This window comes from Hoplias malabaricus, chromosome 4, assembly GCF_029633855.1.
Source record: "Hoplias malabaricus isolate fHopMal1 chromosome 4, fHopMal1.hap1, whole genome shotgun sequence".
In the NCBI taxonomy this organism is placed as follows: domain Eukaryota; kingdom Metazoa; phylum Chordata; class Actinopteri; order Characiformes; family Erythrinidae; genus Hoplias; species Hoplias malabaricus.
This window is the reverse complement of record NC_089803.1, coordinates 5,187,924-5,260,012: the sequence shown is the minus strand read 5'-3', so window position 1 is coordinate 5,260,012 and position 72,089 is coordinate 5,187,924. Positions and strand designations below refer to the sequence as shown.

The following is a 72,089-nucleotide window of genomic DNA, read 5'->3' as shown; positions in this document are numbered from 1 at the left end:
GATGATGGCGCTGCTCTGGGAGGTGTTGAAGATGTCAGTGATGATATGTTAGCTGGTCTGCACATCCTCTGAACACTCAGCCATGAATGTAGTCTGCTCAGCAGCTTTTCCTGGGTTCATTTTACATAGAGTTTTCCTCACATTAACTCTTCATTGGGAGGAGGGGTGGTCTTCCTCAGCATTGTGTCGTTCTGCACCTCAAACATGCGTAGAATTTGTTCAGCGCATTGGGAAGGGAAGACTCAATGTCCAGATGGAGACAGAACTGCTCTAAGAATCTGTAGCTTCTACAGTGTGGGAGTGTTTTCCATTATTAACAGCTGCAGAATCCATTAATATTGTGTTATAGTTCAGAAATAGTTTGTGTAAAGAGTGAAGTGAGCTGTGTTTAGAGCAGGCTTTTGTATTAAATGTAAAGCTGGATTGTAGAGTCAGTGTTGGGTGATTAGACATGCATTATAGTTTAACTCATAACAGCCCAGACCCAGTTCACCATAAAGTCAAATTGTGAGAAATATAAAACAGGCCAAAGAAACAACATAGAACATTTTTTTTAACATTCTTTCTGTAATTGTAATTAATTTTGGGTTGGAATCGCAACATAACAAACATCACAGCAACCATTTTCTAAACTTGTATTTTCACATTTTGTCCTGAAAAGTGATCCGAGCGGGTCGTACAGTATGTAACACAGGACAGGTGACTAAAGCAGTTCAAATGTTAAAAGGTTTGGAACACACCTTTTATAAACACAGGTATGTTTTAAAATAAGCATTTCTATGTATTCACCAGTCACACCGTCATTCTATAAATGAGGTCAAACCAAAACAAATTCACACACTGTCACATGACTGCATTCAGGATGCTCAGTAAATGTCACTTAGGGACGTCATGATTTAAAGTGAAGGATAAAGCTGTGTAGGGAATTTTCCAGACCTCATTAAGTGTTTGTGACACATTTGTCACCATGGGTTCTTACGGGCTACAAGATTTGGTAACACTATTTCTAAGGTTCGCTTCTTAACAGTTAATTAACATTTAACAAGCAGGTAACTCACTAATGACAAAGAAATAACCAAAACCAAGAGTAACACATCTGTTGTAAGCACTTACACATTTGTAAAATGCTATGTGTTTATTTAATGTATTTTAAGATTGCTTAAATAGGTTATTAACTGTTTATATATTATATTATTATTATAATGTCCTAAACATTTATGCTGTAATTCAGTTCAAAGCAGACCTCAACTGTCTGGATATGACATGCTGATCCTACAATATAAACAGGTTAAAATATTTAAATCCAGACTGGTCTAATGCGGTAGTCATTGCTGGTAAATGAACTCATCTGCCGTACTTGTACATGGTAGGATTAGTGTATATTCAGGCGTCCTGTTGATCAGAAGTCACTATAAACCAGTAATACATTTACAAAGAGCAGGTCAGGATGGAACTTCATCACTGCATTTTTGTTATGAATTCTAGCATTAATAAGCACTTCCTAAGGGTACGTCTGTAGTTATAAAGGGTGAATTAGTAACACTGTAGATATGGTCCTGCAGGTTCCTTAATAAATACTTTATTAATATATGCTACTCATTATGAACTACTTCCACAACATTAAATACTTGTAATAGAGAATGTGTACATTCTACTTTAGTTTTACAATTGCTAAATAAAGACTTTCAGTCCAATATCCAGTGAAATGTTACACCATGAAGGTAAAAGAAACTGTAAACACACAGTGCTCCTTGATATCTACAATAATAGTGAACATTCCTTGCTGCTTAAAAACTATAACTGTAATAAAGTGATTACTCTGAATGTCTGTTAAATTAAAAGTATTCAACACATTGTATAAATACCTTTATAATGTTTGTAAATTATCTCTCATATAATATGCTAATTGTGACTATTAACTGCTTATTAATCATTAATAAACTGCTTGCTAATAGACTGTTAAGAAGCAGACCTTAAAACAAGTTTTACCAAATGTTCTTATTGTTATCATAGTTTCCTTCATCAAAATAAATATGATGATCTTTCCTCAGTGTTGTTAGAAAGATGATTTCCATAGAGAGGGTCCACTTTGCATCATGAACCCATGCTTCAGTGCTCTGCTAGTGTTTATAGTCCTGTGAGTTTAACACTTCATGACTGAGAGCTGCTGCCCCACAAACTTCACCCACAGCAACCATGACTTTGGTCTCCATCTTCATCTGGACACTGGCGCTCTGGACGAGAGGTAACATAACTGATTTTCTTTATGGATATTTGTTTCTGATATAAAACACGTAATTGTATTTAAATCTTATGATTTGCAGTTACAGTGAACACATGTACATATAAAGTTAAATAAATACAAGCAAAATAAATAGTAATAATAATAACAATCATATAAATCATTAATTAATTAAAACACCTGAGCACATTTTGAATAATTTGACAAGTATATTTTAACATTTAAAAAAACATTTTATTTACAGTTTTCTAAGTGTATTTATTCATATTAACTCATTTATACTATTTATATTTACGCTTTCCTTTAGGATCCAGTGGTCAGGTGACTGTGACTCAGACTCCTTCAGTTAAAACTGTTTCTACAGGACAATCAGTCACCATCAACTGTAGAACCAGCCCTGCCGTGCATCGCTGGAGTAATGGAAAAGAAGGATTACATTGGTATCAGCAGAAACCTGGGGAAGCTCCTAAACTCCTGATCTACAGGGCTAACACTAGACCGTCAGGTATTTCAGATCGTTTCAGTGGCAGTGGATCTGGATCTGACTTCACTCTGACCATCAGTAACGTCCAGACTGAAGATGCAGGAGATTATTACTGTCAGAGTTACCATTACATCAGTAGCACAGATGTGTTCACACAGTGAAATAGAGTCGTACAAAAACCTCCCTCAGTCAGAGACTGCACTGCTGCAGCTGCACCCTACTGCAGGTGCTGAGGGGGAGGATGATACACACAATAACACACTCTGTGGAGGAGAGACACACACCTCACTAACACACACCTCCACACACAATAACACACTCTGTGGAGGAGAGACACACACCTCACTAACACACACCTCCACACACAATAACACACTCTGTGGAGGAGAGACACACACCTCACTAACACACACCTCCACACACAATAACACACTCTGTGGAGGAGAGACACACACCTCACTAACACACACCTTCACACACAATAACACACTCTGTGGAGGAGAGACACACACCTCACTAACACACACCTCCACACACAATAACACACTCTGTGGAGGAGAGACACACACCTCACTAACACACACCTCCACACACAATAACACACTCTGTGGAGGAGAGACACACACCTCACTAACACACACCTCCACACACACAATAACACACACTGTGGAGGAGAGACACACACCTCCACACACACAATAACACACTCTGTGGAGGAGAGACACACACCTCCACACACAATAACACACTCTGTGGAGGAGACACACACCTCACTAACACACACCTCCACACACAATAACACACTCTGTGGAGGACAGACACACACCTCAGTAACACACACCTCCACACACACACAATAACACACTCTGTGGAGAGACACACACCACAGTAACACACACCTCCACACACAATAACACACTCTGTGGAGGAGAGACACACACCTCACTAACACACACCTCCACACACAATAACACACTCTGTGGAGGAGAGACACACACCTCACTAACACACACCTCCACACACAATAACACACTCTGTGGAGGAGAGACACACACCTCACTAACACACACCTCCACACACAATAACACACTCTGTGGAGGAGAGACACACACCTCACTAACACACACCTCCACACACAATAACACACTCTGTGGAGGAGAGACACACACCTCACTAACACACACCTCCACACACAATAACACACTCTGTGGAGGAGAGACACACACCTCACTAACACACGCCTCCACACACAATAACACACTCTGTGGAGGAGAGACACACACCTCACTAACACACACCTCCACACACAATAACACACTCTGTGGAGGAGAGAAACACACCTCACTAACACACACCTCCACACACAATAACACACTCTGTGGAGGAGAGACACACACCTCACTAACACACACCTCCACACACAATAACACACTCTGTGGAGGAGAGACACACACCTCACTAACACACACCTCCACACACAATAACACACTCTGTGGAGGAGAGAAACACACCTCACTAACACACACCTCCACACACAATAACACACCCTGTGGAGGAGAGACACACACACCTCACTAACACACACCTCCACACACAATAACACACTCTGTGGAGGAGATACACACCTCACTAACACACACCTCCACACACAATAACACACTCTTTAGAGGAGAGAAACACACCTCACTAACACACACCTCCACACACAATAACACACTCTGTGGAGGAGAGACACACACACCTCACTAACACACACATTGTACACACTGTGTGTGTGTGTGTGTGTGTGTGTTTGTGTGTGCGTGAGTGGGGCTGTGTGCCCATCTCCCAGGATTATTTCTAATTTCTGAAGGTCTGTCTGTATAGTGTTCTCTTGTTATTCTGAATGTCTGACCCTGAAGGAGGAAGTGCATCTGTGTCTCCACCTCTACACTCTCACGGTGACCACACACTCTCTCCTATCTTGTCCAGGTACTTGGTCAGGATCCATTTCTGCTGTGGGTCTCTGACACTCTCTCTTTCTCTCACTCTCTACACTGAGTGATAAAAAGGACCACAACATAACATTATATCATTATGAAGACCTCCTTGTTTAATCATTCACCGTTCATTAACTCAGCTCCACTGACCACAGGAGCAGTTTGTAGTTCTATTGTTATACACTGGAGTCCACCTCTTGATCTACATACTTTGATTGCTCTCTTTCACCCCAATGATCAATGGTCAGTACCCACACAGGGCATGTATGATTTGGGTGGTGGAGGTTTTAAATGCTGCAGTGTCAGTGCTGGAATAAGAATAGTCCACCAACCAAGAACATCCAGCCAGCAGCATCTTGTGTCCACTGATGAAGGACTAGAGCATGACCAACACACACTGTGCAGCAGCAGATGAGCTACTGTCTCTGACTTTACAACGCCAATGTGGACCAACAAGGTGTGTGTTTAACAAAGCGGACAGTGAGTGGACACCGTGATTTAAAACTCCAGCATCACTGCTTTGTATGATCCACTCGTTTCACATTCATGATTTACACTCACAATAACCTCCAATTTATTCTGCTCCACTCTCTGCTTCTCAGCAAATGCTGAAGGAGGGACCCACATAGAGATCACACTCAGAAATGCTGCATATAAGAAAATACCCAATAACATTGCAAAGGTGAATGAGGCCTTGTACTTGCATATGTAAGCACAATTTACACACAGACTGTGAGGAGCCCGTAAATCACAGCTTGTGGCTACATTATGATGTGTTTCTCTGAGACTGAAATACATCAGTGCAAACTAATACATTCATCATGGACCTTACACATGATCTGTTCCTATAAACTTCTCAACTCCTAACAGCAGCAGTACCATGTTCTAAAATTAAAAACCATGTCTGTTATCTCTAAACTAAACTCTGACACAGCAACAGGACACTTCATCTGTGTTTGGTTATTTCTACCCACTCTGAGCCAGTCTTGGACAGACATTTGATCTGACCCCATCTCTCAGATTATTCTCTAAGATTCACTCAGAGCTGTTTTAAGCTTTATCTTGGATACTGAAGGCTTTTCATATTCTGTAACATTGCTGTAACACAGTGGTGTCACCCACGAAAGACTTGATCACCACCTGCTGAACAATGAATTAACAAATGAAACACTAGGACTATGACACTGTGACAGTTCTCATCAGCACTAAGGAACTGAAACAAGCTCCAAACAACTGAACTCTACACAGCATTTTACACACACCAGTAAGAGAGAGAGAGAGAGAGAGAGAGAGAGAGAGAGAGAGAGAGAGAGAGAGAAAGAGAGAGAGAGAGAGAGAGAGAGAAAGAGAGAGAGAGAGAGAGAGAGAGAGAGAGAGAGAGAGAAAGAGAGAGCAGTGAGGTGAAACTCAGATTTACATGAACAGTCATGAGTCGTCCTCTTTCTCCCAGAATAGAGCAGCACCTTCACCAGATGTTCAGCTTCATTTAGTCAACTTGTCCGACTTGAGGGTTCTCAGACTTATGTAACAGTAAAACCATGAGCCATATGAGTCAACTCAGGTCAAATGTATTTTAATATCAGTCCAATGACACAGTTTACAGTACACAGTGAAACAACACAACTTTCCTCCAGGACCGACAAACACAGAACATCTCACACAGGGCTAAAGTGCACGAGGGCAACATGTGCAACAATGCTAGATGCTAGAGGATTGCCTCATGACAATCATCTGGAACACTTCATGATGATGGGAGTGAGTGCATTGGGACAGTATTCACTGAGGCAGGACACAGGAGACATCTTTGACACGAGGATGATGGTGGTTGGTTTGAAGCACATTGGGATGATGGCGCTGCTCTGGGAGGTGTTGAAGATGTCAGTGATGATATGTTAGCTGGTCTGCACATCCTCTGAACACTCAGCCATGAATGTAGTCTGCTCCAGCAGCTTTTCCTGGGTTCATTTTACATAGAGTTTTCCTCACATTAACTCTTCATTGGGAGGAGGGGTGGTCTTCCTCAGCATTGTGTCGTTCTGCACCTCAAACCATGCGTAGAATTTGTTCAGCGCATTGGGAAGGGAAGACTCAATGTCCAGATGGAGACAGAACTGCTCTAAGAATCTGTAGCTTCTACAGTGTGGGAGTGTTTTCCATTATTAACAGCTGCAGAATCCATTAATATTGTGTTATAGTTCAGAAATAGTTTGTGTAAAGAGTGAAGTGAGCTGTGTTTAGAGCAGGCTTTTGTATTAAATGTAAAGCTGGATTGTAGAGTCAGTGTTGGGTGATTAGACATGCATTATAGTTTAACTCATAACAGCCCAGACCCAGTTCACCATAAAGTCAAATTGTGAGAAATATAAAACAGGCCAAAGAAACAACATAGAACATTTTTTTAACATTTCTTTCTGTAATTTGTAATTAATTTTGGGTTGGAATCGCAACATAACAAACATCACAGCAACCATTTTCTAAACTTGTATTTTCACATTTTGTCCCTGAAAAGTGATCCGAGCGGGTCGTACAGTATGTAACACAGGACAGGTGACTAAAGCAGTTCAAATGTTAAAAGGTTTGGAACACACCTTTTATAAACACAGGTATGTTTTTAAAATAAGCATTTCTATGTATTCACCAGTCACACCGTCATTCTATAAATGAGGTCAAACAAACACAAATTCACACACTGTCACATGACTGCATTCAGGATGCTCAGTAAATGTCACTTAGGGACGTCATGATTTAAAGTGAAGGATAAAGCTGTGTAGGGAATTTTCCAGACCTCATTAAGTGTTTGTGACACATTTGTCACCATGGGTTCTTACGGGCTACAAGATTTGGTAACACTATTTCTAAGGTTCGCTTCTTAACAGTTAATTAACATTTAACAAGCAGGTAACTCACTAATGACAAAGAAATAACCAAAACCAAGAGTAACACATCTGTTGTAAGCACTTACACATTTGTAAAATGCTATGTGTTTATTTAATGTATTTTAAGATTGCTTAAATAGGTTATTAACTGTTTATATATTATATTATTATTATAATGTCCTAAACATTTATGCTGTAATTCAGTTCAAAGCAGACCTCAACTGTCTGGATATGAAATGCTGATCCTACAATATAAACAGGTTAAAATATTTAAATCCAGACTGGTCTAATGCGGTAGTCATTGCTGGTAAATGAACTCATCTGCCGTACTTGTACATGGTAGGATTAGTGTATATTCAGGCGTCCTGTTGATCAGAAGTCACTATAAACCAGTAATACATTTACAAAGAGCAGGTCAGGATGGAACTTCATCACTGCATTTTTGTTATGAATTCTAGCATTAATAAGCACTTCCTAAGGGTACGTCTGTAGTTATAAAGGGTGAATTAGTAACACTGTAGATATGGTCCTGCAGGTTCCTTAATAAATACTTTATTAATATATGCTACTCATTATGAACTACTTCCACAACATTAAATACTTGTAATAGAGAATGTGTACATTCTACTTTAGTTTTACAATTGCTAAATAAAGACTTTCAGTCCAATATCCAGTGAAATGTTACACCATGAAGGTAAAAGAAACTGTAAACACACAGTGCTCCTTGATATCTACAATAATAGTGAACATTCCTTGCTGCTTAAAAACTATAACTGTAATAAAGTGATTACTCTGAATGTCTGTTAAATTAAAAGTATTCAACACATTGTATAAATACCTTTATAATGTTTGTAAATTATCTCTCATATAATATGCTAATTGTGACTATTAACTGCTTATTAATCATTAATAAACTGCTTGCTAATAGACTGTTAAGAAGCAGACCTTAAAACAAGTTTTACCAAATATTCTTATTGTTATCATAGTTTCCTTCACCAAAATAAATATGATGATCTTTCCTCAGTGTTGTTAGAAAGATGATTTCCATAGAGAGGGTCCACTTTGCATCATGAGCCCATGCTTCAGTGCTCTGCTAGTGTTTATAGTCCTGTGAGTTTAACACTTCATGACTGAGAGCTGCTGCCCCACAAACTTCACCCACAGCAACCATGACTTTGGTCTCCATCTTCATCTGGACACTGGCGCTCTGGACGAGAGGTAACATAACTGATTTTCTTTATGGATATTTGTTTCTGATATAAAACACGTAATTGTATTTAAATCTTATGATTTGCAGTTACAGTGAACACATGTACATATAAAGTTAAATAAATACAAGCAAAATAAATAGTAATAATAATAACAATCATATAAATCATTAATTAATTAAAACACCTGAGCACATTTTGAATAATTTGACAAGTATATTTTAACATTTAAAAAAACATTTTATTTACAGTTTTCTAAGTGTATTTATTCATATTAACTCATTTATACTATTTATATTTACGCTTTCCTTTAGGATCCAGTGGTCAGGTGACTGTGACTCAGACTCCTTCAGTTAAAACTGTTTCTACAGGACAATCAGTCACCATCAACTGTAGAACCAGCCCTGCCGTGCATCGCTGGAGTAATGGAAAAGAAGGATTACATTGGTATCAGCAGAAACCTGGGGAAGCTCCTAAACTCCTGATCTACAGGGCTAACACTAGACCGTCAGGTATTTCAGATCGTTTCAGTGGCAGTGGATCTGGATCTGACTTCACTCTGACCATCAGTAACGTCCAGACTGAAGATGCAGGAGATTATTACTGTCAGAGTTACCATTACATCAGTAGCACAGATGTGTTCACACAGTGAAATAGAGTCGTACAAAAACCTCCCTCAGTCAGAGACTGCACTGCTGCAGCTGCACCCTACTGCAGGTGCTGAGGGGGAGGATGATACACACAATAACACACTCTGTGGAGGAGAGACACACACCTCACTAACACACACCTCCACACACAATAACACACTCTGTGGAGGAGAGACACACACCTCACTAACACACACCTCCACACACAATAACACACTCTGTGGAGGAGAGACACACACCTCACTAACACACACCTCCACACACAATAACACACTCTGTGGAGGAGAGACACACACCTCACTAACACACACCTTCACACACAATAACACACTCTGTGGAGGAGAGACACACACCTCACTAACACACACCTCCACACACAATAACACACTCTGTGGAGGAGAGACACACACCTCACTAACACACACCTCCACACACAATAACACACTCTGTGGAGGAGAGACACACACCTCACTAACACACACCTCCACACACACAATAACACACACTGTGGAGGAGAGACACACACCTCCACACACACAATAACACACTCTGTGGAGGAGAGACACACACCTCCACACACAATAACACACTCTGTGGAGGAGACACACACCTCACTAACACACACCTCCACACACAATAACACACTCTGTGGAGGACAGACACACACCTCAGTAACACACACCTCCACACACACACAATAACACACTCTGTGGAGAGACACACACCACAGTAACACACACCTCCACACACAATAACACACTCTGTGGAGGAGAGACACACACCTCACTAACACACACCTCCACACACAATAACACACTCTGTGGAGGAGAGACACACACCTCACTAACACACACCTCCACACACAATAACACACTCTGTGGAGGAGAGACACACACCTCACTAACACACACCTCAACACACAATAACACACTCTGTGGAGGAGAGAAACTCACCTCACTAACACACACCTCCACACACAATAACACACTCTGTGGAGGAGAGACACACACCTCACTAACACACACCTCCACACACAATAACACACTCTGTGGAGGAGAGACACACACCTCACTAACACACGCCTCCACACACAATAACACACTCTGTGGAGGAGAGACACACACCTCACTAACACACACCTCCACACACAATAACACACTCTGTGGAGGAGAGAAACACACCTCACTAACACACACCTCCACACACAATAACACACTCTGTGGAGGAGAGACACACACCTCACTAACACACACCTCCACACACAATAACACACTCTGTGGAGGAGAGACACACACCTCACTAACACACACCTCTACACACAATAACACACTCTGTGGAGGAGAGAAACACACCTCACTAACACACACCTCCACACACAATAACACACCCTGTGGAGGAGAGACACACACCTCACTAACACACACCTCCACACACACAATAACACACACTGTGGAGGAGAGACACACACCTCCACACACACAATAACACACTCTGTGGAGGAGAGACACACACCTCACTAACACACACCTCCACACACAATAACACAATCTGTGGAGGAGAGACACACACCTCACTAACACACACCTCCACACACAATAACACACTCTGTGGAGGAGACACACACCTCACTAACACACACCTCCACACACAATAACACAATCTGTGGAGGACAGACACACACCTCAGTAACACACACCTCCACACACACACAATAACACACTCTGTGGAGAGACACACACCACAGTAACACACACCTCCACACACACACAATAACACACTCTGTGGAGAGACACACACCACAGTAACACACACCTTCACACACAATAACACACTCTGTGGAGGAGAGACACACACCTCACTAACACACACCTCCACACACAATAACACACTCTGTGCAGGAGTGACACAGACCTCACTAACACACACCTCAACACACAATAACACACTCTGTGGAGGAGAGACACACACCTCACTAACACACGCCTCCACACACAATAACACACTCTGTGCAGGAGTGACACAGACCTCACTAACACACACCTCAACACACAATAACACACTCTGTGGAGGAGAGACACACACCTCACTAACACACACCTCCACACACAATAACACACTCTGTGGAGGAGAGACACACACCTCACTAACACACATCTCCACACACAATAACACACTCTGTGGAGGAGAGACACACACCTCACTAACACACACCTCCACACACAATAACACACTCTGTGGAGGAGAGACACACACCTCACTAACACACACCTCCACACACAATAACACACTCTGTGGAGGAGAGAGACACACCTCACTAACACACGCCTCCACACACAATAACACACTCTGTGGAGGAGAGACACACACCTCACTAACACACATCTCCACACACAATAACACACTCTGTGGAGGAGAGACACACACCTCACTAACACACATCTCCACACACAATAACACACTCTGTGGAGGAGAGACACAGACCTCACTAAAACACACCTCAACACACAATAACACACTCTGTGGAGGAGAGACACACACCTCACTAACACACACCTCCACACACAATAACACACTCTGTGGAGGAGAGACACACACCTCACTAACACACATCTCCACACACAATAACACACTCTGTGGAGGAGAGACACACACCTCACTAACACACACCTCCACACACACAATAACACACACTGTGGAGGAGAGACACACACCTCCACACACACAATAACACACTCTGTGGAGGAGACACACACCTCACTAACACACACCTCCACACACAATAACACACTCTGTGGAGAGACACACACCACAGTAACACACACCTCCACACACAATAACACACTCTGTGGAGGAGAGACACACACCTCACTAACACACACCTCCACACACAATAACACACTCTGTGGAGGAGAGACACACACCTCACTAACACACACCTCCACACACAATAACACACTCTGTGGAGGAGAGACACACACCTCACTAACACACACCTCCAAACACAATAACACACTCTGTGGAGGACAGACACACACCTCAGTAACACACACCTCCACACACACACAATAACACACTCTGTGGAGAGACACACACCACAGTAACACACACCTCCACACACAATAACACACTCTGTGGAGGAGAGACACACACCTCACTAACACACACCTCCACACACAATAACACACTCTGTGGAGGAGAGACACACACCTCACTAACACACACCTCCACACACAATAACACACTCTGTGGAGGAGAGACACACACCTCACTAACACACACCTCCACACACAATAACACACTCTGTGGAGGAGAGACACACACCTCACTAACACACACCTCCACACACAATAACACACTCTGTGGAGGAGAGACACACACCTCACTAACACACACCTCCACACACAATAACACACTCTGTGGAGGACAGACACACACCTCACTAACACACACCTCCACACACAGTAACACACTCTGTGGAGGAGACACACACCTCACTAACACACACCTCCACACACAATAACACACTCTGTGGAGGACAGACACACACCTCAGTAACACACACCTCAACACACAATAACACACTCTGTGGAGGAGAGACACACACCTCACTAACACACACCTCCACACACAGTAACACACTCTGTGGAGGAGACACACACCTCACTAACACACACCTCCACACACAATAACACACTCTGTGGAGGACAGACACACACCTCACTAACACACACCTCCACACACAGTAACACACTCTGTGGAGGACAGACACACACCTCACTAACACACACCTCCACACACAGTAACACACTCTGTGGAGGAGACACACACCTCACTAACACACACCTCCACACACAATAACACACTCTGTGGAGGACAGACACACACCTCAGTAACACACACCTCAACACACAATAACACACTCTGTGGAGGAGAGACACACACCTCACTAACACACACCTCCACACACAATAACACACTCTGTGGAGGAGAGACACACACCTCACTAACACACACCTCCACACACAGTAACACACTCTGTGGAGGAGAGACACACACCTCACTAACACACACCTCCACACACAATAACACACTCTGTGCAGGAGTGACACAGACCTCACTAACACACACCTCAACACACAATAACACACTCTGTGGAGGAGAGACACACACCTCACTAACACACGCCTCCACACACAATAACACACTCTGTGCAGGAGTGACACAGACCTCACTAACACACACCTCAACACACAATAACACACTCTGTGGAGGAGAGACACACACCTCACTAACACACACCTCCACACACAATAACACACTCTGTGGAGGAGAGACACACACCTCACTAACACACATCTCCACACACAATAACACACTCTGTGGAGGAGAGACACACACCTCACTAACACACACCTCCACACACAATAACACACTCTGTGGAGGAGAGACATACACCTCACTAACACACACCTCCACACACAATAACACACTCTGTGGAGGAGAGAGACACACCTCACTAACACACGCCTCCACACACAATAACACACTCTGTGGAGGAGAGACACACACCTCACTAACACACATCTCCACACACAATAACACACTCTGTGGAGGAGAGACACACACCTCACTAACACACATCTCCACACACAATAACACACTCTGTGGAGGAGAGACACAGACCTCACTAAAACACACCTCAACACACAATAACACACTCTGTGGAGGAGAGACACACACCTCACTAACACACACCTCCACACACAATAACACACTCTGTGGAGGAGAGACACACACCTCACTAACACACATCTCCACACACAATAACACACTCTGTGGAGGAGAGACACACACCTCACTAACACACACCTCCACACACACAATAACACACACTGTGGAGGAGAGACACACACCTCCACACACACAATAACACACTCTGTGGAGGAGACACACACCTCACTAACACACACCTCCACACACAATAACACACTCTGTGGAGAGACACACACCACAGTAACACACACCTCCACACACAATAACACACTCTGTGGAGGAGAGACACACACCTCACTAACACACACCTCCACACACAATAACACACTCTGTGGAGGAGAGACACACACCTCACTAACACACACCTCCACACACAATAACACACTCTGTGGAGGAGAGACACACACCTCACTAACACACACCTCCAAACACAATAACACACTCTGTGGAGGACAGACACACACCTCAGTAACACACACCTCCACACACACACAATAACACACTCTGTGGAGAGACACACACCACAGTAACACACACCTCCACACACAATAACACACTCTGTGGAGGAGAGACACACACCTCACTAACACACACCTCCACACACAATAACACACTCTGTGGAGGAGAGACACACACCTCACTAACACACACCTCCACACACAATAACACACTCTGTGGAGGAGAGACACACACCTCACTAACACACACCTCCACACACAATAACACACTCTGTGGAGGAGAGACACACACCTCACTAACACACACCTCCACACACAATAACACACTCTGTGGAGGAGAGACACACACCTCACTAACACACACCTCCACACACAATAACACACTCTGTGGAGGACAGACACACACCTCACTAACACACACCTCCACACACAGTAACACACTCTGTGGAGGAGACACACACCTCACTAACACACACCTCCACACACAATAACACACTCTGTGGAGGACAGACACACACCTCAGTAACACACACCTCAACACACAATAACACACTCTGTGGAGGAGAGACACACACCTCACTAACACACACCTCCACACACAGTAACACACTCTGTGGAGGAGACACACACCTCACTAACACACACCTCCACACACAATAACACACTCTGTGGAGGACAGACACACACCTCAGTAACACACACCTCAACACACAATAACACACTCTGTGGAGGAGAGACACACACCTCACTAACACACACCTCCACACACAATAACACACTCTGTGGAGGAGAGACACACACCTCACTAACACACACCTCCACACACAGTAACACACTCTGTGGAGGAGACACACACCTCACTAACACACACCTCCACACACAATAACACACTCTGTGGAGGACAGACACACACCTCAGTAACACACACCTCAACACACAATAACACACTCTGTGGAGGAGAGACACACACCTCACTAACACACACCTCCACACACAGTAACACACTCTGTGGAGGAGACACACACCTCACTAACACACACCTCCACACACAATAACACACTCTGTGGAGGAGAGACACACACCTCACTAAAACACACCTCCACACACAATAACACACTCTGTGGAGGAGAGACACACACCTCACTAACACACACCTCAACACACAATAACACACTCTGTGGAGGAGAGAAACTCACCTCACTAACACACACCTCCACACACAATAACACACTCTGTGGAGGAGAGACACACACCTCACTAACACACACCTCCACACACAATAACACACTCTGTGGAGGAGAGACACACACCTCACTAACACACGCCTCCACACACAATAACACGCTCTGTGGAGGAGAGACACACACCTCACTAACACACACCTCCACACACAATAACACACTCTGTGGAGGAGAGAAACACACCTCACTAACACACACCTCCACACACAATAACACACTCTGTGGAGGAGAGACACACACCTCACTAACACACACCTCCACACACAATAACACACTCTGTGGAGGAGAGACACACACCTCACTAACACACACCTCCACACACAATAACACACTCTGTGGAGGAGAGAATCACACCTCACTAACACACACCTCCACACACAATAACACACCCTGTGGAGGAGAGACACACACCTCACTAACACACACCTCCACACACACAATAACACACACTGTGGAGGAGAGACACACACCTCCACACACACAATAACACACTCTGTGGAGGAGAGACACACACCTCACTAACACACACCTCCACACACAATAATACACTCTGTGGAGGAGACACACACCTCACTAACACACACCTCCACACACAATAACACAATCTGTGGAGGACAGACACACACCTCAGTAACACACACCTCCACACACACACAATAACACACTCTGTGGAGAGACACACACCACAGTAACACACACCTCCACACACACACAATAACACACTCTGTGGAGAGACACACACCACAGTAACACACACCTTCACACACAATAACACACTCTGTGGAGGAGAGACACACACCTCACTAACACACACCTCCACACACAATAACACACTCTGTGCAGGAGTGACACAGACCTCACTAACACACACCTCAACACACAATAACACACTCTGTGGAGGAGAGACACACACCTCACTAACACACGCCTCCACACACAATAACACACTCTGTGCAGGAGTGACACAGACCTCACTAACACACACCTCAACACACAATAACACACTCTGTGGAGGAGAGACACACACCTCACTAACACACACCTCCACACACAATAACACACTCTGTGGAGGAGAGACACACACCTCACTAACGCACATCTCCACACACAATAACACACTCTGTGGAGGAGAGACACACACCTCACTAACACACACCTCCACACACAATAACACACTCTGTGGAGGAGAGACATACACCTCACTAACACACACCTCCACACACAATAACACACTCTGTGGAGGAGAGAGACACACCTCACTAACACACGCCTCCACACACAATAACACACTCTGTGGAGGAGAGAAACACACCTCACTAACACACACCTCCACACACAATAACACACTCTGTGCAGGAGTGACACAGACCTCACTAACACACACCTCAACACACAATAACACACTCTGTGGAGGAGAGACACACACCTCACTAACACACACCTCCACACACAATAACACACTCTGTGGAGGAGAGACACACACCTCACTAACACACATCTCCACACACAATAACACACTCTGTGGAGGAGAGACACACACCTCACTAACACACACCTCCACACACACAATAACACACACTGTGGAGGAGAGACACACACCTCCACACACACAATAACACACTCTGTGGAGGAGACACACACCTCACTAACACACACCTCCACACACAATAACACACTCTGTGGAGAGACACACACCACAGTAACACACACCTCCACACACAATAACACACTCTGTGGAGGAGAGACACACACCTCACTAACACACACCTCCACACACAATAACACACTCTGTGGAGGAGAGACACACACCTCACTAACACACACCTCCACACACAATAACACACTCTGTGGAGGAGAGACACACACCTCACTAACACACACCTCCAAACACAATAACACACTCTGTGGAGGACAGACACACACCTCAGTAACACACACCTCCACACACACACAATAACACACTCTGTGGAGAGACACACACCAGAGTAACACACACCTCCACACACAGTAACACACTCTGTGGAGGAGAGACACACACCTCACTAACACACACCTCCACACACAATAACACACTCTGTGGAGGAGAGACACACACCTCACTAACACACACCTCCACACACATTAACACACTCTGTGGAGGAGAGACACACACCTCACTAACACACACCTCCACACACAATAACACACTCTGTGGAGGAGAGACACACACCTCACTAACACACACCTCCACACACAATAACACACTCTGTGGAGGAGAGACACACACCTCACTAACACACACCTCCACACACAGTAACACACTCTGTGGAGGAGACACACACCTCACTAACACACACCTCCACACACAATAACACACTCTGTGGAGGACAGACACACACCTCAGTAACACACACCTCCACACACAATAACACACTCTGTGGAGGACAGACACACACCTCAGTAACACACACCTCCACACACACACAATAACACACTCTGTGGAGAGACACACACCACAGTAATACACACCTTCACACACAATAGCACACTCTGTGGAGGAGAGACACACACCTCACTAACACACACCTCCACACACAATAACACACTCTGTGGAGGAGAGACACACACCTCACTAACACACACCTCCACACACAATAACACACTCTGTGCAGGAGTGACACAGACCTCACTAACACACACCTCAACACACAATAACACACTCTGTGGAGGAGAGACACACACCTCACTAACACACACCTCCACACACAATAACACACTCTGTGGAGGAGAGACACACACCTCACTAACACACACCTCCACACACAATAACACACTCTGTGGAGGAGAGACACACACCTCACTAACACACACCTCCACACACAATAACACACTCTGTGGAGGAGAGACACACACCTCACTAACACACACCTCCACACACAATAACACACTCTGTGGAGGAGAGACACACACCTCACTAACACACACCTCCACACACAATAACACACACTGTGGAGGAGAGACACACACCTCCACACACACAATAACACACTCTGTGGAGGAGAGACACACACCTCCACACACAATAACACACTCTGTGGAGGAGACACACACCTCACTAACACACACCTCCACACACAATAACACACTCTGTGGAGGACAGACACACACCTCAGTAACACACACCTCCACACACACACAATAACACACTCTGTGGAGAGACACACACCACAGTAACACACACCTCCACACACAATAACACACTCTGTGGAGGAGAGACACACACCTCACTAACACACACCTCCACATACAATAACACACTCTGTGGAGGAGAGACACACACCTCCACACACACAATAACACACTCTGTGGAGGAGAGACACACACCTCCACACACAATAACACACTCTGTGGAGGAGACACACACCTCACTAACACACACCTCCACACACAATAACACACTCTGTGGAGGACAGACACACACCTCAGTAACACACACCTCCACACACACACAATAACACACTCTGTGGAGAGACACACACCACAGTAACACACACCTCCACACACAATAACACACTCTGTGGAGGAGAGACACACACCTCACTAACACACACCTCCACATACAATAACACACTCTGTGGAGGAGAGACACACACCTCACTAACACACACCTCCACACACAGTAACACACTCTGTGGAGGAGACACACACCTCACTAACACACACCTCCACACACAATAACACACTCTGTGGAGGAGAGACACACACCTCACTAACACACACCTCCACACACAATAACACACTCTGTGGAGGAGAGACACACACCTCACTAACACACACCTCAACACACAATAACACACTCTGTGGAGGAGAGAAACTCACCTCACTAACACACACCTCCACACACAATAACACACTCTGTGGAGGAGAGACACACACCTCACTAACACACACCTCCACACACAATAACACACTCTGTGGAGGAGAGACACACACCTCACTAACACACGCCTCCACACACAATAACACACTCTGTGGAGGAGAGACACACACCTCACTAACACACACCTCCACACACAATAACACACTCTGTGGAGGAGAGAAACACACCTCACTAACACACACCTCCACACACAATAACACACTCTGTGGAGGAGAGACACACACCTCACTAACACACACCTCCACACACAATAACACACTCTGTGGAGGAGAGAATCACACCTCACTAACACACACCTCCACACACAATAACACACCCTGTGGAGGAGAGACACACACCTCACTAACACACACCTCCACACACACAATAACACACACTGTGGAGGAGAGACACACACCTCCACACACACAATAACACACTCTGTGGAGGAGAGACACACACCTCACTAACACACACCTCCACACACAATAATACACTCTGTGGAGGAGACACACACCTCACTAACACACACCTCCACACACAATAACACAATCTGTGGAGGACAGACACACACCTCAGTAACACACACCTCCACACACACACAATAACACACTCTGTGGAGAGACACACACCACAGTAACACACACCTCCACACACACACAATAACACACTCTGTGGAGAGACACACACCACAGTAACACACACCTTCACACACAATAACACACTCTGTGGAGGAGAGACACACACCTCACTAACACACACCTCCACACACAATAACACACTCTGTGCAGGAGTGACACAGACCTCACTAACACACACCTCAACACACAATAACACACTCTGTGGAGGAGAGACACACACCTCACTAACACACGCCTCCACACACAATAACACACTCTGTGCAGGAGTGACACAGACCTCACTAACACACACCTCCACACACAATAACACACTCTGTGGAGGAGAGACACACACCTCACTAACGCACATCTCCACACACAATAACACACTCTGTGGAGGAGAGACACACACCTCACTAACACACACCTCCACACACAATAACACACTCTGTGGAGGAGAGACATACACCTCACTAACACACACCTCCACACACAATAACACACTCTGTGGAGGAGAGAGACACACCTCACTAACACACGCCTCCACACACAATAACACACTCTGTGCAGGAGTGACACAGACCTCACTAACACACACCTCAACACACAATAACACACTCTGTGGAGGAGAGACACACACCTCACTAACACACACCTCCACACACAATAACACACTCTGTGGAGGAGAGACACACACCTCACTAACACACATCTCCACACACAATAACACACTCTGTGGAGGAGAGACACACACCTCACTAACACACACCTCCACACACACAATAACACACACTGTGGAGGAGAGACACACACCTCCACACACACAATAACACACTCTGTGGAGGAGACACACACCTCACTAACACACACCTCCACACACAATAACACACTCTGTGGAGAGACACACACCACAGTAACACACACCTCCACACACAATAACACACTCTGTGGAGGAGAGACACACACCTCACTAACACACACCTCCACACACAATAACACACTCTGTGGAGGAGAGACACACACCTCACTAACACACACCTCCACACACAATAACACACTCTGTGGAGGAGAGACACACACCTCACTAACACACACCTCCAAACACAATAACACACTCTGTGGAGGACAGACACACACCTCAGTAACACACACCTCCACACACACACAATAACACACTCTGTGGAGAGACACACACCACAGTAACACACACCTCCACACACAGTAACACACTCTGTGGAGGAGAGACACACACCTCACTAACACACACCTCCACACACAATAACACACTCTGTGGAGGAGAGACACACACCTCACTAACACACACCTCCACACACAATAACACACTCTGTGGAGGAGAGACACACACCTCACTAACACACACCTCCACACACAATAACACACTCTGTGGAGGAGAGACACACACCTCACTAACACACACCTCCACACACAATAACACACTCTGTGGAGGAGAGACACACACCTCACTAACACACACCTCCACACACAGTAACACACTCTGTGGAGGAGACACACACCTCACTAACACACACCTCCACACACAATAACACACTCTGTGGAGGACAGACACACACCTCAGTAACACACACCTCCACACACAATAACACACTCTGTGGAGGACAGACACACACCTCAGTAACACACACCTCCACACACACACAATAACACACTCTGTGGAGAGACACACACCACAGTAATACACACCTTCACACACAATAGCACACTCTGTGGAGGAGAGACACACACCTCACTAACACACACCTCCACACACAATAACACACTCTGTGGAGGAGAGACACACACCTCACTAACACACACCTCCACACACAATAACACACTCTGTGCAGGAGTGACACAGACCTCACTAACACACACCTCAACACACAATAACACACTCTGTGGAGGAGAGACACACACCTCACTAACACACACCTCCACACACAATAACACACTCTGTGGAGGAGAGACACACACCTCACTAACACACACCTCCACACACAATAACACACTCTGTGGAGGAGAGACACACACCTCACTAACACACACCTCCACACACAATGACACACTCTGTGGAGGAGAGAAACACACCTCACTAACACACACCTCCACACACAATAACACACTCTGTGGAGGAGAGACACACACCTCAGTAACACACACCTCCACACACACACAATAACACACTCTGTGGAGAGACACACACCACAGTAATACACACCTTCACACACAATAGCACACTCTGTGGAGGAGAGACACACACCTCACTAACACACACCTCCACACACAATAACACACTCTGTGGAGGAGAGACACACACCTCACTAACACACACCTCCACACACAATAACACACTCTGTGCAGGAGTGACACAGACCTCACTAACACACACCTCAACACACAATAACACACTCTGTGGAGGAGAGACACACACCTCACTAACACACACCTCCACACACAATAACACACTCTGTGGAGGAGAGACACACACCTCACTAACACACACCTCCACACACAATGACACACTCTGTGGAGGAGAGAAACACACCTCACTAACACACACCTCCACACACAATAACACACTCTGTGGAGGAGAGACACACACCTCACTAACACACACCTCCACACACAATAACACTCTGTGGAGGAGAGACACACACCTCACTAACACACACCTCCACACACAATAACACACTCTGTGGAGGAGAGACACACACCTCACTAACACACACCTCCACACACAATAACACACTCTGTGGAGGAGAGACACACACCTCACTAACACACACCTCCACACACAATAACACACTCTGTGGAGGAGAGACACACACCTCACTAACACACACCTCCACACACAATAACACACTCTGTGGAGGAGAGACACACACCTCACTAACACACCCCTCCAAACACAATAACACACACTGTGGAGGAGAGACACACACCTCCACACACACAATAACACACTCTGTGGAGGAGAGACACACACCTCCACACACAATAACACACTCTGTGGAGGAGACACACACCTCACTAACACACACCTCCACACACAATAACACACTCTGTGGAGGACAGACACACACCTCAGTAACACACACCTCCACACACACACAATAACACACTCTGTGGAGAGACACACACCACAGTAACACACACCTCCACACACAATAACACACTCTGTGGAGGAGAGACACACACCTCACTAACACACACCTCCACATACAATAACACACTCTGTGGAGGAGAGACACACACCTCCACACACACAATAACACACTCTGTGGAGGAGAGACACACACCTCCACACACAATAACACACTCTGTGGAGGAGACACACACCTCACTAACACACACCTCCACACACAATAACACACTCTGTGGAGGACAGACACACACCTCAGTAACACACACCTCCACACACACACAATAACACACTCTGTGGAGAGACACACACCACAGTAACACACACCTCCACACACAATAACACACTCTGTGGAGGAGAGACACACACCTCACTAACACACACCTCCACATACAATAACACACTCTGTGGAGGAGAGACACACACCTCACTAACACACACCTCCACACACAGTAACACACTCTGTGGAGGAGACACACACCTCACTAACACACACCTCCACACACAATAACACACTCTGTGGAGGAGAGACACACACCTCACTAACACACACCTCCACACACAATAACACACTCTGTGGAGGAGAGACACACACCTCACTAACACACACCTCAACACACAATAACACACTCTGTGGAGGAGAGAAACTCACCTCACTAACACACACCTCCACACACAATAACACACTCTGTGGAGGAGAGACACACACCTCACTAACACACACCTCCACACACAATAACACACTCTGTGGAGGAGAGACACACACCTCACTAACACACGCCTCCACACACAATAACACACTCTGTGGAGGAGAGACACACACCTCACTAACACACACCTCCACACACAATAACACACTCTGTGGAGGAGAGAAACACACCTCACTAACACACACCTCCACACACAATAACACACTCTGTGGAGGAGAGACACACACCTCACTAACACACACCTCCACACACAATAACACACTCTGTGGAGGAGAGAATCACACCTCACTAACACACACCTCCACACACAATAACACACCCTGTGGAGGAGAGACACACACCTCACTAACACACACCTCCACACACACAATAACACACACTGTGGAGGAGAGACACACACCTCCACACACACAATAACACACTCTGTGGAGGAGAGACACACACCTCACTAACACACACCTCCACACACAATAATACACTCTGTGGAGGAGACACACACCTCACTAACACACACCTCCACACACATTAACACAATCTGTGGAGGACAGACACACACCTCAGTAACACACACCTCCACACACACACAATAACACACTCTGTGGAGAGACACACACCACAGTAACACACACCTCCACACACACACAATAACACACTCTGTGGAGAGACACACACCACAGTAACACACACCTTCACACACAATAACACACTCTGTGGAGGAGAGACACACACCTCACTAACACACACCTCCACACACAATAACACACTCTGTGCAGGAGTGACACAGACCTCACTAACACACACCTCAACACACAATAACACACTCTGTGGAGGAGAGACACACACCTCACTAACACACGCCTCCACACACAATAACACACTCTGTGCAGGAGTGACACAGACCTCACTAACACACACCTCCACACACAATAACACACTCTGTGGAGGAGAGACACACACCTCACTAACGCACATCTCCACACACAATAACACACTCTGTGGAGGAGAGACACACACCTCACTAACACACACCTCCACACACAATAACACACTCTGTGGAGGAGAGACATACACCTCACTAACACACACCTCCACACACAATAATACACTCTGTGGAGGAGACACACACCTCACTAACACACACCTCCACACACAATAACACAATCTGTGGAGGACAGACACACACCTCAGTAACACACACCTCCACACACACACAATAACACACTCTGTGGAGAGACACACACCACAGTAACACACACCTCCACACACACACAATAACACACTCTGTGGAGAGACACACACCACAGTAACACACACCTTCACACACAATAACACACTCTGTGGAGGAGAGACACACACCTCACTAACACACACCTCCACACACAATAACACACTCTGTGCAGGAGTGACACAGACCTCACTAACACACACCTCAACACACAATAACACACTCTGTGGAGGAGAGACACACACCTCACTAACACACGCCTCCACACACAATAACACACTCTGTGCAGGAGTGACACAGACCTCACTAACACACACCTCCACACACAATAACACACTCTGTGGAGGAGAGACACACACCTCACTAACGCACATCTCCACACACAATAACACACTCTGTGGAGGAGAGACACACACCTCACTAACACACACCTCCACACACAATAACACACTCTGTGGAGGAGAGACATACACCTCACTAACACACACCTCCACACACAATAACACACTCTGTGGAGGAGAGAGACACACCTCACTAACACACGCCTCCACACACAATAACACACTCTGTGCAGGAGTGACACAGACCTCACTAACACACACCTCAACACACAATAACACACTCTGTGGAGGAGAGACACACACCTCACTAACACACACCTCCACACACAATAACACACTCTGTGGAGGAGAGACACACACCTCACTAACACACATCTCCACACACAATAACACACTCTGTGGAGGAGAGACACACACCTCACTAACACACACCTCCACACACACAATAACACACACTGTGGAGGAGAGACACACACCTCCACACACACAATAACACACTCTGTGGAGGAGACACACACCTCACTAACACACACCTCCACACACAATAACACACTCTGTGGAGAGACACACACCACAGTAACACACACCTCCACACACAATAACACACTCTGTGGAGGAGAGACACACACCTCACTAACACACACCTCCACACACAATAACACACTCTGTGGAGGAGAGACACACACCTCACTAACACACACCTCCACACACAATAACACACTCTGTGGAGGAGAGACACACACCTCACTAACACACACCTCCAAACACAATAACACACTCTGTGGAGGACAGACACACACCTCAGTAACACACACCTCCACACACACACAATAACACACTCTGTGGAGAGACACACACCACAGTAACACACACCTCCACACACAGTAACACACTCTGTGGAGGAGAGACACACACCTCACTAACACACACCTCCACACACAATAACACACTCTGTGGAGGAGAGACACACACCTCACTAACACACACCTCCACACACAATAACACACTCTGTGGAGGAGAGACACACACCTCACTAACACACACCTCCACACACAATAACACACTCTGTGGAGGAGAGACACACACCTCACTAACACACACCTCCACACACAATAACACACTCTGTGGAGGAGAGACACACACCTCACTAACACACACCTCCACACACAGTAACACACTCTGTGGAGGAGACACACACCTCACTAACACACACCTCCACACACAATAACACACTCTGTGGAGGACAGACACACACCTCAGTAACACACACCTCCACACACACACAATAACACACTCTGTGGAGGACAGACACACACCTCAGTAACACACACCTCCACACACACACAATAACACACTCTGTGGAGAGACACACACCACAGTAATACACACCTTCACACACAATAGCACACTCTGTGGAGGAGAGACACACACCTCACTAACACACACCTCCACACACAATAACACACTCTGTGGAGGAGAGACACACACCTCACTAACACACACCTCCACACACAATAACACACTCTGTGCAGGAGTGACACAGACCTCACTAACACACACCTCAACACACAATAACACACTCTGTGGAGGAGAGACACACACCTCACTAACACACACCTCCACACACAATAACACACTCTGTGGAGGAGAGACACACACCTCACTAACACACGCCTCCACACACAATAACACACTCTGTGGAGGAGAGACACACACCTCACTAACACACACCTCCACACACAATAACACACTCTGTGGAGGAGAGAAACACACCTCACTAACACACACCTCCACACACAATAACACACTCTGTGGAGGAGAGACACACACCTCACTAACACACACCTCCACACACAATAACACACTCTGTGGAGGACAGACACACACCTCAGTAACACACACCTCCACACACACACAATAACACACTCTGTGGAGAGACACACACCACAGTAACACACACCTCCACACACAGTAACACACTCTGTGGAGGAGACACACACCTCACTAACACACACCTCCACACACAATAACACACTCTGTGGAGGAGAGACACACACCTCACTAACACACACCTCCACACACAATAACACACTCTGTGGAGGAGAGACACACACCTCACTAACACACACCTCAACACACAATAACACACTCTGTGGAGGAGAGAAACTCACCTCACTAACACACACCTCCACACACAATAACACACTCTGTGGAGGAGAGACACACACCTCACTAACACACACCTCCACACACAATAACACACTCTGTGGAGGAGAGACACACACCTCACTAACACACGCCTCCACACACAATAACACACTCTGTGGAGGAGAGACACACACCTCACTAACACACACCTCCACACACAATAACACACTCTGTGGAGGAGAGAAACACACCTCACTAACACACACCTCCACACACAATAACACACTCTGTGGAGGAGAGACACACACCTCACTAACACACACCTCCACACACAATAACACACTCTGTGGAGGAGAGAATCACACCTCACTAACACACACCTCCACACACAATAACACACCCTGTGGAGGAGAGACACACACCTCACTAACACACACCTCCACACACACAATAACACACACTGTGGAGGAGAGACACACACCTCCACACACACAATAACACACTCTGTGGAGGAGAGACACACACCTCACTAACACACACCTCCACACACAATAATACACTCTGTGGAGGAGACACACACCTCACTAACACACACCTCCACACACAATAACACAATCTGTGGAGGACAGACACACACCTCAGTAACACACACCTCCACACACACACAATAACACACTCTGTGGAGAGACACACACCACAGTAACACACACCTCCACACACACACAATAACACACTCTGTGGAGAGACACACACCACAGTAACACACACCTTCACACACAATAACACACTCTGTGGAGGAGAGACACACACCTCACTAACACACACCTCCACACACAATAACACACTCTGTGCAGGAGTGACACAGACCTCACTAACACACACCTCAACACACAATAACACACTCTGTGGAGGAGAGACACACACCTCACTAACACACGCCTCCACACACAATAACACACTCTGTGCAGGAGTGACACAGACCTCACTAACACACACCTCCACACACAATAACACACTCTGTGGAGGAGAGACACACACCTCACTAACGCACATCTCCACACACAATAACACACTCTGTGGAGGAGAGACACACACCTCACTAACACACACCTCCACACACAATAACACACTCTGTGGAGGAGAGACATACACCTCACTAACACACACCTCCACACACAATAACACACTCTGTGGAGGAGAGAGACACACCTCACTAACACACGCCTCCACACACAATAACACACTCTGTGCAGGAGTGACACAGACCTCACTAACACACACCTCAACACACAATAACACACTCTGTGGAGGAGAGACACAGACCTCACTAACACACACCTCCACACACAATAACACACTCTGTGGAGGAGAGACACACACCTCACTAACACACATCTCCACACACAATAACACACTCTGTGGAGGAGAGACACACACCTCACTAACACACACCTCCACACACACAATAACACACACTGTGGAGGAGAGACACACACCTCCACACACACAATAACACACTCTGTGGAGGAGACACACACCTCACTAACACACACCTCCACACACAATAACACACTCTGTGGAGAGACACACACCACAGTAACACACACCTCCACACACAATAACACACTCTGTGGAGGAGAGACACACACCTCACTAACACACACCTCCACACACAATAACACACTCTGTGGAGGAGAGACACACACCTCACTAACACACACCTCCACACACAATAACACACTCTGTGGAGGAGAGACACACACCTCACTAACACACACCTCCAAACACAATAACACACTCTGTGGAGGACAGACACACACCTCAGTAACACACACCTCCACACACACACAATAACACACTCTGTGGAGAGACACACACCACAGTAACACACACCTCCACACACAGTAACACACTCTGTGGAGGAGAGACACACACCTCACTAACACACACCTCCACACACAATAACACACTCTGTGGAGGAGAGACACACACCTCACTAACACACACCTCCACACACAATAACACACTCTGTGGAGGAGAGACACACACCTCACTAACACACACCTCCACACACAATAACACACTCTGTGGAGGAGAGACACACACCTCACTAACACACACCTCCACACACAATAACACACTCTGTGGAGGAGAGACACACACCTCACTAACACACACCTCCACACACAGTAACACACTCTGTGGAGGAGACACACACCTCACTAACACACACCTCCACACACAATAACACACTCTGTGGAGGACAGACACACACCTCAGTAACACACACCTCCACACACACACAATAACACACTCTGTGGAGGACAGACACACACCTCAGTAACACACACCTCCACACACACACAATAACACACTCTGTGGAGAGACACACACCACAGTAATACACACCTTCACACACAATAGCACACTCTGTGGAGGAGAGACACACACCTCACTAACACACACCTCCACACACAATAACACACTCTGTGGAGGAGAGACACACACCTCACTAACACACACCTCCACACACAATAACACACTCTGTGCAGGAGTGACACAGACCTCACTAACACACACCTCAACACACAATAACACACTCTGTGGAGGAGAGACACACACCTCACTAACACACACCTCCACACACAATAACACACTCTGTGGAGGAGAGACACACACCTCACTAACACACACCTCCACACACAATAACACACTCTGTGGAGGAGAGACACACACCTCACTAACACACACCTCCACACACAATGACACACTCTGTGGAGGAGAGAAACACACCTCACTAACACACACCTCCACACACAATAACACACTCTGTGGAGGAGAGACACACACCTCACTAACACACACCTCCACACACAATAACACACTCTGTGGAGGAGAGACACACACCTCACTAACACACACCTCCACACACAATAACACACTCTGTGGAGGAGAGACACACACCTCACTAACACACACCTCCACACACAATAACACACTCTGTGGAGGAGAGACACACACCTCACTAACACACACCTCCACACACAATAACACACTCTGTGGAGGAGAGACACACACCTCACTAACACACACCTCCACACACAATAACACACTCTGTGGAGGACAGAAACACACCTCACTAACACACACCTCCACACACAATAACACACTCTGTGGAGGAGAGACACACACCTCACTAACACACCCCTCCACACACAATAACACACACTGTGGAGGAGAGACACACACCTCCACACACACAATAACACACTCTGTGGAGGAGAGACACACACCTCCACACACAATAACACACTCTGTGGAGGAGACACACACCTCACTAACACACACCTCCACACACAATAACACACTCTGTGGAGGACAGACACACACCTCAGTAACACACACCTCCACACACACACAATAACACACTCTGTGGAGAGACACACACCACAGTAACACACACCTCTACACACAATAACACACTCTGTGGAGGAGAGACACACACCTCACTGACACACACCTCCACATACAATAACACACTCTGTGGAGGAGAGACACACACCTCCACACACACAATAACACACTCTGTGGAGGAGAGACACACACCTCCACACACAATAACACACTCTGTGGAGGAGACACACACCTCACTAACACACACCTCCACACACAATAACACACTCTGTGGAGGACAGACACACACCTCAGTAACACACACCTCCACACACACACAATAACACACTCTGTGGAGAGACACACACCACAGTAACACACACCTCCACACACAATAACACACTCTGTGGAGGAGAGACACACACCTCACTAACACACACCTCCACATACAATAACACACTCTGTGGAGGAGAGACACACACCTCACTAACACACACCTCCACACACAATAACACACTCTGTGGAGGAGAGACACACACCTCACTAACACACACCTCAACACACAATAACACACTCTGTGGAGAAGAGAAACACACCTCACTAACACACACCTCCACACACAATAACACACTCTGTGGAGGAGAGACACACACCTCACTAACACACACCTCCACACACAATAACACACTCTGTGGAGGAGAGAAACACACCTCACTAACACACACCTCCACACACAATAACACACTCTGTGGAGGAGAGACACACACCTCACTAACACACACCTCCACACACAATAACACACTCTGTGGAGGAGAGACACACACCTCACTAACACACACCTCCACACACAATAACACACTCTGTGGAGGAGAGACACACACCTCACTAACACACACCTCCACACACAATAACACACTCTGTGGAGGAGAGACACACACCTCACTAACACACACCTCCACACACAATAACACACTCTGTGGAGGAGAGACACACAACTCACTAACACACACCTCCACACACAATAACACACTCTGTGGAGGAGACACACACCTCACTAACACACACCTCCACACACAATAACACACTCTGTGGAGGACAGACACACACCTCAGTAACACACACCTCCACACACACACAATAAAACACTCTGTGGAGGAGAGACACACACCTCACTAACACACACCTCCACACACAATAACACACTCTGTGGAGGAGAGACACACACCTCACTAACACACACCTCCACACACAATAACACACTCTGTGCAGGAGTGACACAGACCTCACTAACACACACCTCAACACACAATAACACACTCTGTGGAGGAGAGACACACACCTCACTAACACACACCTCCACACACAATAACACACTCTGTGGAGGAGAGACACACACCTCACTAACACACACCTCCACACACAATAACACACTCTGTGGAGGAGAGACACACACCTCACTAACACACACCTCCACACACAATAACACACTCTGTGGAGGAGAGACACACACCTCACTAACACACACCTCCACACACAATAACACACTCTGTGGAGGAGAGACACACACCTCACTAACACACACCTCCACACACAATAACACACTCTGTGGAGGAGAGACACACACCTCACTAACACACACCTCCACACACAATAACACACTCTGTGGAGGAGAGACACACACCTCACTAACACACACCTCCACACACAATAACACACTCTGTGGAGGAGAGAAACACACCTCACTAACACACACCTCCACACACAATAACACACTCTGTGGAGGAGACACACACCTCACTAACACACACCTCCACACACAATAACACACTCTGTGGAGGACAGACACACACCTCAGTAACACACACCTCCACACACAATAACACACTCTGTGGAGGACAGACACACACCTCAGTAACACACACCTCCACACACACACAATAACACACTCTGTGGAGAGACACACACCACAGTAATACACACCTTCACACACAATAGCACACTCTGTGGAGGAGAGACACACACCTCACTAACACACACCTCCACACACAATAACACACTCTGTGGAGGAGAGACACACACCTCACTAACACACACCTCCACACACAATAACACACTCTGTGGAGGAGAGACACACACCTCACTAACACACACCTCCACACACAATAACACACTCTGTGCAGGAGTGACACAGACCTCACTAACACACACCTCAACACACAATAACACACTCTGTGGAGGAGAGACACACACCTCACTAACACACACCTCCACACACAATAACACACTCTGTGGAGGAGAGACACACACCTCACTAACACACACCTCCACACACAATAACACACTCTGTGGAGGACAGACACACACCTCAGTAACACACACCTCCACACACACACAATAACACACTCTGTGGAGAGACACACACCACAGTAATACACACCTTCACACACAATAGCACACTCTGTGGAGGAGAGACACACACCTCACTAACACACACCTCCACACACAATAACACACTCTGTGGAGGAGAGACACACACCTCACTAACACACACCTCCACACACAATAACACACTCTGTGGAGGAGAGACACACACCTCACTAACACACACCTCCACACACAATAACACACTCTGTGGAGGAGTGACACAGACCTCACTAACACACACCTCCACACACAATAACACACTCTGTGGAGGAGAGACACAGACCTCACTAACACACACCTCAACACACAATAACACACTCTGTGGAGGAGAGACACACACCTCACTAACACACACCTCCACACACAAAAACACACTCTGTGGAGGAGAGACACACACCTCACTAACACACACCTCCACACACAATAACACACTCTGTGGAGGAGAGACACACACCTCACTAACACACACCTCCACACACAATGACACACTCTGTGGAGGAGAGAAACACACCTCACTAACACACACCTCCACACACAATAACACACTCTGTGGAGGAGAGACACACACCTCACTAACACACACCTCACACACAATAACACACTCTGTGGAGGAGAGACACACACCTCACTAACACACACCTCCACACACAATAACACTCTGTGGAGGAGAGACACACACCTCACTAACACACACCTCCACACACAATAACACACTCTGTGGAGGAGAGACACACACCTCACTAACACACACCTCCACACACAATAACACACTCTGTGGAGGAGAGACACACACCTCACTAACACACACCTCCACACACAATAACACACACTGTGGAGGAGAGACACACACCTCCACACACACAATAACACACTCTGTGGAGGAGAGACACACACCTCACTAACACACACCTCCACACACAATAACACACACTGTGGAGGAGAGACACACACCTCCACACACACAATAACACACTCTGTGGAGGAGAGACACACACCTCCACACACAATAACACACTCTGTGGAGGAGACACACACCTCACTAACACACACCTCCACACACAATAACACACTCTGTGGAGGAGAGACACACACCTCACTAACACACACCTCCACACACAATAACACACTCTGTGGAGGAGAGACACACACCTCACTAACACACACCTCCACACACAATAACACACTCTGTGGAGGACAGACACACACCTCACTAACACACACCTCCACACACAATAACACACTCTGTGGAGGACAGACACACACCACAGTAATACACACCTTCACACACAATAGCACACTCTGTGGAGGAGAGACACACACCTCACTAACACACACCTCCACACACAATAACACACTCTGTGGAGGAGAGACACACACCTCACTAACACACACCTCCACACACAATAACACACTCTGTGGAGGAGAGACACACACCTCACTAACACACACCTCCACACACAATAACACACTCTGTGCAGGAGTGACACAGACCTCACTAACACACACCTCAACACACAATAACACACTCTGTGGAGGAGAGACACACACCTCACTAACACACACCTCCACACACAATAACACACTCTGTGGAGGAGAGACACACACCTCACTAACACACACCTCCACACACAATAACACACTCTGTGGAGGACAGACACACACCTCAGTAACACACACCTCCACACACACACAATAACACACTCTGTGGAGAGACACACACCACAGTAATACACACCTTCACACACAATAGCACACTCTGTGGAGGAGAGACACACACCTCACTAACACACACCTCCACACACAATAACACACTCTGTGGAGGAGAGACACACACCTCACTAACACACACCTCCACACACAATAACACACTCTGTGGAGGAGAGACACACACCTCACTAACACACACCTCCACACACAATAACACACTCTGTGGAGGAGTGACACAGACCTCACTAACACACACCTCCACACACAATAACACACTCTGTGGAGGAGAGACACAGACCTCACTAACACACACCTCAACACACAATAACACACTCTGTGGAGGAGAGACACACACCTCACTAACACACACCTCCACACACAAAAACACACTCTGTGGAGGAGAGACACACACCTCACTAACACACACCTCCACACACAATAACACACTCTGTGGAGGAGAGACACACACCTCACTAACACACACCTCCACACACAATGACACACTCTGTGGAGGAGAGAAACACACCTCACTAACACACACCTCCACACACAATAACACACTCTGTGGAGGAGAGACACACACCTCACTAACATACACCTCACACACAATAACACACTCTGTGGAGGAGAGACACACACCTCACTAACACACACCTCCACACACAATAACACTCTGTGGAGGAGAGACACACACCTCACTAACACACACCTCCACACACAATAACACACTCTGTGAAGGAGAGACACACACCTCACTAACACACACCTCCACACACAATAACACACTCTGTGGAGGAGAGACACACACCTCACTAACACACACCTCCACACACAATAACACACACTGTGGAGGAGAGACACACACCTCCACACACACAATAACACACTCTGTGGAGGAGAGACACACACCTCCACACACAATAACACACTCTGTGGAGGAGACACACACCTCACTAACACACACCTCCACACACAATAACACACTCTGTGGAGGACAGACACACACCTCAGTAACACACACCTCCACACACACACAATAACACACTCTGTGGAGAGACACACACCACAGTAACACACACCTCCACACACAATAACACACTCTGTGGAGGAGAGACACACACCTCACTAACACACACCTCCACATACAATAACACACTCTGTGGAGGAGAGACACACACCTCACTAACACACACCTCCACACACAATAACACACTCTGTGGAGGAGAGACACACACCTCACTAACACACACCTCAACACACAATAACACACTCTGTGGAGGAGAGAAACACACCTCACTAACACACACCTCCACACACAATAACACACTCTGTGGAGGAGAGACACACACCTCACTAACACACACCTCCACACACAATAACACACTCTGTGGAGGAGAGAAACACACCTCACTAACACACACCTCCACACACAATAACACACTCTGTGGAGGAGAGACACACACCTCACTAACACACACCTCCACACACAATAACACACTCTGTGGAGGAGAGACACACACCTCACTAACACACACCTCCACACACAATAACACACTCTGTGGAGGAGAGACACACACCTCACTAACACACACCTCCACACACAATAACACACTCTGTGGAGGAGACACACACCTCACTAACACACACCTCCACACACAATAACACACTCTGTGGAGGACAGACACACACCTCACTAACACACACCTCCACACACAATAACACACTCTGTGGAGGAGAGACACACACCTCACTAACACACACCTCCACACACAATAACACACTCTGTGGAGGAGAGACACACACCTCACTAACACACACCTCCACACACAATAACACACTCTGTGGAGGAGAGACACACACCTCACTAACACACACCTCCACACACAATAACACACTCTGTGGAGGAGAGACACACACCTCACTAACACACACCTCCACACACAATAACACACTCTGTGGAGGAGAGACACACACCTCACTAACACACACCTCCACACACAATAACACACACTGTGGAGGAGAGACACACACCTCCACACACACAATAACACACTCTGTGGAGGAGAGACACACACCTCCACACACAATAACACACTCTGTGGAGGAGACACACACCTCACTAACACACACCTCCACACACAATAACACACTCTGTGGAGGACAGACACACACCTCAGTAACACACACCTCCACACACACACAATAACACACTCTGTGGAGAGACACACACCACAGTAACACACACCTCCACACACAATAACACACTCTGTGGAGGAGAGACACACACCTCACTAACACACACCTCCACATACAATAACACACTCTGTGGAGGAGAGACACACACCTCACTAACACACACCTCCACACACAATAACACACTCTGTGGAGGAGAGACACACACCTCACTAACACACACCTCAACACACAATAACACACTCTGTGGAGGAGAGAAACACACCTCACTAACACACACCTCCACACACAATAACACACTCTGTGGAGGAGAGACACACACCTCACTAACACACACCTCCACACACAATAACACACTCTGTGGAGGAGAGAAACACACCTCACTAACACACACCTCCACACACAATAACACACTCTGTGGAGGAGAGACACACACCTCACTAACACACACCTCCACACACAATAACACACTCTGTGGAGGAGAGACACACACCTCACTAACACACACCTCCACACACAATAACACACTCTGTGGAGGAGAGACACACACCTCACTAACACACACCTCCACACACAATAACACACTCTGTGGAGGAGACACACACCTCACTAACACACACCTCCACACACAATAACACACTCTGTGGAGGACAGACACACACCTCAGTAACACACACCTCCACACACACACAATAACACACTCTGTGGAGGAGAGACACACACCTCACTAACACACACCTCCACACACAATAACACACTCTGTGGAGGAGAGACACACACCTCACTAACACACACCTCCACACACAATAACACACTCTGTGCAGGAGTGACACAGACCTCACTAACACACACCTCAACACACAATAACACACTCTGTGGAGGAGAGACACACACCTCACTAACACACACCTCCACACACAATAACACACTCTGTGGAGGAGAGACACACACCTCACTAACACACACCTCCACACACAATAACACACTCTGTGGAGGAGAGACACACACCTCACTAACACACACCTCCACACACAATAACACACTCTGTGGAGGAGAGACACACACCTCACTAACACACACCTCCACACACAATAACACACTCTGTGGAGGAGAGACACACACCTCACTAACACACACCTCCACACACAATAACACACTCTGTGGAGGAGAGACACACACCTCACTAAAACACACCTCAACACACAATAACACACTCTGTGGAGGAGAGAAACACACCTCACTAACACACACCTCCACACACAATAACACACTCTGTGGAGGAGAGACACACACCTCACTAACACACACCTCCACACACAATAAAACACTCTGTGGAGGAGAGACACACACCTCACTAACACACACCTCCACACACAATAACACACTCTGTGGAGGAGAGACACACACCTCACTAACACACACCTCCACACACAATAACACACTCTGTGGAGGAGAGACACACACCTCACTAACACACACCTCCACACACAATAACACACACTGTGGAGGAGAGACACACACCTCCACACACACAATAACACACTCTGTGGAGGAGAGACACACACCTCCACACACAATAACACACTCTGTGGAGGAGACACACACCTCACTAACACACACCTCCACACACAATAACACACTCTGTGGAGGACAGACACACACCTCAGTAACACACACCTCCACACACACACAATAACACACTCTGTGGAGAGACACACACCACAGTAACACACACCTCCACACACAATAACACACTCTGTGGAGGAGAGACACACACCTCACTAACACACACCTCCACATACAATAACACACTCTGTGGAGGAGAGACACACACCTCCACACACACAATAACACACTCTGTGGAGGAGAGACACACACCTCCACACACAATAACACACTCTGTGGAGGAGACACACACCTCACTAACACACACCTCCACACACAATAACACACTCTGTGGAGGACAGACACACACCTCAGTAACACACACCTCCACACACACACAATAACACACTCTGTGGAGAGACACACACCACAGTAACACACACCTCCACACACAATAACACACTCTGTGGAGGAGAGACACACACCTCACTAACACACACCTCCACATACAATAACACACTCTGTGGAGGAGAGACACACACCTCACTAACACACACCTCCACACACAGTAACACACTCTGTGGAGGAGACACACACCTCACTAACACACACCTCCACACACAATAACACACTCTGTGGAGGAGAGACACACACCTCACTAACACACACCTCCACACACAATAACACACTCTGTGGAGGAGAGACACACACCTCACTAACACACACCTCAACACACAATAACACACTCTGTGGAGGAGAGAAACTCACCTCACTAACACACACCTCCACACACAATAACACACTCTGTGGAGGAGAGACACACACCTCACTAACACACACCTCCACACACAATAACACACTCTGTGGAGGAGAGACACACACCTCACTAACACACGCCTCCACACACAATAACACACTCTGTGGAGGAGAGACACACACCTCACTAACACACACCTCCACACACAATAACACACTCTGTGGAGGAGAGAAACACACCTCACTAACACACACCTCCACACACAATAACACACTCTGTGGAGGAGAGACACACACCTCACTAACACACACCTCCACACACAATAACACACTCTGTGGAGGAGAGAATCACACCTCACTAACACACACCTCCACACACAATAACACACCCTGTGGAGGAGAGACACACACCTCACTAACACACACCTCCACACACACAATAACACACACTGTGGAGGAGAGACACACACCTCCACACACACAATAACACACTCTGTGGAGGAGAGACACACACCTCACTAACACACACCTCCACACACAATAATACACTCTGTGGAGGAGACACACACCTCACTAACACACACCTCCACACACAATAACACAATCTGTGGAGGACAGACACACACCTCAGTAACACACACCTCCACACACACACAATAACACACTCTGTGGAGAGACACACACCACAGTAACACACACCTCCACACACACACAATAACACACTCTGTGGAGAGACACACACCACAGTAACACACACCTTCACACACAATAACACACTCTGTGGAGGAGAGACACACACCTCACTAACACACACCTCCACACACAATAACACACTCTGTGCAGGAGTGACACAGACCTCACTAACACACACCTCAACACACAATAACACACTCTGTGGAGGAGAGACACACACCTCACTAACACACGCCTCCACACACAATAACACACTCTGTGCAGGAGTGACACAGACCTCACTAACACACACCTCCACACACAATAACACACTCTGTGGAGGAGAGACACACACCTCACTAACGCACATCTCCACACACAATAACACACTCTGTGGAGGAGAGACACACACCTCACTAACACACACCTCCACACACAATAACACACTCTGTGGAGGAGAGACATACACCTCACTAACACACACCTCCACACACAATAACACACTCTGTGGAGGAGAGAGACACACCTCACTAACACACGCCTCCACACACAATAACACACTCTGTGCAGGAGTGACACAGACCTCACTAACACACACCTCAACACACAATAACACACTCTGTGGAGGAGAGACACACACCTCACTAACACACACCTCCACACACAATAACACACTCTGTGGAGGAGAGACACACACCTCACTAACACACATCTCCACACACAATAACACACTCTGTGGAGGAGAGACACACACCTCACTAACACACACCTCCACACACACAATAACACACACTGTGGAGGAGAGACACACACCTCCACACACACAATAACACACTCTGTGGAGGAGAGACACACACCTCACTAACACACACCTCCACACACAATAACACACTCTGTGGAGAGACACACACCACAGTAACACACACCTCCACACACAATAACACACTCTGTGGAGGAGAGACACACACCTCACTAACACACACCTCCACACACAATAACACACTCTGTGGAGGAGAGACACACACCTCACTAACACACACCTCCAAACACAATAACACACTCTGTGGAGGACAGACACACACCTCAGTAACACACACCTCCACACACACACAATAACACACTCTGTGGAGAGACACACACCACAGTAACACACACCTCCACACACAGTAACACACTCTGTGGAGGAGAGACACACACCTCACTAACACACACCTCCACACACAATAACACACTCTGTGGAGGAGAGACACACACCTCACTAACACACACCTCCACACACAATAACACACTCTGTGGAGGAGAGACACACACCTCACTAACACACACCTCCACACACAATAACACACTCTGTGGAGGAGAGACACACACCTCACTAACACACACCTCCACACACAATAACACACTCTGTGGAGGAGAGACACACACCTCACTAACACACACCTCCACACACAGTAACACACTCTGTGGAGGAGACACACACCTCACTAACACACACCTCCACACACTATAACACACTCTGTGGAGGAGAAACATACACCTCACTAACACACACCTCCACAGGTCCACTCCCTCCAGCTTGGGGTCCATGCTGTCCACTCCAGTCCAGGTCGACACAGGGGACATCAAATGGCTGATCAGTTCATTATTGTTGAGATGTCTATCACCACCTACTGGTGCACTGTCCTATAATCAGTGTACAGAACTTACACAGCTCCAACACCTGGGCTCCAGCCCTGAGCACCACAGCTACTGATAATTAATCTAACTTCATGTCACACTGCTCTCTAATGAGAGGAGACTGATCAACATTTCCTCTCACTCTCTAAACTTACATAAGTATTTACAATATAATCAACTCAATCAGAATCAAACAGTCCATGTCCCTGTCCCATCTGACCTTTTCTGATCCCTCATCACCACCTATAGGTTGTTTGCAGATGACATCATGTCACTGCCTGATCTGCAGGTGGAGGACAGGAAGTGATGTCATACACAGGGAGCTCTACGATCACTAATAAAGCTGATAAATCAATAATCATTGTTACTTTTACTGATAAATCATGAGAAACATAAATTAAATACCAACATTGTTGTTCAAGAGTGACAAATAAAAGCAATAATGTGACTGAAAAAGGCTTATGAGCCAAAGCCTGTGTTCAGGACGAGACTGAGACAGCTTCCTGATCTGAAACTTCTTGTTGGAATTTAGTTGTGTTTTGTCTATGTTTTAAATCTCTCACCAGCTCAGACCCAGCACCAACACAACTGTGTACAACACACACTCACTTCTCACACCTGCATGAGACTGCAGTCAGCTTTTAATTCACCTGTGTCCCGTTCCACCTTAAACACTAGAGCATACACCATACACCTGCTGCACCATTTAAGGTGGAATGGAAAGCTTCTTTAATTGTGTGATCTGTGAGGAGCGAGTGTTTTATTTTGCTGAGTTCTGTGGCAGCTGTGTGTCACTGGTGAAGGACTGAATACCTAAAGTTACTTTAAGTAAACAACCATAACATTAATGTTGAGAGGCGATGCAGCACGGGTTGTTTTTGTTGCTCCTTTAATCCACTGGATGATAAAAGAGAACCACACTGCAGTCATTGTGGAGTGACCGAACTTCTAAAACCAAGTTGTGTGTCTAAATACTTCAGTGATCTTTCATTAGTGTTTTTGAGTTAAAGGACGTCTGGAGAAGAAGACAATAGCTGCTAATCTCACAGTTCAGTTTAAATCTGTCTCCATCATCATCTCCAACATGTGTTGTGTTGTTTTGTTTGTACATTTCTCTCGTAATATGGTCTACATCATCACAATGCAGGCTCCATTCTGGTTCTCTCATCCTACCCTCGAGATTCCACACATCATCAGAACCATGAGACTGAAAACAACCTGGACTTCAGCTGAGGGTTTCTCCCTTCAGATTCTCAGCAGGTCTGGTCTCTAATTTCTTTAGGGGGTTGTACAGCAATGGTAAAAGTCCAAGTGCAGACTGTTACACCTAAGTACTCAGTCTGACGCTCAGAAGGCATTTCTACAGATGGTCACTAGTTCATCAGCTTCTGTCAAACTGAATATTTAACTAATGGTTCATCATCTGATGCTAAATCATCACACATCTCCCATAACGGTAGTTTAGTTTACTGAGGAATAGCAAACAAACACTGATTATTTATGAATAAAAAAGAATACATTTGTCAGTGACCAAGCCTCTGTAGGAAGGAGGACTCTGGGGGCAGCAGCAGTTTGTCTGAATGGTCTTTTATTTACACACCAGAATGACACACTGTAACACACCCCAAATGACCAGCTTTTCTTCTCAACGCAAAACAAACAACAGTCACTTTCAGTCCCTCTTCTTCTCTTCCTGCTCTCAGTGCTGGCCCCTCCTTTGTTCTCATCAGCACATCCTTCACTAGGAGTATATCACTGGTGTGATGGAAACAGGTCATCAGGGAGTGAGAGAGAGAGAGAGAGAGAGAGAGAGAGAGAGAGAGAGAGAGAGAGAGAGAGGAACACTGCATGAATTAATTCACATTTCTGGTAGAGGACATGGGTTTGAAAAGCAACATTTTTTTATTTTATTCAATTCATTTTATTGGACCAATTCTAAAGTGGGCTTTCAAGTCATCATCAGTGAGTCCAGATGGATATTTGGACCTGGTTGATCTCGGTTGGAAGGCTACCACTCTTCCCCCAATATTCACAGACTGCTGAATTAATCCATTATGTCTCCTAAACTGTCACTGATCTATAAATCTCTTAGTGGTGTAGGATTATGGAGTAAAACAGCATCTGTAAATGAAATGTTGTGAATGAGGTACTGCTGAAATGAGTTAAATTGTGTCAGACCATAAAATCTGATGAACGTGTGGTATGGCTGAATGCCTAATATTGTTTATTATTAAAGTTAATAATAACATGAACTCCTGCACCTTAAAGATTAGTTCACTGATGAAGTGGTGCCTGTCTGGTTTGAAAGATCTCACTAACATGGGACACACCCACTGTAGAGAGGGTGGAACCCAGGTAGGGAGTGTATTGATCCCCAGGGGAAGATAAAGGTGAGCACACCCAGGGGAGTTCACTTCCACTTTGGTCAAACAAAGGGACAGTGGGAATTGTTTGGTGTGTTGCTGTTGGAGGAACTTAGCCTGTGTATGTGCACTGGTGGGAGCAGCCGACCAGTTGAGAAGTGGAGAAGCACAGGCAGCTGAATTAATGGCTGGTGTGGATTGGTGTTAGCAGTGACTTAACCGGTGCTGGTTCAACGCTGCTTGCACATTCATTGGGTTACAGCTACAGAACAGTTATACCTCAGTCATATTGTTTTACCTGGAGTGGGGCAGCAGCCGGGGCACTTGTGGGCCACTGTTTTCCCTCCACTGTTTATTGTATTGTTTTTATCTTGTGCATTACATGGACTGTAATTGTACTGTGTTCATCCAGCTTATAGCTGAGCCACCCGTTACTATTTTACATTTTTATTAATAACACTGTTTTGAGGTTTAGCTTTAGACCTTAAGGCTGTTATCTGTAACGTATTGTAATGACATATCACAGGTCGTTTCTGTTGCTGTTTGTTCTTTTCTTTGTTTTGTGGTCAAGGAGTGGGTCACCCTGGTGCTCTGGTTGTGCCCTTTTATTTTGGTGGTGTAATCTTGTTGGTGACCTCAGTCTGTGATCTTGGTTTTGCGTGGTCGGTGGTAGTTTGTGTGTCCATTAGTGATGTTTTTGTGAAAAGGGTTCCGTGGGTTTGGGCACTTCCTTGGCAACACTGTTTTGGGCCTGTGCTATGTTATGTAGTGTCTGTACATCAGCTTATACCCCACACAGTTTCCAATAGTGTTTACAACATTTATATATATACTAATTAATTGAAATAAAGTTTGTATCGAGACTTGATATCCTGACTGATGCATGTGCATTATTGACTGGCTCTCACACTCTTTTAATTGAGTGGGCTAGCGAGGGGTCCCCTTCCCCATAATATAGGGGTGGTGTAGTCAATGCTTTATACAGATTTAGGTGTGCACATTAGTGTAAATCTTGGGTACTTGTGGGATAGTGCCACACCTAGTGACAGTCAACGTCACCACAAACGTTTTGAGTTTCCTGGTGTAACAGTGGGAGTTTTCAGTGTGACGACACAAATCCACACTCACAGCTCCACTTGATGTGATTGTTTCTTTGAGAGTAAAAAACTTATACCTGCATTTTAATATGATTTTCCTTTCATTTTAAAATATAAAATAAACCAGTAAAAGCTGTTAAAACAATGTTTCCAGTGTTTTCTTCAGAGTCATTTATAATCTCCTTCCTCAAGACTAACTCTTAATATAGAGATATTTGTTTCTACATTTTAACATGCTGCTTTGGCTCCTCCCACTCATTCTGAGCCTTCTCACCTGACAGTCGTAGCAGTTCAAACTGAAATCTCTCTTTTGACCAATCTGAGCACTCACTGCAAACAACTTCTAAATACAACGCCCCCTGTCTGCAGTCTTCCAGTTGGAGTTAGAGTATGACGCTAAAGGTCTGATTATGTTCTGAGATCTTGACTTTCTTTTATAAAAATGATGTGACTTGTTTTAGAACATGGACATGTGTTATATGCTGTGCATTGCCAAGAAATGTAGGAAGGAAAATTCCATATTATTTGATTATCATCGTCTCACTTCTCCACAGAATTAAAAGCCATATGTATGTAACTGTTTCCTAATTTAGTTTTCGAAATCCAAACTGTAAAGTTTCATAAATGCGATGTGAGTACTGATAAACAGACTTTTCAGTTAATTACTTTTTTGTTGGTCATTATATGGATTATTCAGTTGTAGAGAGCCCAGTCTGAACTCACTAGAGGTTTGATGATTTCCATAGAGAGGGTCCACTTTGCATCATGAGCCCATGCTTCAGTGCTCTGCTAGTGTTTATAGTCCTGTGAGTTTAACACTTCATGACTGAGAGCTGCTGCCCCACAAACTTCACCCACAGCAACCATGACTTTGGTCTCCATCTTCATCTGGACACTGGCTCTCTGGACGAGAGGTGAGGAAAGCTGTTAATATTTTGATTGTTTTTATTTATATTTGAAGGCAACATTTTGGCTTTTAATGATATTTCCTTTATTTTTACCTCTGAAATACAATGTTTGTGTCCATTAATATCAATATATTTATTTTTCCATTATAGATTCATTTGGAGATAAAATCCTGACACAGTCTCCAGGATCTCAGTCTGTTTCTCCAGGAGACACTGTTACTATCAGCTGCAGATCCAGTGAGAGTGTAAGCAGCTATCTCCACTGGTATCAGCAGAAACCTGGAGAAGCTCCTAAACTCCTGATCTATAGCACATCCACCCGTCAGTCTGGAGTCTCAGATCGTTTCAGTGGGAGTGGATCTGGTACAGGTTTTACTCTAAAAATCACTGGAGTAAAGCCTGAAGATGCAGGAGATTATTACTGTCAGCAGGGTAGCAGCTATCCATTCACACAATGTTAGAGCGTCGTACAAAAACCTCCTTCAGCTGTAGAGGAACTGTTCTGAGTCAGAAACACTTACTGATCTGAGAACAGCTGCTAAAGCTGCACTCAACTGAACTCATCAGCTCCAGAACACTACAGTAGTGAAGAGTGTTCTCTCTTTGGGGAGTTTTCCTCACTGTGGAACAGGGATTTACATCAGGAGATGGAGTATCTCACCAGGAGCAGATTAACACACTCAGCACATTACACACTTTACAACCAGTATAAACACAGTGTATACACACTTTATACACACTATACGCATTCAACATACAGTCTCCACACATTAATTACACACTTTACACAATTTGTTTAAATAGTATTTTACTTTATTCACACAGTAAAATCACTACATTTGTTTCAAGTAGAACTTTAAAAGTTATGTATAAAAAGGAAAGACATGTCCCTGAACTTTAGTGTCTTGCTGAAGTCTATCATGTGGATCAAGTCAGTTCTTCGAAGATTAGACCAGTTTAAACTACACAGAACTTGTGTAGCATATTAGAGGAAGTGTTTTATTATTATTTTATTATTTTCTTCTTCTTCTTCTTCTTCTTCTTATTATTATTATTGTTATTGTTATTGTTATTGTTATTACTATTATTATTCTAAAACCTGCTCATCCTTTTTTAAAGTCATCCTTGTGGGGTTCATTATCTTCATCGTCTGTGTAAATATGTTCATCTTGACTCAGTCAAACTCAAGGACAACACTCAGCACTGAATCTACAGCTAAACTCATTCTCCAACAAGTAAAGCTTCTATTTTGGGCCTAAACATATATTGGCAATTTACCAGAACCACAAACAATGCTAAAGAATCACACACATTGGACTATATTTATTTGTGTGCAGTGTCAGTTATTCCCTCTGCCTCAGCATCATGTCTCTGGGCTGGGTCAAGCCACAGGACGACCTCTACATCTCAGGTAGCGTTCTCCATTGATTAGAAATGGACAAAGGACCCTGTGGCGTGTTGAATCCAGCCTCTATATGAATCCACACCTACGTCGTCACATGCTGCATCCATTAACTGGAGAAGACTGTCCCAGGTACAGGGCAAATCAGCTGTGATTTAGAAGGAGGACACAGTGATGTTCCTTCAAGCCCCCTGTCCCCAGTTCTCCTGATGTTTGTGGGAATCAAACCAGGGACAGTCCCAAGCCCACTTCTCTAACCATTACAGCATGGCTGCCCACAAGAGAAAGAAGTGCAGAGTTCCTGGACGTTCTGTAATAACGTGTAGATGAAAAGAATGAATCTATGAAGACCCTCTTCCATCCCTTTGCTCTAAAAATCTATTTATTTCATAATTATAATATAGAGGAGGTATCAGATATTAAACCTAGAGAACTGATACTAAACTTGATCTTAGCTGAAAGGCAGAGTAGTGATGATCCTCCCACTGAAATGTAGCTGGTGCAATGTGGACAATATCAATCTAACACATAATCACACAGCCATTCTGTGATCAGGCCCCTGTCCTGCTCAGCTCCCCCACTACATTCTGTCCTCCCCAGACATGTCCTTTTACTTAGAGTTAATAAAAGTGTGGTGTAAGTGTTATTTTATTGTTATTATAAATGTACAGTTACTGTAAATTGAAATGTATATTTAGTGTTACTCTAGTGTTTCTCTTGGTGCAGTCTTAGGCAGAGTCCAGTGTTAGTGTAAGACCAGCAGGAGGCATTTTTACTGGTTGTTTAGTCTTTTTCACTGAGACAAAAAGACATCAGTGTAAACTGATACATTCATCATGGAGCTTAAACATCATCTGTTTCCATCACCTTCACAATGTGTGAGAGCAGCACCACCATTTTCTAAGATTCTGTTTCTGTTTTTCTTCAACTGAACTTTCTTAAATTACACACTGCTTCAATAGCAGAAGAAACCACTCAGTGTCTGATTATTTCCACCTGCTCTGAACCAGTCTTGGACAGACATTAGATCTGCTGGCATCTCCCATAGTGTATTCTCTAAGATTCACCCAAAACACTGTTACATTTAATTTTGAATAATTAACACTTTTCATATTCTGTAACATTGCTGTAACACAGTGGTGTCACCCATGAAAGACTTGACCACCACCTGCTGAACAATGAATTAACAAATGAAACACTAGGACTATGACACTGTGACAGTTCTCATCAGCACTAAGGAACTGAAACCAAGCTCCAAACAACTGAACTCTACACATCATTTTACACACACCAGTAAAGAGAGAGAGAGAGAGAGAGAGAGAGAGAGAGAGAGAGAGAGAGAGAGCAGTGAGGTGAAACTCAGATTTACATGAACAGTCCTGAGTCGTCCTCTTTCTCCCAGAATAGAGCAGCACCTTCACCAGATGTTCAGCTTCATTCAGTAAACTTGTCCGACTTGAGGGTTCTCAGACTTATTTAACTTTAAATCTATTTGCAGATTTCTATATGTTTTCAGGTAAAAAATGTAGACAGTTTGTACACACCCTGAGCTCTCAATGCCTGATAAGTCAGATTATGATATTCCCACACCATGCCACATGTAACCATCGTTATTGTTCTTCAAAGAAGTCATCAAGTTGTGAAAAGGCTTTAAACTAAACCTTATTTAAATACTCGAGTACCAATAGTGTTTTAAAGGGAAATAAGTGTTTACACAGTTTTTCTATTGCTGCCCTATATTTCATTTTACTGATGTTGTTGTTCTATCAAATTTAAAGTGGCTTGACATCAAAAAATCAACTGTGTACATAAATGTCCACTTCATGTGTGTGTTTCACCGTTTTATAAAACCAGAGAAGTAAACAATTTCTTAAAACACTGCTAACAGCAACAGTATTAAATAACTTATATTTTTATTTTTCCTATAATTACAGATGTTTTATTCACATTTTTACCTATTGGCAGTAAAACCATAAACTTTATGAGTCAAGTCAAGTGAATGTTATTATCATTCCAGTGACATACAGTTTACAGTACACAGTGAAACGAAACAGGTTTCCTCCAGGACCGACAAACACAGAACATCTCACACAGGGCTAAAGTGCTCGAGGGCAACATGTGCAACAACGCTAGATGCTAGACCACTGCCTCATGACAATCATCTGGAACACTTCATGATGATTGGAGTGAGTGCACTGGGACAGTATTCACTGAGGCAGGACACAGGAGACATCTTTGACACGAGGATGATGATGGTTGGCTTGAAGCACATTGGGATGATGGCGCTGCTCTGGGAGGTGTTGAAGATGTCAGTGAAGATATGTTAGCTGGTCTGCACATCCTCTGAACACTCAGCCATGAATGTAGTCTGCTCCAGCAGCTTTTCCTGGGTTCATTTTACATAGAGTTTTCCTCACATTAACTCTTCATTGGGAGGAGTGGTGCTCTTCCTCAGCATCGTGTCGTTCTGCACCTCAAACCATGTGTAGAATTTGTTCAGTGCATTGGGAAGGGAAGACTCACTGTCCAGATGGAGACAGAACTGCTCTAAGAATCTGTAGCTTCTACAGTGTGGGAGTGTTTTCCATTATTAACAGCTGCAGAATCCATTAATATTGTGTTATAGTTCAGAAATAGTTTGTGTAAAGAGTGAAGTGAGCTGTGTTTAGAGCAGGCTTTTGTATTAAATGTAAAGCTGGATTGTAGAGTCAATGATGGGTTATTAGACATGCATTATAGTTTAACTCATAACAGCCCAGACCCAGTTCACCATAAATCCAAATTGTGAGAAATATAAAACAGGCCAAAGAAACAACATAGAACATTTTTTTAACATTTCTTGCTGTAAATTTTGGGTTGAAATTGCAACATAACAAACATCACAGCAACCATTTTCTAAACTTGTATTTGCACATTTTGTCCCTGAAAAGTGATCCGAGCGGGTCGTACAGTATGTAACACAGGACAGGTGACTAAAGCAGTTCAAATGTTAAAAGGTTTGGAACACACCTTTTATAAATACAAGTATGTTTTTAAAATAAACATTTCTATGTATTCACCAATCACACCATCGTTCTATAAATGAGGTCAAACAAACACAAATTCACACACTGTCACATGACTGCATTCAGGATGCTCAGTAAATGTCACTTAGGGACGTCATGATTTAAAGTGAAGGATAAAGCTGTGTAGGGAATTTTCCAGACCTCATCAAATGTTTGTGACACATTTGTCACCACGGGTTCTTACTGATTTGGTAAGACTATTTCTAAGGTTGGCTTCTTAACAGTTAATTAACATTTAAGAAGCAGGTAACTCACTAATGACAAAGAAATAACCAAAACCAAGAGTAACACATCTGTTGTAAGCACTCACACATTTGTAAAATGCTATGTATTTATTTAATGTATTTTAAGATTGGTTAAATAGGTTATTAACTGTTTATATATTATATTATTATTATAACGTCCTAAACATTTATGCTGTAATATTCAGTTCAAAGCAGACTTCAACTGTCTGGATATGACATGCTGATCCTACAATATAAACAGGTTAAAATATTTAAATCCAGACTGGTCTAATGTGGTAGTCATTGCTAGTAAATGAACTCATCTGCCGTACTTGTACATGGTAGGATTAGTGTATATTCAGGTGTCCTGTCGATCAGAAGTCACTATAAACCAGTAATACATTTACAAAGAGCAGGTCAGGATGGAAGTTCATCACTGCATTTTTGTTATGAATTCTAGCCTTAATAAGCACTTCCTAAGTGTAAGTCTGTAGTTATAAAGGGTGAATTAGTAACACTGTAGTTACGGTCTTGCAAGTTCCTTAATAAATACTTTATTCATGTATGTTACTCATTATGAACTACTTCCACAACAGTAAATGCTTGTAATAGAGAATGTGTACATTCAACTTTAGTTTTACAATTGCTAAATAAAGACTTTCAGTCCAATATCCAGTGAAATGTTACACCATGAATGTAAAAGAAACTGCTGTAAACACACAGTGCCCCTTGATATCTACAATAACAGTGAATATTCCTTGCAGCTTAAAAACTATAACTGTGATAACGTGATTACTCTGAATGTCTGTTAAGTTAAAAGTATTTAACACACTGTATAAATACCTTTATAATGTTTGTAAATTCTCTTTCATATAATATGCTAATTGTGACTTTTAACTGCTTATTAATCATTAATAAACTGCTTGATAATAGACTGTTAAGAAGCAGACCTTAAAACAAGTTTTACCAAATATTCTTATTGCTATCATAGTTTCCTTCACCAAAATAAATATGATGATTTTTGAAGATGATTTCCATAGAGAGGGTCCACTTTGCATCATGAGCCCATGCTTCAGTGCTCTGCTAGTGTTTATAGCCCTGTGAGTTTAACACTTCATGACTGAGAGCTGCTGCCCCACAAACTTCACCCACAACAACCATGACTTTGGTCTCCATCTTCATCTGGACACTGGCGCTCTGGACGAGAGGTAACATAACTGATTTTCTTTATGGATATTTGTTTCTGATATAAAACACATAATTTTATTTAAATCTTATGATTTGCAGTTACAGTGAACACATGTACATATAAAGTTAAATAAATACAAGCAAAATAAATAGTAATAACAATAACAATATTATAAATCATTAATTAATTAAAACACCTGAGCACATTTTGAATAATTTGACAAGAAACATTTAACAATTAAAAAAAAAAAAACATTTTATTTACAGTTTTCTAAGTGTATTTATTCATATTAACTTATTTATACTATTTATATTTACGCTTTCCTTTAGGATCCAGTGGTCAGGTGACTGTGACTCAGACTCCTTCAGTTAAAACAGTTTCTACAGGACAATCAGTCACCGTCAACTGTAGAACCAGCCCTGCAGTGTTTCGCTGGAGTAATGGAAAAGAAGGATTAAACTGGTATCAGCAGAAACCTGGAGAAGCTTCTAAACTCCTGATTTACAATGCTAACACTAGACAGTCAGGTATTTCAGATCGTTTCAGTGGCAGTGGATCTGGATCTGACTTCATTCTGACCATCAGTAACGTCCAGACTGAAGATGCAGGAGATTATTACTGTCAGAGTTTTCATGAGATCAGTGGTAGCTGGGTGTGCACACAGTGAAATAGAGTCGTACAAAAACCTCCCTCAGTCAGAGAATGCACTGCTGCAGCTGCACCCTACTGCAGGTGCTGAGGGGGAGGATGATACACACAATAACACACTCTGTGGAGGAGAGACACACACCTCACTAACACACACCTCCACACACAATAACACACTCTGTGGAGGAGAGATACACATCACTTTAGACCGATCACATGTGGAAGATGCCATCTTTTACCTGAACATGTGGCCTAAGGCTATATCAAAATAAAGTTCCAGGCTGAAGGCCAGCAATCAAAGAAAGAGTCTAAACCAAAAAGCTAATTTTAACTGTATTAGGCTCCAACATATCCGACCCCTTGTAGCAACTGTGTGTGTCTATACACAAAGGGAGCAACTTTATCCTTTATATTACTAAACAAAAATATGAATGTAATGCGAAAGGTAACATGTGCACTTTTGATGAGTCTCAGTTCAATCTGTGCTTTCAGCTTTTACCAGGAGGTAGACCTTGCCGGATTTAGTTTAAAGTCTTACAGTACGACAGAGACCCTTTGAATCTGTTATTGCTTCAATGACTCTTGCCATCTCCCATGAGCCTCATGTAGGATCAGCCACCACAGCAATGACTCCCACACAGAAATTGGGCCTGATTCGGGACCATTTAGGTCATTCTTACATGAGTGGAACATATTCCTGTTTCCAGCGTGTCCAGAAAACATCAGCAATATAATGCATTCGTCGCCATTGCCTCTGGCATATAGATCTTCCCTTCTAAATATTCCTGGGGGTATGGGTTGGACCTTAAATTGCAGTAGGTGATTGGGTGTTACTGGTTCCAACTCATTGGTGTCATTCAACCTCCCACATCTCTGTGATTAGACCCTCATCATCCAAGGATTGTTTGTTTGTGATAGACGATAAAATGTTGTTCACCATTTGAATAATGTGCTCCCAAAGGCCTCCATGATGGGCACTGGCTGGAGGACTGACCGTCCACTTAACACCTTCCTGTATGAGACTGCTCACAATTTGACCTAAATTCCTAAACTTCAGTGCCTCCTTTAACTCCTTTTCAGCAGATATCAGATTAGTTCCATTGTCTGACCTTAATTCTCTTACTACAGATGAACAAGCTCGCAGTTCATCAGGAAAACTGTTCCACAGCTTTGGACCCGCGACACAAAATGCTCTATTTCCAATGGTGCTTAGCTTAAAATGTGGAACCTCAAGCAAATGGAGGCGTGAGGACCGAAGAGTATGCACTGGAGAGTATGGTTGAAGTAAACTACTTAGGTAAGAAGGGGCAAGGTCATGCAATGATTTAAACACAAACACAATGTTGTTAACTTTTGCTGTGTTGTGAAGATAGGTGATGGAAAAGAATCTCCGCAGACACGGTTAAAAGTGTAAATACATCTTTATTTACCAAAACAGTGTCTTACGGGTTCTTAAGGATCCCGTGAGAGAGTAGTGTTCAATTGAGCGCTCCGATCATCTCTCTCTCTCTCTCTATGATCTTTTCCTATATCCTTCTCTCACCTCTCCAAATAAGGCAAACATAAAGGACAGTTTACATTTGCATGCTCTAAGGGAGGGGTATAATTTATAGTTTTTTACTCTCACTGACAGCTTATCCTAAACATTCCTCTCTGTGGCGCACATACATAGAGCATATGGCTGAACACACTGAATACTGTCTTATGAGGCTATCTGATAAATATACCTCATAATTTCCTCCCTTCGAGACTGTTAAAGTCTCGTAAAAATTTAAGCAACCCATACATGTAAATGTCATAACAAATAATTGATACCTTCCTACACACAATTTTAACATCACTTGCATTATGATGTAACAAAATTTCATGGAGTGTGAGGGCGAAAAAACCTGCCAGGCCGCCATCTTTCTTGAAAATCCTTCAAACATTTTAGACAGGAAAAATTCCCTCAACGATCCCTCTGCCCGGCGATCACAAAAAATTGTACTCCAATCCAATTAAATTTATTCTATATGTGTAGGGAGTTGACTTAAGTATATGTATATAAAAATCTCAGAAAATAAAATCAAACCAATGTCCAAATTCAGGCTGGTCGACCCATCGGACCTTCCAGTGGACCTGTCCCTACCTGACATACCCCTTGGCCCTAACATCGATAAAACAAACAAAAACTCTGAGATTTCAATACACTTACACAGATTACATTTCATCAGTCTATAAATCTTCATAATACACAGTTGTTACAATTTTTAATATCACTCATATAATGGTTTATCACTATCAAAGATTACTAATAATAAACAATTCAATAGAAACATATGACATAATATTGTCTTTTCAGCAACTTTTGTCTTCTGATGTGATGTTGATGACATATTGAGCTTCAGCAAGTCTTCACAATTCTTTTTCAAAGTCCTTCTGTTTTATTGTCCTCTTTTGAGTTTTTGGATCCCTGTAGCATTTCAGGAATCTCGAACAACCATCCTCCCTTACAGTGATCTTCCCCCCTTTTTCTTTCTGGAAGAAAGAAACAACAGCCAGTATCTTTTGCAAAAATGATAGATGCAAATAAACATCAAATAAAACTTTAATAATAGTAACATTAATGGATTAATACGTTTAATAAGCTACAGTGTATACTTTCATCCTACAATCTTTATACTTGATTACTAAATAATAAACCTAACAAAATAAAAGATAATATCATAAGTGAATGAAAAATATATAATAGTGGATATTCAAAATGGATATCTTTCTACCAGGTTGTTTTCCAACATTTCCTCCTCATGTTTGTCTGAGTCGGTTCTACTTAATAATGGCATCTGTACTTGATTTCCAGGCATTACAACTCCAACCCATTTCAAAATCATAGCTTTTGCACAAGTTAACAACAGTGTACAAAAACAAAACATTATACACACTGCTAAAAGAGCTGCTCCAAAAACTTGAGCCAACATTGCTCCTAGTGGTCCTAATTTCTCCAATAACCAAGCATTCACAGACCATCCAGCTCCTTTTGATGGACCAAACGCCTCCCTTATATGCTTCAATGCTTCTATAACACTAGTCATATTATCAGAATTATCCGGAATCAAAGTATAACAGGCATCCCCTGTCAGATTCAAAGCTACACATAAACCCCCTTGCTTAGCTAAAATGTAATCCAGAGCCATGTCATGTTTCAACAAAGTTAATCTGTGACTTTTTTGAGTATTTGACAAATACTGAAACCCTCTTATTGTTTCATTAGCAAACCCTTGTAAAGTGTACGTAATATTATCTATATGATCTGCTAAAAATGTCACACCATACCATGGGAATAATCCTATACCCCATTTTTTCTCCTATACTGATTCTCCAATGATATGCTTCCAAGTTATGAAACTGAGCCATTTCCCTTTTCTTTCTTCTCACAGAATTACCTTCAGAATTCCCTTCATCAGTTGCTTCAACTTTTTGGAGAGTATAAACCTCATAAGGAAGCTTTAATGTTGCCATATAACAACAGCCTGTCCATCCATATGGTAGAAATATGTATGCTTTATCTCCACAAACCCACCAAATATCCTTAAAATTTCCTATAGTCACATTTACAGGCAAAATGTCATACTGCACCATTAATGTTCTACTCTGTTTGCTATCTGGTGTATGAAAATTCACTTTAAACAAAACGTCCTTAGGTTTAGGCTCTTTAAAATTCATCTTATAACGAGCACAATCAGATATTCCCATAAACATCCCCTGTCCATTGTGAGTATCATTGGAACAAAAACAGTCTTTAGTCTCCACAGATTTTACTTCCATCGCATCAGGCCGTGCTGTCAGTATATTTTCATGCCGATTAAGGAAATTCACATATGGCAACTTCATCAACCAAGTACAATTTAATCTAGGTCTAAACAAATGCACTGATAAAGCCATTATTATATCTTCTTCAGAGTTTTGCTGATATATTAACCACGATAAAGCATAAGATTGACACATAGCATGCAATGGTTCTGGTACTGTCTCTAAAATTGATGGCCATGTGCTTGGTGATGGAACTTTCACCACACATGGACCAGTCAACCTCGTACTCATTCTTACGGAATGGGTTATTTGCTGAAACCATAAATTTCTAGATGCCCATGGGTCTGTGATTTGTAACACTGAAGAATCAAATCCATATGCTTTCCATTTTGCTTCTCTTTTCTGTAATGCATGGTAATGGTCAGTCATTTCTTCAGATGTCCAGTCAGAATCAAAAAACTCACTCTGCCCTTCTAAAGTGATTTTCTCAGTGGTTACTAAACCCTTTGAATCCATGTCTTCCATTGGGTTTCTAGCTTCAAAAGTCACTTGACTGATATTCACTTCATGCTCCATATTTAACTCTGGACCCTGTGTTATGTTTATTTCCTTCTGCAATGGAAAGAACATTACTTCTGGAGTCTGGGTTACTTTTACAACATTATGTGATCTTGTTATTTTTCCATTTTCAACAGTTGTGCTAGATTCAGATGTACCCGAAGCAGAAGTCATCATTGGCAGTGTAGTGCTATTCATCTCCTTTAATGGCATATCTAAAGTAGTAATCCGATTAGTTACATTATTTCCTTTACTTATTTCTGGAGCTAAAGTATTTGGCTTAATTTGTTCTTTAGTAACCTTTAAAGTCATTGCCATAGTGGTTTGGTCCTGAACTCTTTTAATAGATGTAAAAACTTCAATAGGACTCTGGTCCTTTATCATCACTATCACTGTACGAGTTATGTACCCTTCTCTCCACACATTTTGAAATGGCACAAACTTAAGCTCTGGTTCCAAATAAGTACAAGTGTATTCCCCTTGATCTTCCCATGTAACATTACGTAAAAGAATTGAACAATCATCTCTAACTCTGAACCACCTAAAGGCATTAAACAAAAGATACTTTCTCTGGTCATGAGGCAAATGATCAACTTCAGGTCCTGTTAACACCACTTTTTCACCACGACTATTTTTCCACTCAGGAGGACTATTACCCCCTGTATTAAATCTTCCACATTTACAGGGAAGATGAACTGCTTTACCTAATTTAGCTTTAACCACTGTCTTGAAAGGTGATGATGTTGTTGAAATTATCAAAGGCATTAGTGTAGTTAGATGTGATCCATTTACCCCCTCACTAACTTTCGACACTGAAAAAGTAAAATTCTTTAAAGTTTCATTCTCTTTAGTTCTCATACCGTTTAGGTCTAACCTTTTTCCGAACTGGTCTTGGACTCTTCTCTTGATCCAAGTCTCTGAACTGTTTTGAAATGGAATTACTGCTTTCTGGAATGGGACCTGCTGTTCCTGGGACATATTGAAATTCAATTTCTCCAAACTTTTTGTCTCGTTTACAATCTGCTGTGTCATGTCTGGCATCATCAGAAATATACACAGAGTCATCAGCATCATCCAAACCAGGGACAATCTCCTCTTCAGGAGATCTACTCTGATTTGTTTCTTGCATGTTATTTTCAACCTCTTCTCTCTCATGTTCTTTTGGTTCTCCTGAACCTGCAACCTCTCCTCCCTTTGAGAAAGGCTCCTCTTCACTTGGTGCTTTAACACAGTGAGATAAATGATACCACGTTGGAGACCCCTTGACTTGAACTGCCGTTCCAGTACTGCGAACAACTTCAAAAGGTCCTTCTCTGCGTTCGTTATACCATTTTCTTCTAAATACCTTTACAAACACCTTGTCTCCAGGCTGCACTGTATTCTTCCTTTGCTCATCCAGTCTCTCCTGCTCCTCCTCTTTTCTTTGCTTTTCTGAAACGTATGTGGATATTCTTTTATGTAAATTAGCTAAGTATGAAACATATGCTCTCATGTCATCTTCTAAAAGAGCTAAACTTGGACCTTTCCCACTTGTACGCAAACATGGCGTTGGCATTCGTCTGCCTGTCATCAACTCATGAGGAGTCATGTGTAAATCACGCAGCTCACTTGAGCGACAAACCATTAATGCTAATGGAAGTGCTGCTATCCAATTTAACCCCGTGTGCTGACAGATTTTAACAATCCGATTTTTCAAGACACCATTCATTTTTTCACAAATCCCTTGACTTTGCGGATGGTACACAGCTCCCAGACGCTGTTTAATTCCCAATTTTTGCAAAATTAGTTTCACTGTTTTATCCACAATCTCTTTCCCATTATCTGAGGATATTCGATCTGGAAGTCCCCACCTGCTTATGACTTCTCTACACAAAAACTTGGCAACCGTTTGTGCATCCTTACACTTAGTTTATGACCTATTTCCTCATCTGGTGCACTAAGAAGAATATCATCCATGTATTGAATGACAGTACTTTTTAACTTCTGATCTACCCCAACTAAATCATCTTTCAATACTTTATTGAAAATGTGAGGACTATGTTTATATCCCTGTGGTAATCTCTTATACTCATAGAATTGTCCCTTGTAAGTAAACCCAAATAAACCCTGACTTTCTACACTTAGTGGAACACTAAAAAATGCACCACATAAATCTAATACTGTGAAATACTTTGCATCCGGAGGAATTTGGGCCAACAAAACATGTGGATCTGGCACTTCTGCTGGAAAGTCTGCTACTACTTCATTTACTGCTCTCAAATCATGTACTAAACGATAAGAGTTATCTGGCTTCTTCACAGGCAACAAAGGTGTATTACTCTGCGGATTCTGTGTTATCTTCGGAACATCTGCCTTCACAAGACCTTCAATTTGTGGTTCGATCCCTTTGATTGCTTCTTCATTCAAAGGATACTGAGGCTTCCACGGAGGTTTTGTTCCTGGTCGGAGTTCAACTTTCACTGGTTGAGCTGACTTCACAAATCCAATGTCAGTGCTATGTTGTGACCATAAACATTTTGGAACACATCGCAGCATTTCCTCTTTCAAAGAGTTTGAATCCATCTTCTCATTGTAAAGTGATTCATGTGTCATCCTGACGACTTGTGGCTGTCCTTGTCCTTGAGCAGTAATCATAATCTTAATAAATCGCTGATCTTCACTCCTCCAGATGGAAAGATTCTCTTTAAGCGGTTTAAAGACAACTTCTTCTGCTTCTGCCATCATTTCACCTATTTGTTTCTGCTCACAATCTTCAGACACCAGTAAAGTCACATGTGGTACACTTTTTCCCATCTCAAACTCTTTATGCAAGTAATCATTTTTGTCTATCTTCATAGCAGCTCCTTGTGGTCCTAAAATTATGCAACATGAACGTAATTCAACTTGCTTTGGTTGATGATTCAGCCATTGTTCTCCATCTGATTGTTCAGCATCCTTAAAGTATTTCAGTGTACAGTGAAATGGATACTCTGGAGTCTTTGCATCAGGCATGTTTGCTACAATAAACTTCTCCCACATCTTGGCTGGTTCCAAGAATTCTTCGCTAAGATTTCCAATCCAAAATACTGAAGAAGCATCAGTCTCTGTTTTCATCATCAGTTGATTAATCATTTCACTCGGCACTTCTACCAGGCAGCCGTCCGGTGTGCATTTTATTGTACAGTTCAGTCTGCACAAAGCATCTCTTCCCAAAAGTGCAATAGGTGTATGTTCTGATACCAGTATGGGTATTGTAGTCTTCAGATGTTTATAGCAGAGCTCAATTGGTTCTGTGAGAGGAATCAGCTGTTTTACTCCCTCAAACCCGATTGTCCGAATCATCTGACCAGACCTGGGGAGGTGTATATCATCTTCAGGCCGAATACAGGTGAAAGCAGCTCCACTATCTGCCATCATTATCAATGGTCGATTATTTATTTTCACCTCTATTGTTGGATCTCTCTCCGGCCCTATTGCTACCAGCTGACACCTCCCACACGAGTTCTCCGGGCATCCCTAGAATCCTGGTTCCGGGCCCCTATAAGGGTTCACAGGTCCCTTGATTGACCTTGGTTGTCCTCTGAATCCTCCTCTGAATCCTCCTCTAAAGTATCCCCTGAAGTTTCCTCCTGGCCGGTTGCATTCACGAGCAAAATGACCAAACTGTCCACAATTATAGCACACTTCAGGAGGCTGCTGAAAGTTCAGACTGAATCTTCCTGGTCTTCCTCTTCCTAGATTTCCTTGACTTCTTCCTCTCCATGTCTGCACCTGACCAAACACTGGCTGTGGCCAGGGAGTCACTGGAGCAACTGATGCTGACTGGCTCACTTGAGGTTGAGTCTGATCCAGATGTGGTCCTGGCTGATTAGGAGGCTGACTTTGTATGACTACAGCTTGTTTCTTTTCTTTTTTCTTGTTGTCCACCAGTTGTATTTGGTTCAGCTTTCTGAGAGTCTCTTCATCCTGTATTTTCTGATCATGTTCCTTCTTTCTATATAGCTCCACTTGATGGGCTATATGATCTGTATAGACACTCTTTGCCATGCTTCCAAGACCCACTACTTCTGCCAGTTTACTTCTCACTGGTAAGGGTAGTCCCTTCTGTAATTTGGCTCGCAAAATTGACTGTTCCATCTGATTTAAATCTGGATCATTTCCTGTGACATTTCTCCATACCTGATGGACTCTTGACACATAGGCTCTCGGGTTCTCTTCTTCTCCCAAAGGCTCAATCAGGATATTGTCAGGATGCACATTGGTTGGAAATGAATCTTTCAATGCTCTCCACATTCGACCTCTGATTGCAGCAAACAGCTCTGGATCATTAACAGCAGTTCTTACATATCGTTCTAGGCCCGCTTTCTGTAGAATTTCTTCCATGGCTGGAACTCCCAGGAGATTTGCTAAAAGTCTCTTTATGTCACCTATTGCTGGCTGCGTTCCCACCAGAAGCTCTTCTAATTTTGAAATCCAAGGATGTGCTCCTTCTTGCAAAGTAGGCAACTTTTCCATGATATCTGACATATCTGTATTTTGCCAAGGCTTGTATTCCAAATTCCGTCCTCGGACTATCACTGGACATATCTTTTCAAGTGATTTCCCTTTCCTTGGACGCAAAGTGTATTGTCTATCAGATTTTTTAGTGTCTTCATTTTTCAGATCCCCCTCATATGTCTGCAACTCTTTCAGTTGTGTCTCCAGTGAGCTAGAAGCATTATCTAAGTTCAATAAACATTGGTCTATACTTTTTTCTACTTCTCTCAAAGCTCTTCGTCTGTCTTCTCCTTTTGTGCTGGATGTTTCAGGAAATAATCCTCTTTCAGAGAAAGATCCCTTACTCTTCCATCCATCATCACTTTCTTCATTCTCTGTTTCATCAGAACTTCCATCTCTCGAGTCCTCTTTCCTTCTACTCACATCTCCTCTTTTTTCTGCTTTAGCCAGCATTCGTCTGATGGCTGGATCATATCCACCCATGGCCTCCTCCTGGTCACTCAGATCCTCATTTTCAATGGTCCTCCTTCTCACTCTCAGTTCACCTCTAGTCTGCAGACGTCGAGTTTTCTTCTTGCTTTTGGAACTTGGATACAGCTTTATCGTTGTCTCTGCTTGTCCTGTTTCAATGATGCATTCATCTTCATCTTCAATGTGATAATTTCCTCCTTGACTAATCACTGGAAGCTGAGGATAGGCTTTTTCACTTTTCACTTCCTTCTCATAAGGTGGTGGTGTCTTAACTGAGTCCACATGTGAAAAAGACACATTAACTTCGGCCATCTGTCTTTCGGTTTTTTTCGGTTAATCGCGTCTACACTCTTCTCCCTCTTGTCCTTCGCTGCCTTCATCAGTTTCTGACTCTCTTGTTCAAATAACTGGAGAATGCCAAGCTCTATTTCTCTTTTTTCCTTTCGCTTTTCTCCTTGACGCCCTTTTTTCTGTCCTGCTTTATATGTTGATACAAGTACCTCTATTGTTTTAATTACATCTGGGTTAAGTGTCCCCTCTACCGGCCATGGTTGGTCTATGTCAGGCCATCGCTTATAAAATTTTTCTGATATTCTTGCAATGCCTTTTATTAGAGGATTATTTTTCTTAACTATATCAACAGGAGTAACCCCTTTTGAAACATTAGTGCCCATTTTTGGCATAATAATGACTAAATATGTTCCCAACTTACACTTATTAATTATTTCTCTCCCTCTTTTTTTTTTTTTTTTTCTGTTTATATGCCACTATATTACCACAATTAATAAAAATCAATCCCCAATTGAATTTGCCAACTTCAGAGAAATCAAACCTTAATATGCAATACAATTCACACCACTAAATCCCCTTTATTAAGTGATATAACTACTAAGTGCACCATAAACCTAGATTTATTAAACATTCAGTAACTACCTTGTAATTAAAGAATATACAAACTTATATAAGACTCAACAAGCACTTCTAAATATGATTACCACTAAATATTTGCAACCCCATACACTTATAGCAAAGCTTAGATCAGAAATCCCTTTTCAAATAATAATTTTTCTTCATAAACCACGTTGTTAATTCTTTATAATCCAATTATTACCTTAAAAGTGAACAACCTGTTGCCAAGCTTTCTTTGAAGAAGTCTATGTCATGTACTATAGCACCTCTAATGAACTAAATGCAAATAGATAAACAAATCAATGAATTTCCAATTATTACTTTTTAATAATGAGACTTATTAATGATTTAATCTAAATGTATCAATGCAGGTGTTTGTGAAAGAAGTTTGTGGATAAAACGACTAGCCTTTGTGCAGTCTGCTCTGCTCTGGGCAAATTTGACCCCCCTTTTTTCCTCTCGGTCCTCTTCTCACCGTCTCCTTTAAAATTTGAGAACTCACACACACACACACCCCACAGGATAAAAAGACAAATAGAAATTTAATACATTCAGCTTACTTCTTAGTAATTAAACATTCAATATGCTTATTTGTATTTTATTTACCAACATTTAGTTCATTCATAACATTTTTACCCTTCATTCAATATTGTAAACACCTCCAACAAATCTCTTCATTGGCTTGAAGCCCAAACGACCTTAATCTCAACCCCCCTAAAAAGGGTCTAAAGTGATTGATGGCAATAAGTTCATCCTTAATGCAGCTCCCTTTAACATCTGGTTCGGCTTAACCAGTTTAACATAAACATTTCACATACTATTCTATGACCACATGATAGTAAATTTCCAACCCTGCATCTTGGTTCTTCAAACTTATATACTAAGATAAGATTAATGTACTATGTTGTACTCTTCACATATAAACATTGCAGTGGTATGTTTAAACCCCAGAAAGCACCAATGTCAAACACTCAGAGTTTTCCAATATTCACACATTGGCAGTATTTTTCAATTATCAGTTGGCAGCTAAAAATTATTATTTTTCTCATATAAAGTAACAGTGCTTCACAGAGATCTCAACACCATAGACTATAAAATTCACCCCCTTTTTCTGAGCAACTGAAATAACACCATTCCAACACACTTTATTAATTCAATTCTAATTTCCATCTTGTAGCAGCTCTCTCCATATAAGGCCATTCCTCAGTTCCACTGGCCTAAAACAATTACCCCATTCAATGTATTTCAATTTCATCAAACTATTGCATTCAAAGAGAACACAAACAAATTACTGCTCCCCCAATTCACTCTCACCCACTATGTTAAATTAATCCTCTATTCCCTTTTATTTTAGATCATAAGCACAACACAAGCACCACACCCATAGAAAAAATTCAGTTCAAACGCACCCAATCTCAGGAGCTCCAAACCCCTGCACAGCACTATACATCAATATTTTCTGATTTGCCCAATAACTATTAGTTTCTATTTAAATCAAATCAACGTGGCTTTTATCAGTACGTCACAAATCAAAGTCCTGCCATTTCTCTTTTTCAAGAGTGAATTCTAGGCCTTACACACTTGCAGAAAGAGACCCCTCCGCAAAGCATAAGATCTCAAAAATTCAACAAAATAAGAGGAACCAGACCCATGAACAATTTTTTCTCCCAATAAAAGCCATCATATGGAGATTTCAAAATTTTTCTCCTTTTTCTTCAATAACAATTTTCCCTTTAGTTCCCATAATTAAACCTTACAGTTTCCCCAATGTACTCTATTAATTACTCAGCTTTACACCTTGCTCTCCTTTCTCCTATTCTCAACATCTAAAAACGTCTTTCTGGAGCTCATTGTCTATATTTTCTTAATGTATAGTCTCCAAGAAAGCTCATAAAATCGTCTCTCTGGAGCTCATTTTCTACTGTTTTTCTTAATGTATAGTCTCCCAGAAAGCTCATTTATTTTTACTTTATATATTTTTATTTTAAAACGTCTTCCGTTCAGGCTCATTGTCATAAATAAACAAACCCCTCATTTTATTGAGGTTCATATTCATTTAAATAACTGTCCTTGAACGAAGCTCATAATTTTTACCATTACAATTTTCTTTCCCTATTAATTTCTAAATCTCTCATTTATCACATTTCCCCCTTTCTCTAAAAAAAAAAACACCCACAGAAAATTCATGGCTTTTTACAGCGCAAGGGAGAAACTAGTGTTCCCCCACACACACTCAATATGCAACCACAGAAGGGAGGGGGTTGATCACTCCCCCTTTTTCTCCCAAAAAATTATTTCAGCTGACACACACACACACATAGTTACTTATAAGGGACAACGTTGAAAAGGGAAAAGGGAGGGGGTGAGGCACACACACACATGCACAGCAAGACACTCTTTTTTTCTTAACTCACTAGGCACACACACATACTCCAACATCCTCCAAACAGCGCTTACACACACTCATCATTTTCATCACAATTTCTCATAGTCGACCCATTCACACATTAACAGCATGCTTTTTATTGCCGCCCTTACCTTATTTCCTTATTCCTTTATTCCTTATTTTTAATTTATGCTACCTTATGAGGTGTAATAATTCAAAAAGAGGCAGCATCAATACAGTGTTCGTCAACAGTGTTTCGAGTGGGCACCCCTAATTAAATCTCTGCATCACACCTCCAGTTTCTCATCAAACTGACCCAAAAAATCACCTAGTGAATTTTTCAGGATTTGCGGCCGGGCTATCCCGCCTCTAAAAAGAGGGCTTAAATCCGAAATCTGCGGCTTCCTTTCTTTATTTAACTCTCTTTTCCTCTATTTTCCATATATTTCTCTTCGTTATCCTTAAACCTTAAATTCCATTTAACCTTAAATAAATTTTAACCAAATGCCACTGGGCCCAGGGCTTCTAACTATTTCAATACAATCCAATTCCAAAAAATTCAAAGCTTACTTTCACGCAATGACTGTGATTCATGTCTTACAGTTTCAAGCAAAAATAGGGCCCTGTTTACCCAAACGTGCATGTCATCATCAGCTCACCTTATCGTTACTAATTAAGCTATTCTACACTTATACTTCAACATTTCCTTTCCTTTTATTTTTCCTTTTTACTCTTATTAATTATTCCTTTTATTTCCTTTCTTTATTACAATGACTATAGTTAAAAATTTAGAACGGAGAACTTTATCCAACACCATCAACACAACACTACATACACTATTGAGTCTATTTATGAGTGCAACCCTTTCTGCATCAGACAGCCCAAACACCCAACCAGCGCTCAAATTTGTGAAAATCTCACCTTCTATTTGCCGGCTTTTAAGCGGTAGTTCGGATGCAGGGGTCATCTGAAGCAAACAGGTCACAGCTCATATCCCATCCTCGTCGCCAAACTTTGTTGTTAACTTTTGCTGTGTTGTGAAGATAGGTGATGGAAAAGAATCTCCGCAGACACGGTTAAAAGTGTAAATACATCTTTATTTACCAAAACAGTGTCTTACGGGTTCTTAAGGATCCCGTGAGAGAGTAGTGTTCAATTGAGCGCTCCGATCATCTCTCTCTCTCTCTCTATGATCTTTTCCTATATCCTTCTCTCACCTCTCCAAATAAGGCAAACATAAAGGACAGTTTACATTTGCATGCTCTAAGGGAGGGGTATAATTTATAGTTTTTTACTCTCACTGACAGCTTATCCTAAACATTCCTCTTTGTGGCGCACATACATAGAGCATATGGCTGAACACACTGAATACTGTCTTATGAGGCTATCTGATAAATATACCTCAACAAGCCATTGGTACTGTATACGAAACTTCACTGGAAGCCAATGAAGATGACTTAGGACTGGAGTAATATGCTCCTATGATCTTGTATGGGTCAGCACCCTAGCAGCAGAGTTTTGCACATACTGCAGCCTGCTCAAAGCCCGAGCAGGGAGGCTACACAACAGAGCATTGCAGTAGTCGAGTCTGGAAGTTACAAATGCATGGACTATGGTCTCAGCAGCAGTGAAAGAGAGAAAAGGGCAAATCCTAGAGATATTTTTAAGATGGTAGAAGACTGTCCTACATGTGTTGTTAATATGTGATTCAAATGATAATGTAGAGTCAAAAATTATTCCGAGATTTCTCACTAGTGTTGAGGTAGAGACAACAAAACCAGGGATACAAACAGTAGTGTCACTAAGCCTCCTGACTGTTGCAGAAGAAGCAATTATGATGGCTTTTTATTATTTAAGCTCAGGAAGTTCTCGATCATCCAAGTGCTCACATCAGTTAAGCAATTCAGCAAGGCACTAGGTGGCAAGCTGTGAGAAGGCTTTGTACAAATGTATATCTGGACATCATCAGCAAAACAGTGAAACTGCAGTCCATGATGTCTAATGATGTCACCAAGAGGAAGGATGTACAAAATAAAAAGCAGGGGCCCAAGAACAGAGCCCTGGGGGACACCATGTGACAAGGAGCATGTGTCAGATCGAAAACTTCCCATTGAAACAAACTGCTGCCTACCAGAAAGATACGATTGAAACCAAGCTAATGCAGTACCAGTTATGCCAACCATGTTTTTGAGCCGAGTAAGTAAAAGGCTATGACGCATTGTATCAAATGCTGCAGTAAGGTCCAATAGGACAAGAAGACTCAGCAATCCTTGGTCAGCTGACATCAGCAAATCACTGACAACCCTAACAAGAGCAGTTTCAGTGCTGTGATTGCTCCTAAAACCTGATTGGAAGACCTCAAACAGATCACATGATTGAATATGTTCTGTTAACTGAGCAGCTACTGTTCGCTCCAACAGTTTAGCAAGGAAAGGGAGATTAGAGATGGGCCTATAATTTGCGAGGTTCTCAGGATCTAAGCCAGGCTTCTTGAGAACTGGAGTAATAGCTGCCAGTTTCAAAGAAGCTGGGACCATTCCTGAAATAAGTGAAGCATTGATAATTTTGGTAATAAGAGGACAGATAAATGGAGAACAGGCTTTCACCTGCTGTGTTGGAAAAGGGTCTAATTCACATGAAGTTGCCCTAGAGAGATTAATAATCTGTGAAACATACTGTTGGTTTATAGTATTGAAGGTAGAAAAATAGCTGCTGCTGAACTGAGAAGATAGTTGTGGAATGTTTAGCCTGGTTGCAGTGGGCTGGAACTGAGAGTATACTGAGAGTTCAGCTGAAGGAACCATAGGGAAACTTTTCACAGGGCTCAATAGCTTATTAAAAGTTGAAAAAAGAGCTCTGGGTTACTGTGGGCACCATTAATAACATCAGAATAATAGAGTGTTTTAGCTTCCTGTAGTTTTTCCTTATAAAACAAGACATGATCACTGTAAGCAAGGGCATGCACAGTCAGGCCAGTTGTTTGAAAGACGTTCAAGCTGACGACCAGCAGCTTTCAGCTTGCGCAGCTCATCAGTGTACCAGGGAGCACGTTGAGAAAATAGAACCAAGCGTGTTCTTAGAGGTCCCAGGTGGTTTAAAATATGTGACAATGTTTCGTCGTAGTGGGACACTAGCAAATCAGGATCTAAGCAATCAGGTGCTGGGCTCTGACTGAGTATCTCCATAACAGCAGGAGGACTGATATTTTTAAGGCTCCGGAATGTAAACTGGTGTGATTGATGCTGCCCTCGCTGTTGACATGATAGTGGAAAGTCAAAGAACACAGCTTTATGGTCAGATACACACAGATCAATGCCTCTCACATTAAAAGGGGGTTTACCCAGAGAGAAAACAATGTCCAAGGTGTGGTCCTTGTTATGTGTAGGAAAATCAACGTGCTGAGAAACATCAAAGCTCTGTAAATTTTTAGCAAACAAACAGTTACCAGAATTGATGTGAATATTAAAGTCACCAAGCAGCAACAAATCAGAATAAAGAGGAATAAGTGTGGAGATGAGCTCAGAAAACTCTGGCATAAAAACAGATTAGGTTTTTGGGGGGCGATAGATAAGCAGAACCAATACAGGTTTAACAGCAGAGACCAACAGTGCCAAACACTCAAACAATGTCATATTTGGGATTAAAACTGTTTTAACTTTGAGGCCAGGGCTGTACACCACTGCAAGTCCTCCACCTCGACCAGTTAAACGAGGTTTATCCACGTATTGATAATGTACGTAACACGTAACATAGGTTCCGGTTATTTGTGTGATCAGTTGAGCCTGCCGTCGCCTGGGAAGATTTACGGCGACACGATGCCCACAGCAAGGGAATATTGTTCGGGTGCTGATAGTAGTTATAAGTCCGACCAAGACCCCGATGACAATATTTAGGTCGTCGCAGAATACCAGGGTGACCATGGATCATTAGAGGAGCAGGAATTTTACACTGAGCATTTCAGAATGTAAAAAGTTCACCAAAAGAGTACCTTATCCTCCTTGTCGTCATGATAAGGCCACAATGGAAGTTGCAGCCGTAGTAGCCCAGTAAAAGCCAGAGAAATAAACCCAAAATAATCCACATAGCACAGGCAACACAGGTACTCTCGCGGCAGATGTTAAGCACAGTCACAGACGCTCAACTCTAAGAAGAGAGCTCAGAGCCACAAGGAGAAATCCACAAGGCTCATATTACAGTAAATCCAGTACAAAGTTTGATACAGTGTGTTGGGTTCCACAGCACTTTTGCACACAGCGGGTAGAAAAACCGAATACAAACTTTAAAAACTTTATCACCGGGGGAGAAGCGGCAGCCAGCGTATCTCTTGCAACCCGAAAGTCCAATCATGATGATGATGAGGAATCTAGGATTATCTTGTCTGTTCCAACACAATACATTGACACTGCAATGTGTTACTGAAGGAGGTTACAATGTGTACAAAAAATGTACCAAATCCATCACATACTGAAATGTGTTTGGTGCCTCTTGAAGACCAAAAGTTATAATAAATTTATATATTTGTTTTTCTTAAGGGAGGCATGGTGGTGCAGCAGGTAGTGTCACATTCACACAGTTCCAGCGACATGGAAGTTGAGGGTTCAAGTCCCAAGTGTCTGTGAGGAGTTTGGTGTGTTCTCCTCGTGTCCACGTGGGTTTCCTCCAGATGCTCTGGTTTCCTCCCACACATGTCCAAAAACACATGTAGGTAGATGGATTGGTGACTCAAAGTGTCCATAGGTGTGAGTTTGTGTGTGTGTTGCCCTGTGAAGGACTAGCACCACCCTGAACTGGACAAGGGTTGCAGACAATGAATGAATTAATTAATGTTTTTCTTGGAGCAGCATTTTATCTTATCTCCTCAAACAATGGCATGGGCTGAACACTTTGAATGAAAACAATCTTCTACACATGTTATGTGTTTACAATAAACAAATGAGCATTTTCATGCAAATTCTAATCCTCCACCGACAGCCGCCGAATTAAAATGTTTTTAACGTATGAATGGCAGAATGCATCTATGTGCGGAACAAAAAAGCTTGCCCCTCAAAAATGTGCCTCTTGTTGTTTATGCTTCTCTCACAAGAATATAAAAATATATTTTGTTTCAACCTATATATAGTTTGAAAGTAGAAACTTCAAGGTTTCCGAAGTATGTTGAATTTTTTTTTCTAGGATAAAATCTTGCAGATATATTTCAGTTATATCCTGCCAGTGAGATAGCCAACTCCAGACATACATATACAGTGCCTTGTGAAAGTATTCGGCCCCCTTGAACTTTTCAACCTTTTGCCACATTTCAAGCTTCAAACATAAAGGTATAAAATATTATTTTTTTTGTGAAGAATCAACAACAAGTCTCCGTATAAATGCACCTGCTCTGTGATAGTCTCAGGGTTCTGTTCAAAGCGCAGAGAGCATCATGAAGACCAAGGAACAAACCAGGCAGGTCCGAGATACTGTTGCGGAGAAGTTTAAAGCCGGATTTAGATACAAAAAGATTTCCCAAGCTTTGAACATCCCAAGGAGCACTGTGCAAGCGATCATACTGAAATGGAAGGAGTATCAGACCACTGCAAATCTACCAAGACCCGGCCGTCCCTCTAAACTTTCATCTCAAACAAGGAAAAGAGTGATCAGAGATGCAGCCAAGAGGCCCATGATCACTCTGGATGAACTGCAGAGATCTACAGCTGAGGTGGGAGAGTCTGTCCATAGGACAACTATCAGTTGTACACTACACAAATCTGGCCTTTATGGAAGAGTGGCAAGAAGACAGCCATTTCTCAAAGATATCCATAAAAGGTATCGTTTAAAGTTTGCCACAATTCACCTGGGAGACCCACCAAACATGTGGAAGAAGGTGCTCTGTTCAGATGAAACCAAAATCAAACTGCTTGGCCACAATACAAAACAATATGTTTAGCGTAAAAAAGCAACACAGCTCATCACTCTGAAAACACCATCCCCACTGTCAAACATGGTGGTGGCGGCATCATGGTTTGGGCCTGCTTTTCATCAGCAGGGACAGGGAAGATGGTCAAAATTGATGGGAAGATAGATGGGGCCAAATACGGGACCATTCTGGAAGAAAACCTGTTGGAATCGGCAAGAAACCTGAGACTGGGACGGAGATTTATCTTCCAACAAAACAATGATCCAAAACA

At 43.6% G+C, this 72,089-nt stretch overlaps 1 non-coding gene, 2 pseudogenes and 2 gene segments (V, D, J or C); 4 read left to right on the top strand and 1 right to left on the bottom strand.

Moving 5' to 3' along the window:
• Positions 1-2,153: 2,153 nt before the first annotated feature.
• LOC136695509 (immunoglobulin kappa variable 4-1-like) lies at positions 2,154-2,887 on the top strand (annotated as a pseudogene).
• Positions 2,888-8,707: 5,820 nt separating this feature from the next.
• LOC136695687 (immunoglobulin kappa variable 4-1-like) lies at positions 8,708-9,441 on the top strand (annotated as a pseudogene).
• A 37,324-nt stretch (positions 9,442-46,765) lies between these two features.
• LOC136694168 (immunoglobulin kappa variable 3-11-like) lies at positions 46,766-47,269 on the top strand. The segment is given in 2 exon segments: positions 46,766-46,814; positions 46,959-47,269. Coding segments are annotated over 2 exon segments (360 nt in total).
• Positions 47,270-48,502: 1,233 nt separating this feature from the next.
• Positions 48,503-48,685, bottom strand: LOC136695768 (U2 spliceosomal RNA). Its single transcript, XR_010802361.1, has one exon. It is a non-coding gene; the product is annotated as a U2 spliceosomal RNA (small nuclear RNA).
• A 3,973-nt stretch (positions 48,686-52,658) lies between these two features.
• LOC136694167 (immunoglobulin kappa variable 4-1-like) lies at positions 52,659-53,355 on the top strand. The segment is given in 2 exon segments: positions 52,659-52,707; positions 53,018-53,355. Coding segments are annotated over 2 exon segments (387 nt in total).
• Positions 53,356-72,089: the final 18,734 nt, after the last annotated feature.